Source organism: Hetaerina americana, unplaced genomic scaffold, assembly GCF_022747635.1.
Source record: "Hetaerina americana unplaced genomic scaffold, ioHetAmer1.1.p SCAF_39, whole genome shotgun sequence".
In the NCBI taxonomy this organism is placed as follows: Eukaryota; Metazoa; Arthropoda; class Insecta; order Odonata; family Calopterygidae; genus Hetaerina; species Hetaerina americana.
Window position 1 is genome coordinate 1,830,189 of NW_027286974.1, and position 63,810 is coordinate 1,893,998.

Sequence of the window (63,810 nt, forward strand, 5' to 3'; positions counted from 1 at the left end):
AAGAAGATATCTTGCTTCCATTTGCGTCCCGAGGAAACGGGCCAAATCAATGGCAAGGTAGGACAAACTTGCAAATCTCCACCAAACAGTGCGCGAAAGATCCAACAAGGATATCGGGTATTTAACGTTTAACATATTATTTGCATAAACATTGGTCCACATTGCACCAGTCCCATCACATTCATACGTTCCTCGTTAAGAGTTAAAACAAATAAGGAATCTGTGCTTTTGATATTGTGCTCAATTAATCTCCGAATACAGCCCAAACTAAACAATTAAAACTTAAATTAAACAATTATGGACAGAACTTAACGCTCACACCGGACGTCCGTTTAATTTTAAACACAATTAATTCAACCGTGCATATATCTTTGAAACTCAAATACTTCAGTTCAACAATCCATATAGCTATTCTTAAATATACGAGGTCAGTAATTTAAGTAATGAGACTGGCAACGTAGGGTTCGATCGGGCAACAGTGGAGGCGCTGGGCTTGGATGGGCGGCAGGGGAACATGTGTCTGCTCTCAGTGTGGGTTTCAACTCCCTCGAGTCATTTGGTAGTCCATAGCGATTTTATTTGTAAAACAGTTGTTTCCATTGTGTTCTAAATATGAGTGAAATCAATTTCGAGCAACGGTATCATCAATCAGGTTTTGCTGCTTCAGACTTGGGCGGCATAATGCCACGGAAAACCCTTGTTAAACTTCAGCAGGCCTACGGAGATGGCGTTTTGTCTGAAGAGCCCAGGTTTTGTCAGTGGTTTGAGGCATTTTCAGAAGGAAGAGAGTCGATTGCAGACGAACCACCAAGCGGAAGGCCTTCATCTTCAAGAAACAATGAAAATATTGGTAGTGGTAGTATTTACGGGTTAGGCGGCTGACAGCTGAGGTCATTTGCACCATTAGGGGAGAATTGGGGAGAAACCTGGCGTCGGCATTAGCCTACTCTAATAGCGAAAGACGCCAAGGGGTCAATCAGTTTAACGTCCCATCCGACGGACTGCATACTCACTCAAAGTGCCCTCCACAAAGCATCTCAAGTAGGGATCAGAGATACCCTCACTGAAAAATATTGAACACCGCCGGGATTTGAACCCGGGCTCTCTGGGTGGGAAGACGGATGAAAATGTTGACAGAATCTGGGATCTTGTGCGTTCAGATTGTCCGTTGACAGTCAGAGTGATCGCGGAAGTGTTGTATTAGACTCGCACACCACCGTCCATCAGATTTTGACCAAATGAATTGGGGATGAGATTAAATCTGTGCAGAAATGGTTCCAAAATACCTTTCGCTAAGGACCAAAAGGACCAGTAGTAGTTTGTTTTGGCCAGAATAAAACATTCCATTTGGCTCCTCATACCTCCTTATTTGCCCAACTTGAGTCCTTGTAACTTTTACCTCTTCCCCAAAGTTGATAAATCACCTCAAATGGAACTCATTTTGGTGGTGCATTTGAAAACATTCAAACAGCTGTAAACGACCAGCTGGAGGCTATTCCAGCAGTATTGGAGTTCCAGCACTGCTATGAGGAGTGGAAAAGAACAGTCTCCAGCGATTAGTGGCTTTAGAAAGAAGTTATTTTAAGGGTGACGATATCTAAAATTGTATTTCTATCTGAATGAAAAAAAATCAACCTCATTACTAAATTTACTGACCTCCTAGATTGGATGGGGCTCAAGAGTGCCCAGTGAGGCTTACCGGGGAATTGAACCCGGGCTATCAAATGCACTACTGTGACTCACAGAAGGTATATATATTATATCTCAGTCAAAGTAGTAGGGACGTAAGGAGAAGAATTGCGCTAGGCAAAGAGGCTTTCACAAGGAGGAGGGAGTTGATGACAGGGACTTTGAGTAAGGATGTTAAGAAAAGACTCGTAAAAACTTTGATATGGAGCGTAGCTATGTACGGCACGGAAACGTGGTCATGGAAACAGGAGGATAGACATAGACTGGAGGCTATTGTAGATATGTGTGGGTGGGGAGAAGAATGGAGAAGGTGAAATGGACCGAAAGAAGGAAAACAAATGAGAAAGTGCTTGGTATGGTGGGCGAAGAGAGGGGTTTGTTGGGAGATATTACTTAAGAGACAGGAAAAATAGATGAAGGGGGTATTGATCGGCAATAGTGGGATGTTGAAGACTAATTAAGGGGAGAATATAAGGCAAATGAGGAAAAAGTAGGAACAAGAAATAGGGATGTCTTAGATAGGGGATGAAGGGAGTACTCGGAGATGTAGAGGGACTTGATGTAGAGTAGGATGCTGATATTTTGTGTTTTTTTAGGAATTACAAAATATTTATTTTGTGGTTGTGTCCACCCATAAACCTACCTTGACCGGTAGATTACCTTATAATAATGATATTACATTCATAGAAATGCAGGAAGATGTTAGGGGAGAGGAGAGATATGTATTTGAGAAAGTGTCGCTGCGAAAGGGAGTTTTCTATGAGTATGAGGCAAATGTTTTAGCATCTGGCATGATCATACGGAGTCAGAGGGGTTTATGGAATTGGAATGGATATAGAAAGAGGCCTGTAGGTAGATTTGAGAGAATACTAGAAAGATTTGATGGAAGTTTAAATAATGTTGCTGTCTGGCATTTGGTGAGTAGGTTGGCGGTTGCTTTGTTTGTCTGAGTGGATAGGAAAGAGATCTCTAAAGAATACCTTAAATGAACAGCACACCAGCAAGGTAGCTGTGATGATGAATGCTGTGTCATATTTCTTCCTAAGAGATTATTTACACATATGTGAGTGTTTAAGGATTAGTTTGGCAGAAGATAGTCTTGGATAGCCATGTCAGATTAGAGAGGCATTTGAGTCTTATGATGAATTAATTCAATGTATGAAGATTGTTGGAGATATAGTGCCCTCAGATGGTAATAGGGCATGGGAGTATGTGCTTAATGTGGGATGGATTAAGCCTATTCAGATTAAGATAAAATGTATTGACTATTTTTGTAATTAGAAGAACTCTTTATTCCAAAAAAACCTCCTAAAGAAGAATATACGTGGTTCAGTTGCGACTATATGTTTCCGAATGAAAACAAGACTTAAAACTTCGCAATTGGACATAAAAAAAACACCAAATAAAAGAAAATTAACGACTCTGTATGAGTTATAATTGGTCCTAGGGCTCCTCTGGGGTCACCAAATTGTGTAATTGTCCAAAAAGTTTGGCCAGGTTTAATGGCTAATTAAAAAACTGACGGGATTTTATCTGCCACTAAGATTTGACGTAGGAGTCTGGGTACATCCGCTTTCGTTAGCATTGTGTGAGGGAAGAATAATTACTTGAATTTGTAGCATGTAACAATCGTCTTATGATTTTATTAAGGTGCGAATGTACTTTGGATCATAGCAATTCTCAATATTAACTCAGTGTTCCTGTAATCGCCCTAATTTGTACGTACTGACGTGTGACAATTCTTTACTGCCCTTCAGTCCAACATATATTTTCAGGTTTAAAATTCATCATTGCAGAAAGATGTATCATGAACTGCATGGCTCTCGGTGAAATCAAGGTATGCTTGGGGCTTTTTAACGAAATAAAGCGCTTAACTTGACCCGATATCTTCAGCATTACACTGACAACATGACTTTCCGGATTGCTTAACGCGTTTACTGCGAGATAAGACAGGTAGAGCATGTGACACACGCTGAGGTTCACGTAAATAGTTTTTAAAGTAGATTGAAAAGGTTCACACATTCTTATTCTGAGAATTATCATTTAATAAGTCAAATTGCTACTGGGAAAAGTGTGTTAAAAATGCAACCTTTCGTTTGATTCACCTAATCTTCCATCAGTTTTATTTAGTTTTCACGTAGAGTGGAAACTCCTTATCAATTTGAGTGAGATTTCATCAGTCTTTGTCGACGAACTTGAGTTTTCAGCAGCATTGAAAATGTTTTCCTTACTACTCAAATCGAACGTAGTTCATATGGAGTAAAAACGCCAATGTGAACTCATTTGTTTCAATGTTGCATTATGGGTAGTTAGATTATACAGTAGTCGGTGGTTGTTCTGTGGAGGAGATGTTTCTGTTATCTATTTGTAATACTTTTGTCGTATAAGGGTATAGTTGTTTCAATATTAATATTTTATCGTTAACCGTTGACTTGAACAAACTATTATGAGTATTTGATCGCTGGTATATGCTCCGTTTGATATTTCATTATTGCATTCAATGAAAGCACTTGTTGTGACGGCTGTAATTCTAAATGTGCAATAGATTCCCTTATCGCTGTTAACTTTTAATCAAATTTTAATTTTGTTAAACTTGTGCAATGGATCCCAGTTTCAAGTATACCCTTTGTCGACTTTGTCTATACAAGAGTGAAAGGTTAGTTGACATTTTCGGTATGAATGGTGTACACGGGTATGTGGCTGCGGAAGTTATTGAGGATTTGCTTCAGTATAAGGTGAGTGGAAAGAGTTTAGTTTAGTGCGATTGTGACTTGTGAAACCCATTTATTTTGTGGTATGAGATACTGGTGACTCAGCTGATCACTTGAACGTACGCGCGATGTTATCTTGTTCCCTTGTTTCCGTATGCGTTGCAATAGTTGTCAGTATTAAAACCGTGTGAGGTGATGAAAGGGGTGTTAATGCAACTTCAATAACCGTAGTATTTCCGTTTCTGTCACTGTTACAGCAGCCTGATTGACTGTACTGTGATTGTAGTTCACTCCAATAAAACTATATTTCTAAATGTGTCTCGAGTCTTCTCAATGTTTACTTGTTACATTTATGACATGACAAAGACAAGGAGGAGTGTAATTATTGTGATGTCACGTCAGTTAATGATGTAAATTGCGACATAACGAAATCAGCAATTAACGCCACGTAGCGCCATGGAGAATTGCTCCCGTCTTTTTACAGCCAGTATGAGAAATTTGTGAGCTAACCGACGCATAAGGGCGCATTATTATATTGGTACCTGTATTTTCGGGGAAGACAATCTGCAGGTGATCATTTCCCATTTAGTGGTTGTTTGGTTATCCTGTGACTATATTTTTTTGGAATAAAGGTTAGTTCTTGCGGTGTACTGAAATTATCATTGGTGGCACTTACGCAGTGCGCAATTCAAAAACTTTTGGTGCGAGTGTTCGTGATTTAGTGTTCATCATATTCTATTTATTGCCAGTGGCAAATTTTAGTTTCTATTGAACGGATTCAGTTTCCTTTAATGCATGGCACACGATATCAGATGCTCTGTGAATACATAACTCATGAAGGCACGGTTGTAAAATTATAGTGTCATAAAACGTGAATGTCGTTCGGAGACCTTTTTTGAAATTTAATTTAACCCCCACCAATTTCTGTCAAAGATCTTTTGGCAACATGTAGTCAGTATTGTCTCGTTGTGCGGTAGTAATTTTGTGAAGTTTTTGGTGAAGATACTGCATGTATGTCCCGAGAAAAACAAATCATTCAAGATGATCGTTTAGTTTGATTTACATTTATTTATATGATGATTGTAAGAAAGATTACAAGTATGTATCGGCGGTGTCATTGATCGGAAAAGTTTCGGCTTATATCGCCACGCCTTGTGTTTAAATGAACCCACATTTGTAAATATTCCAAGCCGTAATTTAGAAGACAACGAGCATTTGGAAGCCCACGAACTGTTATCTATACGCTATTTGGTTGAAAAAAACAATTACATCTTATTATGCGAGCAAGAAAATTTCATTTTCGTCCTCTTATGGATGCTAATAACTTACCGTTTTACGAACAAAGGTTATTTTTTGCGTGTAGCTTTTGATTTTCGTCAATTGCGGTGTTAATGCACTGAACAATTCCCTCAACTTGCTGATTGAACCCAGTTTTCTTCGGTGTGTAAAATTCTGATGAATTTTTGGTCAGATCCGTTGTCCATTCAACGTCCAGCAGAATAATCTCTAGCGTACATTGTTTTGGCTGTGTGTTCAAATATTTTATGTACGTATTCATGAGGTTTACGAGCTAACGTTTGCGTGTTTGCCTAAAATTTGATAAACTATGATGTACCGTATTTTCCCATCGATAGCGCGCACCAAGAACTTTATAGTTATCTTGTGACCAGGGCTTCATAGTTATCTTGAACATGTATCGATGCCGAGCATCTCTGTATACACATATTTACGCGCGTAAAATATATGTATAGCGTGTGTAAAAATACGTCTTATGTTTGGATTTTTTCAATTTTCATTACGTCACGCGCATCATCATTTTTCCGATCTTCTGAACATTTTTGTGCAGATAAATTTCGCGTTATGGATGGGAAAATACGTTAATTCCATTTTATATGTACAGTTTCTCTAATAAGCATAAATATGTTGTGTGTTTTTGCAGTATGTCTCAGACTAACACAGTTAACAGTTATTATTACGATATATTTGTACAAAACAGCTAATATACTATTCCGGTTCGTGCATTAATTTCCATCACACTTCTGTTCCCTCTCAAGGACATTAAATGGTTGAAATAATTTACTTTGAGCAAAAATGAATAGCAAGTATAACTCCAGCCATTCAAAGTCAATCCTAATCGGTGTAAATTATAATTACGAACCATAATTTATAAATATTTTTAAAAAATATATGGGAATTGTTCAACTTATAGATCGCTTTAAATTGTTAGTAGCTGTGATGTGAAGCACTACACTTTAATTCTCTGTAAAATTTTATTTCTGGAGTTTGGAAAATGAAATTAAATGGTGGATATGTCATAATGCCTCGATGATAGGTTACGTGGAGTAATTCAATAATGTTGTCCAGTGCTTTTACCATGTCAATTCTGATCACTATTTAGAACTGCCATTAATATAGCTTTCTTTATCCTTAAATGACTTCCACCCATTTTTGATTGCCTGTCGACTTGCGTGTTGATTAAACCACCCTGCAACATTCTTTCTTCATTGTGTTTGTTCAGTCGGGAAACATTTACAATGTCTACACAATATAACTCTATGAGAGCTGCATTACTGCGTTTAGCTGTCTTGTATTTAGCATTTCAATGCAACGATTTCAGAGTGTAAAAATCATTCGCCTTGAACGGGAATCGAACCCAGATGGTGTTAATTAGTTAAACGTTAGTTAATCTAAGCCCTTGTAACATGAACGAGAAGCTTCAAGTCAAAAGATAATGCAAATTCCATCAACTGTGAAACTATAAAAAAATAAATCTGAAAGAAATGAAATTAAAATCCTTCTTCCAGCTGTTGAGGAGTCTAAACAAAGGTTCTTAATGCCTGTCCTGTCACCTACCGCTATTCAATATTATTCAACAATTTCAGAGTGAAAAAATAATTCGCCTTGACTGGGATTCGAACCCAGATCCTTCAATATCCGGTCGGATGCTTTAGCTAGTTAAGCTATCGAGGCATTCTCTTAAACTCTGAAATTTTGGGGCTTTTAAAGGAACAAGATGTTGTGACGAAATACTGTACATGTCACAGGCGTTTCGTAAGTGACTACTAGCCACTGTCCACGAGGTTAAAGCCAACTTTAAACACGTAGGCTGTTTATACCGTTACAAATTTCCAAAGAAACTGCGGGAGATGCCGAAACAGTATTTTTTAAAGGAGTAATCCGCTAATGTGCACATCAACGGAAGAATTTGTTCCTTTCAAAGCCCAAAAATTTAGGAGTTTAAGAGGGGACGCCTCGATAGCTCATCTGGCTAAAGCACTCGACCGGACATTTGAAGGAACTGGGTTCGAATCCCAGCCAAAGCGATTGATTTTTATTCACTCTGAAATTGTTGCATTGAAATGCACATCAATGGATGACTCCGTTAAGAGTTACTGTTGCGGCATATCCCAGTTTCTTTCAAAATTGGTTGATATAATGCTTAGGTAAGCATACCTTAATTATGTAACCTAGCTCAAGTACCAGTACATATTATCCAGGTTTTCCTGTTTTTAATAAAAAAACGACCTTTTCAGAGAATTAAATACTTTGACAGTTGTGGAGTGCCTAGGGCTACAGAATACAGGGTCGCACCCAAAAGTGGTAGGACTGATTTTCTCTGGCGCGAACGGAGCAGTGGAGGGGGGGTCTGCCTGGCAGGGTAAGGTGGAGGGGGCTCTTAGCAACAGACCAACACCTACCTCAGTCACCTGCGGGCTGTCGTTGAGTGAGGACACCGTTTTTAGTGAAGCAAGTTTTTTGTCCGCGTCGAAAAACAAAATGAATCTGAATTTAGAGCAACGTTATTCCGTGTTAAGTTTTGTGCGAAACTCGGGAAGACGGCAACTGAGACCCTCGATATGATCAAGCAGGCTTATGGGGACACTGCCTTAAGCCGTTCCACAGTATTTGAGTGGAACAAGTTGTTTAAAGAGGGTAGGGAGCTCGTTGAAGACGACCATCGCTCCGGATGGCCGTCGACGGCAAGAACCTGCACGAATGTGGACAGAGTGAGGACACTGCTGAACACAGACCGACGCTTAACCAGTGAAGAAATTGCAGACCAGTTGGGTCTGTCTGCATCCAACGTCCAACGCATTATTTCACAGGATTTGGCCATGCGCAAGGTGTGCGCCAAGATGGTGCTGAAAATTCTACCATGGGGCGCTCGTCGTCAGACAGCTCCTGGCCAAATACGGTGTTGCCACGTTGCCAATAAAATTCTTGTAAAAAAATCAGTCCTACCACTTTTGGGTGCAACCCTGTATTTTCAAATTTGGGGTTATTATTCGGAGAAATATGACAGTACATCCTGAGCAACCAATCGCAATCTCCTAATTGGACATATAAGAAATACGACCTGTCTTCTTTGAGAACGGAAGGGTGAGGGTTGACGGAATGGCATACAGACATTGTAGACACCAAAGACAGTGGTGCTAGACCCAGACGGAAACATAGCTAGGCCGTAGCGTAGTTTTTTCGTGGCTCTTTCCTTGTCAATTCTGATAATTGGTTAGAACTGTCATTAATATTGCTTTATCCTATGATGACTTTCAGCCATTTTTGATTGCCTGTTGACTTGCGTGTTGATTAATCCACTCAACAACATTCTTTGTTCTTCGTGTTTGTTGGTCAGGAAACATTTACAATGCCTACATAGTAGAAAACTATCTGTTTGACACAATCCGGAAGAGAATCTTTGCAACCCCACTTAAAGATTTAATGCTTAACACTGGAGTATTGAATCTTTATGTGGAAGGGCAAAGATTGCTTTCCCTCCATCATCATGAAGGAATTCGCACAAAGTTAAACCTGATACTGTTATGTTTATCAACTGGCTTTCTTTGTTAAACAATCTCGTATACATTGTATGCGCCCAATAAAAGAGGAAAGGCAGCTAACATTACCTTTTGCAAAAACAAATTAAATCTAATGATAGCACCTTGCAAGCTGTCTGAAGAGCATCTATTTCTGCAATGATTTTTTCATACCTTCATTCACCGACAGTCAAACAACTTACGTGAAGTTACTTTGGATACAATGAATTTATGGCACTATTGCATGGGAATAGTTTTTTCTGCCCTGCCAATGTTTAAATATAGGAAAATGGTCCATACTTTGCGAATATACTTCTTATTTTTTGCCTAGAAACAATGATATTCTGAACACTTTTCTCTATACTCTCCATCCAGAATTATACCACGTGTAGAAATTTGATAAATGATTTTGGGAATTTAAATACAAATCCAAAACAATTAAGAGGATATGAAGTATTTATTATAAGGTAATATACCGGTTATGGTAGGTTTTTGGATGGACACAACTACCAAATCTGACTCCTAACAAAACACAAAATCCAGCATCCTACTCCACATCAGGTCCCTCTTCATCTCTGAGTACCTTTCTCCTCCTTTCTATTCCCTATCCAAGACATCCCTATCCATCCTATTCCTATCCCTACTTACCCTTTTTTCCCTCCTCCATAGTAGTATCCACTCTCCTCTCACCATACTTAGTACTTCCTCATTTGTTTTCTTCTCTGTCCATTTCACCTTCTCAGACTGCTATTAGGCGGGAGTGGGGAACAAGGAGTCCGGTTGGGCAGTGTTAGGAAGAGGTGTAAGGCAGGGTTGCCCATTATCACCGTTGCTGTTCAACCTGTATGCAGAGGAAATGATTAAAGAGGCATCATGGGAAGAATTGGAGGTAGGAATGGAAGTGGGCGGCGAATTCGTAAAATCAGTTAGGTTTGCTGATGACCAAGCTTTAGTTTGTCAGTCAGCCAAGGGGCTGCAAGCATTGCTTAGTGAATTGGAAATTCAGTGCGACAGGTATGGGATGAGAATCAATATTAATAAAACAAAGGTTATGCGATTTTCTAGAAAGAAAAAGGCCAAGCTTAACATTAAAATAGGATGGCAATAACTAGAGCAGGTAGAACAGTTTACGTATCTCAGTAGTGTTTTGGACCAACACGGTCAAAGTAGTAGGGACGTAAGGAGAAGAATTGCATGATAGGCAAAGAGGCTTTCAGACAAGGAGGAGGGAGTTGATGAGAGGGACATTGAGTAAGGATGTTAAGAAAAGACTCGTAAAAACTTTGATATGGAGTGTAGCTATGTGTGGCTATGGAAACGTGGTCGTTGAAGCAGGAGGATAGACGTAGATTGGAGCATATTGTATATATGTGGGCGTGGAGAAGAATGGAGAAGGGGTGGGGTATTGAGATGGTGCGGGGGCTATTGTAATGGCTTCCCACCCATAGGACCCTGGTTCATATCCCGGTGGTGTTGAATATTTTTCAGCGAGGGTATCTCGATCCCTACTTGAGGTGCTTTGTGGAGGGCACTTTGAGTGAGTATGCCATCCATCCGATGGGATGTTAAGCTGCGAACCCCTTGGCGCCTTTCGTTATTAGAGTAGGCCAATGCCGACGCCGGGTTTCTCTCCCCACCCTTCATCCTTTCCCGTTCATCCCCTAGTGGCGCAAATAACCTTAGCTGTCGGACGCCTCCCATGAAATACTACTACTACTATGGAGAAGGTGAAATAGACCGAAGGAAGGAAAACAAATGAGGAAGTACTTGGTATGGTGGGCGAAGAGAGGGGTTTGTTGGGAGATATCCTATGGAGGCAGGAAAAGTGGATGAAGGGGGTGTTGGCCGGCAATAGTGGGATGTTGAAGACTATAATTTAGGGGAGAATGTTAGGCAAAAAAGGAAAGGAACGGGATTTTGGACGGGAAGAGGGGTGGAGGGAAGTATTGAGGGTTGAAGAGGGACCTGATGTAGAGTAGGATGTTGTGTTCTGCTAGGGGTCACAAATTATTTAATTAGTAATTGTGTCCATCCAAAAACCTACCTTAACCGGGAGATGGCCTATTAATTAATAATATATGTTTGGATATTTATTTGTTAAATATGCATATATATATATATATATATATATATATATATATATATATATATATATATATATATATATGTATAACATATATATATATGTTATATCATATATATATGTATATCATAACATATAACATATATATATGTATATCATATGGCCGGCAATAGTGGGATGTTGAAGACTATAATTTAGGGGAGAATGTTAGGCAAAAAAGGAAAGGAACGGGATTTTGGACGGGATGAGGGGTGGAGGGAAGTATTGAGGGTTGAAGAGGGACCTGATGTAGAGTAGGATGTTGTGTTCTGCTAGGGGTCACAAATTATTTAATTAGTAATTGTGTCCATCCAAAAACCTACCTTAACCGGGAGATGGCCTATTAATAAATAATATATGTTTGGATATTTATTTGTTAAATATGCATATATATATGTTATATATATATATATATATATATATATATATATATATATATATATATATATGTATAACATATATATATGTTATATCATATATATATGTATATCATAACATATAACATATATATATGTATATCATATGGATGTGTGTATATTTTCTATTTATATATATATATATATATATACATATTTATTTATATATACTATATATGCAGCGTGGTTTTGTTTGGCTATGGAAACTAGGTTGCCAACAAAACTAATCAATGTTAATGGCTGTAATTTAGCATATTAAGTACTTAGGGATAAAGTAATAGGCTGTATGAATTTGAACCAAATATTTGGGTTATTTCTTCTTAATAATTACTCAAGAATCACGACGTCACGTACATTTGGTGAGTGTAGTGCCTGCCAGCAGGTCTGTAGCCTTTGTTGTTATAGTGTCCGGAATTCTTTGCAGGTGAGCCGGACGGATGGTTATCCCCAGAGCGTTTGTTCATCGTGCTTGGACAAGCTGACAGAGTTCAAGATCTTCAAGGAGCAGTGTAAGGGGTCGATGGTTGCCTTTGAGAGTGGATTTGACCCAGAGAGGTTTCACTTTGCAGATGGCCTCCATGCTGATTCGGTGAGAACAACCACAGTTAACGTTTAACAGAGGAAGAGTGGTTGGATCTAACATTCTTGGTGGTTAAATGTTATGTTGAAGCAATAGGATCACGACTAGTTCGGTGGAGCTTTTGAAAACTGTTAATATTAATCTGGAAAATTCTGGTTTATATGGTAAAACAGAATTCTGAGTTTCTGGATACCACAGTATTGATGGGGATTTGGGAGATATTGACTGGAAGGTGAATTATACTATAATATAACGTGTAGTAGTGATTTAGTTGTTGGGTGGTTTGTTTGTTGGATGGTAATTTGAAAAGTTCTCGGAATTGAGTAGAAATTAATGACTTACCTCTGTGAAACTATCTATTTTGAATTTAGTCTTGCTATGAAGGATATATATAAGATGTGTGCTAAAAGCAAGGTGACTTTTCAAATGTTGACAGTGGCATTAGGTGAGTCTGCTCTGAGTAAAAAAGGTATTTATAAATCTTACAAGCTCTTCCAAGATGGTGATGGGACGAACCCTCGCTCTGGATGTCCCAGCACATGAAAAATAGATGAAATTGTTGAATCGGTGTAGAAAATTGTATTGAAAAATTGTCAAATCAATACTATAGAAATTGCTGAGGATGTTGGTATATTGGTTGGTTCGTGCCATGTAATTTTATGGGGTATTTTGGGTATGGGACGTGTGTTAGCAAAGCTCAGGAGCTGTTGAATGACGTCGGGGTACATGTTTATGATGTAAAAATCAAAACCCAAACAGCCCAATTGGAATAAAACAGCAGATTCAAGTTCTTTCGGTCAATGAGGAGTATTAGTTTGAAGTTATGCGTCATTTGTCAGAAGCAATAAGAAAGAAATGTTTGGAATTGTAGAAAAACAAATCATGGTTTTTGAATCGCGGTAATGCTACCTCAGCCAACATATACACCCGATTTGGATCCCTTTGATATTTTCCCGGTTCCCAAAATGGGAGAGACCCATGAAAGGAGGGAGATTTACAAGGATTGTGGAGATAAAGGGAAGAGGTCAAGGCTTTACCATAAAGTACTTATCAGAATTGCTTTCAGGATTGGGAAAAGTGTCAGCGCAAGTGTATTATATCTGAGGGGGATTACTTTGAAGGGGACAGCTTGAATAATGAAGAATAAAAAAAAGTTTTTTCATAAAACTATGAAGTTTCCTTACTTTCTGACTATGGCAACGAATTGACATATCAAGTTTTAACTGCAGTTTAAAGTGCAGTGGTAAAGGTTTCCACAAGAAATCACTGATGAAATGTACTGACAGATCAATTTGATCAATCTGATTTTTATGGTGTCAGTTTGCATATTTGTTGGAGAGATGTCCTTTGTGTGACTTACCGCTAGGATATGATGCGTAACTAATACATTGTGTGTTTTAAATAATTAGTAATTGACCAAAAATAGTGTGCATATTCAAGTCATTAACAAAGTGCAGTGTTAATGTTAAAAGAATAAAGATTCCAATGCAACTATTGGACCTTTGTAGTGTTATTTTAGGCATTTAACGGTGTTTTATTAAAAAGTTGCATTGTGCTTTTTTGCAGATAAACTTCAGTCCAGCCAGTTTGGTAAAGGTTGAGATGATTATGCCGGAAGCTGATGACCACGAAGAGGTAAGGTTTTAAAAAACAAATGGCATATATTAATGTTTAAAGTTTAGCCGTTCATATAGTCTTGCCTAATTGCTGTGTTTCCTGCTAAAACTTCGCGGTTATTTCAAAGAGAGGATTGCACATTTGGTGAAAATTGTTTGTGAAAGCTTTATTAATTAAAATAATATTGTGACATTTTTGAAATCCCGGGTAAACATTGTATTCCGAGATGTAGAAGTATGAAATTATATTTTTTTCAATAGTAAAATATCGTAAGATTGATAAAAAGATCTCAGTTCGAAGTATGCTCCATTGTTAATTAGGTATTTTCCCCATCTTTCAAGATACTTTCAAATGCTACGTCAGTTAAAATTGTTCCATTTTTGTCATTCAAACATTCATCGATCCATTTTTCCAACATTTTCGTACAAACCAAAGCACTGTTTGGCAAGTGCATCTCAGAATAATTTCACTTGTCATCCTCAGTAACAATAATATGCATGGGAGGACTTCCTTTAGAATCGTGCGATTAAAATTTCACATGTACCAGGACGGTTCAATAAGTACCCGTGTTTGACGACCAAAGGGCTTTCCTGAGGGAAGTTTATGTTATCATCATGTGCTGCCATCTATCAAACGACGGTGAAACAAATTTCAGACTCATTTAAAGGTTAGTTTGGATTTGGCAACCATTCGAGTGTAAGACGGATTTTTGTGATTTTCGCTTGAAGATGGAAAAAGAGAGCATTATTGTTCGGTAATTTGCTTATTGTTTTGTGTTTTTGGATTTGGAAGAAATGCGAGGAGATGAAAGCAAAGTTGGATGCTGTTTATGGGGACACTTCTACGCCATCTATGACCACAGTTAGATATTGGTTCGACAAATTTAAACGTGGGCGAACGTCTGTTTTTGATGAGGAGCGACCAGGGGACACCAGACGGCAGACGTGGTTATACCGAGGAAATCATTCAAAAAGCATTCCACGCCATGATTCGACGAACGAAAGTGCGCCAAGTAGCAAAGGCCGTGGGGGGTGTGTCGACCGGAACGGCAATTCATATTTTACATGATAAGTTGGCAAAATGGGAAAATTGTCTTGCCCAATAGGTGCCGCGATGGCTCACGGTGGACAACAAGCTGATCCCGGAGTTGTTGCCACCAAACTGCATGAACTACGTTATGAATTGCTGCCGCACCCCCCGTATTCCCCTGATCTGGCTGCCTGCGACTTTCTCTTATTCCCTAACATGAAGAAATGGCTCGCGCGAAAAAAATTTAGCTCAAACGAGGAAGTTATCGCCAAGAGACAGAGTCGTATTTTGGGGAGAGTTCGACAAATCCTATTTTTTGGAGGGGTTATAGAAATGGCCGGAACGTTGGGAGAAGTGTATCTGTCTAAAACGTCCTTGTATTTCTGTGCCGCTCTCCATCCGCCTTTCATTCAACTCCTGTGGTAACCATCTTGCTGGTCTTCTGAATCTTTCCCATCTGTCGTAGGGGACTGGAAACAGCTTGTCGACAATGCTCAATTGCTCTGAGAGTTGTTTTTGTATTTTTGGATCATGTGCGTCAAATAATGCTTGTGATTCCGCATCTTTGTACCTTTTTGGTGGTTTCGGTACATTGGTACATACCGTCTTGTAGTTTTTTCTTAGGAATTTATAATTGCTGAAAAATTGACCCTATACTGAGATTCAATTGTCGTTTTAAAAGCCTGTTTATTCTGTGGTGATGATGCTGTTGATTGGTCTACTGTAAATCTATGGGTAGTAAAATATCGTGGTTGTGAGCCTGGGAAAAGCCATAGTTGTTGATGAAACACAAGTAGCGGACGTCCGAGATCACTGCCACAGAAGATAAACGTATGCAAAGTCGTCTTTGAAGATTTGATACAAAAATGAAAGGTGAATCACTCATGAAAAGCAAGTATCGCAATCATAATGGAGTCGAGTTTCTCGTGTTTTAATGGCATTAGCCCGGCCAGCCAATGATAATCTTGCAAATATGACAATACAACCCATGTCCACACACACAATTGGCGCGCAACTGGAGGGGTGTGGTTGAAATCAATTGAAATTTGAACCGATATTCCAAAACACCTTCCACCCTTATTCTCCCCTTATGCGATCTTGCAATGCCTTTTGTGATTTTAATTATGTTTTCCTCTCAACTCAAGACATAACTCAAAGGGTAATCATTACACCTCAGAAGATTATAGTACAGTTTTACTCGCAATTGTTGACATATATATATATAGCACACAACACTAGAACACGTCTCCATACTTCCTCCGCTTCTCAAAATACTACACTGGATGAATGTAGCGACCTCAAACCTGCAAACATGCATGTTAAGAGGGGAGGGAATGTTACTTCCACATGCCACCAGACCAGGAGTGCTTCTGAAGGTCATTTTGTATGTGGTCTACAAGCATATAAGTGCGTCAGTTTTTAAAATACACTGGATAAATGTAAAGACCTCAAACCTGCAAACATGCGTGTTGAATGGGGGGAATGTTACTTCCACATGCCACCAGACCAGGAGTGCTTGTGGAGGTAATTTTGTTGTTTGTATTACTAGAACATGTCTCATATACTTCCTCCACTTCTCAAAATACTACACTGGATGAATAATGTAACTAACTCAAACCTGTGTATGCGTGTTGAATGGGGGGAATGTTACTTCCACATGCCACCATACCAGGAGTGCTTCTGGAGGCCGTTTTGTATGTGGTCTACAAGAATATGAGTGCGTCAGTTTTTAAAATAGACTGGATAAATGTAAAGACCTCAAACCTGCAAACATGCGGGTTGAATGAGGGGAATGTCACTTCCACATGCCACCAGACCAGGAGTGCTTCTTAAGGTCGTTCTATTTGTGGTCTACAAGCATTAGTTCATTCTGCATATCATCATATATTGGCTCTCTCGCCGCAGTCATTAAGATTACCTCTCAACTCAAGAGGTATCTCAATCATTAAGACGTGGGATAAGTTTGATGTGTGAGGACGGATTTTGAAATTGTATTTGTGACGTTTTAATTCTTTGCAGGAGCACCACATTGGATTCCATTACTTGGACGGAGGTGCTGACGATCATGACTTGATAGGAAAGGTTGATCTTCAAGGTGAGGTTTGACAAGATTCCCCTGATCACTCATAATGTGGTTCTAACTTCAATTTGTGATTGAAGAAAGTTTTTAGTGCAGTGAACCTTTGATTATCCATTTTGTGGAATATAACTGGCCCTCTTCTGTGGTCTTGCTTTTTAAAATTTTAAATATAGGCCCAAGTTCTAAATAACTTGGGTTTTTATTCAGTAGTTTTGATTCTTGATGACCAAACCAACATTTATGTAGTGTTTTTTTAGTGTTTAATGTTTGAATTAAGCATAATTCTTAAACTTCACTCATGAAACAATTTAATTCCAATTAGCTTTTGTTATTGAACCCAGGAATCCAATGATCTCTTCTATAAAAAAATATAGCTTACTTGTGCAATAAATTGCAGTCTTCAACTGCGTACACTCTGCTATATTTTATTTGGTCTAAAGGTTGCATTCCTTAATTAATGCTTTTATATTAAAAAAAATTAATTTATTGGACAGATTTGTGCAAACACTTGAAATTCTTCTAAGTACTGTCCTTGTATCAAATTCTTAAAATTCTTAAAAGTACTGTCCTTGTTACAAATTCTTAAAATTCTTCAAAGTACGATCCTTGTTTCAAAATTCTTACAATTCTTCAAAGTACTGTCCTTGTTTTAAAATTCTTAAAATTCTTCAAAGTAATGTCCTTGTTTCAAAATTCTTAAAATTCTTCAAAGTAATGTCCTTGTTTCAAAATTCTTAAAATTCTTCAAAGTACTGTCCTTGTTTCAAAATTCTTAAAATTCTTCAAAGTACTGTCCTTGTTTCAAAATTCTTAAAATTCTTCAAAGTACTGTCCTTGTTACAAATTCTTAAAATTCTTCAAAGTACTGTCCTTGTTACAAATTCTTAAAATTCTTCAAAGTACTGTCCTTGTTACAAATTCTTAAAATTCTTCAAAGTACTGTCCTTGTTTCAAATTCTTAAAATTCTTCAAAGTACTGTCCCTGTTACAAATTCATAAAATTCTTCTAAAGTACTGTCCTTGTTTCAAAATTCTTAAAATTCTTCAGAGTACTGTCCTTGTTACTAATTCATAAAATTCTTCTAAAGTACTGTCCTTGTTTCAAATTCTTAAAATTCTTCAAAGTACTGTACTGATCTGTTTCCGAGTTCCAAAACCCAGGTTTCATCACCATTGATTAGGTTGTCTTAATAATCAGGTTCATTTTTAAAAAGTTGTAAAAGTTCAATTGAAACTTCTGCTCGGTTGGTCTTTTTTGATGCGGTCAGTGAGCGGAGGTTGACAAAAACTGACGTCCCTCAGCTTCCACAGCTTGGAGAGCACTGAGATCGGTTTTGTGACAAAGCTTAGGGTCCCCCTCCCACCTAATCCAAGTGATTCAATCCAACTTCCACGCACGTTGATGTTATAAAGCCAGCCCACGAGTCTTTTTTGCGGTTTGCAAGTGGGTTTATGTGCCCGTGGATGTGTGAATTGCAGGTGGCTTTATGCACCTAATGTGGATTGACTGTATCTCGTCCAGGCAAGATGGTTGCTGGGAAGGCGAGGCCGCTCTCGTGGGGAGAAGACGTGTCGATCACTGGCCGGGACGGGGTTGTCACCCTTGCTGACATGGTGGACGCCTCGGGTCTGTTGATGACACCCGGTGACGAGGGCAAACCTTTCGGTTGCGGCATTTGCAGCAAGAGGTTTGCGCGTAGCAACAAGCTGGTTCAACACATCCGGACGCATACGGGAGAACGACCTTTTGTTTGTGAGGTTGTATTTTGTTAATGTCTTGCTAATTTAATAATTTTAAATGTTTAATCTTTTTTTTTTTGGAAATCTTCAAATTTGTAGAATTTGATTCCTCGGAAAGTATTAATGTTATAGAGTTCCATCTTTTTGTTGTCTTATAGTCTGTTAAGTTAACTTTCTTTTGAATGCTTTTGTGTCTATATGATATTAGAAAGTCAATTATTAGGATGTAATTTTAAGCAACGTATTTTCCCATCGTTAGTGCGCGTGGGTTTACTGCATAAAAATGTTCAGATGGTTGTTAAAAAACTGATGATTCAAGTTTTGTGAAATGAAAATTGAAAAAAACCTAAGCGTGCGTATTGTGGGGGAACGTTACTTCCACATGCCACCAAACCAGGAGTGCTTCTGAAGGTCATTTTGTTTGTAGTACTAGAACAGGTATCCATACTTCAACTGCTTCTCAAAATACTACTCTGAATGAACAATGTGACGACCTCAAAGCATGTGTGTTGAGAGGGGGAATGTTACTTCCACATACCACCAAACCAGGAGTGCTTCTGAAGGTCATTTTGTGCGTAGTACTAGAACACGTCTCCATACTTCATACGCTTCTCAAAATACTACTCTGAGTGAGCAATGTAACGACCTCAAACCTAAGCATGCGTGTTGCGGGGGGGAATGTTACTTCCACATACCACCAAACCAGGAGTGCTTCTGAAGGTCATTTTGTTTGTAGTACTAGAACAGGTATCCATACTTCATCCACTTCTCAAAATACTACTCTGAATGAGCAATGTAATGACCTCAAACCTAAGTATGCATGTTCCGGGGGGGGGAATGTTACTTCCACATACCACCAAACCAGGAATGCTTCTGGAGGTCATTTTGTTTGTAGTACTAGAACAGGTATCCATACGTCATCCGCTTCTCAAAATACTACTCTGAATGAACAATGTAACGACCTCAAAGCATGTGTGTTGAGAGGGAGAATGTTACTTCCACATACCACCAAACCAGGAATGCTTCTGGAGGTCATTTTGTTTGTAGTACTAGAACAGGTATCCATGCTTCATTGACTTCTCAAAATACTACTCTGAATGAGCAATGTAATGACTTCAAACCTAAGCATGCGTGTTGCGGGGGGTAATGTTACTTCCACATACCACCAAACCAGGAATGCTTCTGAAGGTCATTTTGTTTGTAGTACTAGAACAGGTATCCATACGTCATCCACTTCTCAAAATACTACTCTGAATGAGCAATGTAATGACTTCAAACCTAAGTATGCGTGTTGCGGGGGGGAATGTTACTTCCACATACCACCAAACCAGGAATGCTTCTGGAGGTCATTTTGTTAGTAGTACTAGAACAGGTATCCATACTTCATCCGCTTTTCAAAATACTACTCTGAATGAACAATGTAACGACCTCAAAGCATGTGTGTTGAGAGGGAGAATGTTACTTCCACATACCACCAAACCAGGAGTGCTTCTGAAGGTCATTTTGTTTGTGAGGTCTACAATCGTGATAATTATGATAAAAACTGTAATATAACCCCTGACACATGAATCCCAAAGTTATTGATTGTCAAAAAGTGTTTTTGTTGAATACATTTCCTCGGGAAGTTTAACATTAATACATTAATTTGTATATGTGCGCGTTTTTACTTGTTCTAACACTTTAAACCTTTGTTTCGGCGCAGATCTGCGGCAGGGCTTTCAACCGTAAGGACAAACTCTCCCTCCATCGTAAAACCCACAACACGGACAAACCCTACCAGTGTCCCACTTGCGGGAAGGCCTTCTGCAGAAGCGACTACCTCCTACAACACCGCAAATCAAACCACCCGGACGAAGAGATCCCCCACTTCCCCTGTACCGAATGCGGAGCGGCATTCACCAAGGAGAAAGACCTCACGGCACACGTCCGGACGGTACACTACTCTTGCGCGGACTGCGGACGGATCTTCCCGACAGAGGCGGATCTTCTCACGCATGCCGCATCCGTTGCGCATACTGGAGCGCATCTGGAGTGTGTGGATTGCGGTAAGGTGTTCGAGGACCGGGAAAAACTTCGGAAGCACGGCAAGGTACATCGTCGGGACTCTGCGTATTCTTGCGAATGGTGCGGGAAGGTGTTCTACCGGATGGACAAGATGCTGCAGCACCGCAGGGTCCACACAAAAGAGAGGCCGTACCACTGTGACCTCTGTGGGAAAGGTTTCTCACGCAGTGACAAGATGACCGAGCACCGACGCATACACAACACAAGCGTAAAGCCTTACGAGTGTCCAGAGTGTCATAAAAGGTTCACCAGGAGTGATTACCTCCTCCAACACCGCAAGACCCACGTTGAGGACGCAAGGAAGTTCAAATGCGAGACTTGCAACAAGGGTTTTGTTTCGAACAAGGACTTGGTTGTCCACAGAGGAACGCATTCTCTCGACAGACCTTTCAAGTGCGACGAATGCGGGAAAACATTCAAGCGGAAGGGCGCTTTGAACTCTCACAAGAAAGGTACGCATATGCGGGCCCAAGCGCAACTGTTGGACGGTGTTCCCTGGACGCCATTGAAGGACGAGATGGTTCTCGGTACGTTCTTGCAAGCGCCGTTTGCGTGAGATGGTCGGTATTGGGTGAATGCTGTGTTTTGAAATGTGTCGGGGTAGAAGTTGTGTTGTGTTGTGGAATGTTCCTTGATCCCAGTCTGTCAAGCCTTGCGTTTCGGTTCTCAATGGAAGAAGACGGGTCGTATTTCTAATATGTTCAATCAGGAGACCGCGATTTGTTGCTCAAGACGTACTTTCATATTTCTCCGAATAATAGCCCCTAAATTTGAACTTATTCTGTAGCCCTAGGCACTCCGCAACTGTCGAAGCATTTAATTCTCTGTAAAGGTTGTCGGTTTCATATTAAAAACAGGAAAAACTGGATAATATGGAGTACTGGTACTTGAATTAGGTTATATAATTAAGGTACGCTTACCTAAGCATTATATTGACCAGCGGTGGGTGACAGGACGGGCATTAAATACCTTTGTTTAGACTGTTGAATGGTCGGAAGAAGGATTTTAATTTTTATTATCCCAAATTTATTTATTTATAGTTTCACAGTCGATGGAATTTCTATTATCTTTTGACTTGAAGCTTCTCGTTCATGTTACAAAGGCTGTCATGAGATATACTAACATTTCGGTCTACCTATGTTTCGGTGTGTAGGGCTAAAGCCACCTGTCTTTGGTGTCTACAACGTCCGTATACTCAGTCCACACCCATCCTGCCACGGTATTGTGTGGTTTAGACCGTGGTCCTTTCATATTTGCTCCCCCGGCAAAATGTTATCAAATGGGAATGCGATACAATTTGAGAATCACATAGCAAGATCTTTTGGAAGTGAAGCACAATCTGTGGTTAAAGGGCTTTATTAATATTGGCAATAAACGCAAACCCAAGCCAATTTCAAGAAACCTCATTGGAGATATCTGCAGTAACTTTAAACAGAGTCATCCGCTGATATACATTTCAATGCAACAATATCAGAGTGTAAGAAAATCATTTGCATTGACCGGGATTCAAACCCGGGTCCCACGATTGGACGTCGAGGGATCTGGGTTCGATTCCCATTCAAGGCGAATGATTTTTATGTTCTGATATTGTTGCATTGAAGTACTATGCATGAGATTGTTAAACACAGAAAGGCAGCTCTGATAGAGTTCTATTGTGTAGGCATTGTAAATGTTTCCCAACGGAACAAACACAAAGAGGAAAGAATGTTGCAATGTGGTTTAATCAACACGCAAGTCGACAGGCAATCAAAAATGGGTGGAAGTCATTTAAGGATAAAGAAAGCTATATCAATGACAGTTCTAAGCAATAATCATAATTGACAGGTTAAAAGCACTGGACAACATTATTTAATTACTTCAAGTAACCTAATGTCAAGGCATTAAGATATATCCGTGGATTAATATCCTTTTTTAAACTCCAGAAATGAAATTTCTCGGAGAATTAAAGTGTATAGCTTCAGATCACTGCTTTTGACATTTTAAGATGATCTATAAGTTAATTATTTCCTATATATTCCTAAATAATTATAAATTAAGGCTGTTAATTATAATTTACATTGATTAGGATTGACTTGAGATTGCTTGAGTAATATTTGCTATTCATTTTTGCTCTAAGTAAATTATTTCAACCATTTAATGTCTCCGAGAGTAAACTGGACCGCGACAGAAATTATTGCATTAACCAGGGTAGAATTATTTGCGGTTTTGTAAAAATATGTAGGAGTAATAACAATTGTCTGTGTTAGTTTGAGAAATACTGCGAAAACGCTTTAAATATTTTAACTTACCGGAGAAGATATACACGCTTCAGAGTTTATCAAAAGTTTTGCCCAAATACCCAAGTGTTAGCTTGTTAAATATAGGAATATAATGCTAATTTTTTTTTTAATTGTAATTTTGATGATTTTTTAAATTTGCTGACATTTTTGCATTGACAAACGAATTGATAAATTCATATAAGTGGCAACTTGAAGTGAGAAAGAGGGAATAATATTAATTTATTGAAGAACGGATTGAGGCAGTGGTGAAATCACCCATTCAGTTTATTTAAAGTGCACCAAAGCACCAATATTTGCACCAGAATTGAGGATAGGACACCACTGCACTGGTCTAACCTTAGCCTTGTGGCGACAGATGAACTGTAGGACCCTCAGTTCTTGTATTCATCGTGGACATCAGTTTGTTCATCATTCTTAAACAAACACTGACATCACTGATGCACAACACTGTCAGTCATCAATTATAGTCAGTGCACGGCACAAGTTTCCCAATTGACGAATGTCAGCAGCTCTCAAGTTTATTGCCTTTAAAAAACCTTATCAATTAAACAGATCGGACATTTGGCCTGATTTCTAATTGCGTTGTTGGTTTAACTCGCAGTTATAAATAAACAACGAGCTGTTTGACCTTGCGACCTCGGGGATAAAGGCGTACTGACCTGCTCAATACAGTGACCACACGCTAATGTACAGAAATGGAATGTACTATCATGACAGCCCTCGTTAATGTGGATGTAATTATCATAGAAGCATGATAAACCCTGAAAATTGGTGATTATTTTAAAGTTAAACAACTCACTAGACCGTTTGGATTGGAACGGATAAAAGAATGCTTTCTGATGTACCTAAACACATGTGATGTTAAACTGTTAAATTGATTGTTTTGCGAAATTAAGATTTGCCACTTTTGAAATATCCGCAAATCCATGATAATAAATTTAAATAGTAATAAGGAGAAAGCTATATGGAAGGCGTGATATCAATTAGAAGTTTCCACAAGTATTATAGTTATTTAATTGGTATAAGAAAATGTCTACCGTGTTGAACCAGAGTTAAAATTTTGTTTCACCCTTGTTTCAGTTGGGTATATTTGAATGTACGAGGGGGATCGAGATGGTGCGGGGGCTAACGTACTGGCTTCCCACCCTGAGGGCACGGGTTCAAATCCCGGCGGTGTTGAATATTTTTCAGAGGTATCTCGATCCCTGCTTGAGGTGCTTTGTGGAGGGCACTTTGAGTGAGTACGCCGTCCGTCGGATGGGACGTTAAGCCGCGGACCCCTTGGCGCCTTTCGTAAAGAGTAGGCTAATGCCGACGCCGGGTTTCTCTCCACCCTTCATCCTTTCCTGTCCTTCCCCTATGGCGCAAATGACCTTAGCTGTCGGTCGCCTCCCCTCAAAACTACTACTACTTGAATGTACGAGTTTGGCAAATTAAGGAATGAGACTGATTTTTTTAAAATGTTACTATTCAAGTAGAATTACAATGTTATATATTGTCACTCTCAAAATAATTTCCTTCTGAAGCCACTCACAGCACTGGAGACTGTACTCTTCCACTCTTCATAGCTGTGCTGGAACTCCGATACCGCTGGAATAGACTCCAGCTGATCCGTTATGGGCGTTTCAATGTTTTCTTCGACTGTTCCACCAAAATGAGTTCCCTTGGAGTGATTTATCAACTTTGGGGAAGAGATTAAACTCACAAGGACTCAAGTTGGGCGAATAAGGAGGCATGAGGAGTCACAGGAATGTTTTATTCTGGCCAAAACAAACTACTACTGGTCCTTTTGGCCTTTTGCGAAAGGTTTTCTGGAACAATTTTCGCACAGATTTTATCTTGTCCCCAATTAATTGGTCAAAATCTGATGAACGTTGGTCTGTGAGTCTAATACAACTCTTCCGCGATCACTCTGACTGTCAACGGACAATCTGAATGCATAAGATCCTGGATTCTGTCGACATTTTCATTGTTTCTTGAAGATGAAGGCCTTACGCTTGGTGGTTGATCTTCAATCGACTCTTTTCCTTCTGAAAATGCCTCAAACCACCGACAAAACCTGGGCTCTTCAGACAAAACGCCATCTCCGTAGGCCTGCTGAAGTTTAACAAGAGTTTTCCGTGGCATTGTGCCGCCCTGGTCTGAAGCAGCAAAACCTGATCGATGATACCGTTGCTCGAAATTGATTTCACTCATATTTAGAACACAATGGAAACAACTGTTTTACAAATAAAATCACTATGGACTACCAAATGACTCGAGGGAGTCGAAACCCATACTGCGAGCAGATCACATGTTCCCCTGCCGCCCATCCAAGCCCAGCGCCTCCACTGTTGCCAGATCGAACCCTACGTTGCCAGTCTCATTACTTAAATTACCGACCTTGTATATTTAAGAATAGCTATATGGATTGTTGAACTGAAGTATTTGAGTTTCAAAGATATATGCACGGTTGAATTAATTGTGTTTAAAATTAAACGGACGTCCGGTGTGAGCGTTAAGTTCTGTCTATAATTGTTTAATTTAAGTTTTAATTGTTTATTTTGGGCTGTATTCGGAGATGTACTGAGCACAATATCAATTTTCAAAAGCACAGATTCTTTGTTTGTTTTAACTCTTAACGAGGAACGTATGAATGTGATGGGATTGGTGCAATGTGGACCAATGTTTATGCAAATAATATGTTAAAGGTGAAATACCTGATATCCTTGTTGGATCTTTCGCGCACTCTTTGGTGGAGATTTGCAAGTTTGTCCTACCTTGCCATTGATTTGGCCCTTGTTTCCTCGGGACGCAAAAGGGAGCAAGATATCTTCTTCGAACTCTGACCCTGGACTTTAATTTTGTTGCTTACACGTGGCAAGGTATTGGGTGATTTGAAACTTCAAAGTTTTATCAGGAAAGATGTGATTATAAACTCTTTTGTTTCGATGAGTTTAATCTCAGACTACGAGGCGCGTTTGGATAGTAATGGGAATTTTTAAATTTTGTGGATTTGGAGAGTCCAGTTGTCAGAAAATTTTGTTATATTATGTTGGTATACATGCCCCTAACATATGATAACATTTTCAGCTTTGTTCATTGTTTAAATTGTCTGTGGCAGTCAATAAGGTTAAGGGGTGTTTCTATGAGAGTGTGGTGATTTTCGTTTATTTAAATAAATGGATCAAAGAAATTGTGTTTAGCCTTTAGTTTTGACGTCATATATCCATATGTTTTCATGTTTTGTCACCTGTCATAAGAAGTTTCAGTAATTCTCCATCTTCGTTGACTTCATTAAATAGTGACTAATTCAACAGTTTTGGACGAAATTTTGCTCTGAAATCATTGCATTGAAATACAAATTAACGGATGACTACGTTAAAAGTTACTGTTGCAGCATATCTCCAGTGGAGTTTCTTTGAAATTTTGCTGTTTTGGGCGTGTTTCAAATACACCCATTATGAACATTCGATAGTAAATACATTTCATTTTTGTAAAATAGAAGAAATAAATTCAGAATTCTAAAAGACTACATCAAGTCTTTAGTTTGGACTTCACATCCGTAAAAACCCATGTTATATTGCCTGTTTTAACTCATCTCAGTAATTCTGAATCGTCGTTGGCTTTATTTATTGATTCCTGTTGATCAACTTCAAATTTGCTGTTTTTGTGTCATTCAAAATTCAACGGTTTTGGAACCCAAATTTTGCTCTTTCACAGGTATGTTTCGTACCCAAAACAGTCGAAAATATTTCATGGTATGAGCCAATTCCAAAGTGCCGAGATCATCATCAGTGACCTCTCTCTGATTATGGCGTTCATTGATCCATTTATTTCACTTTTTCCACATTTTTAAGAGGTTGTTGATGTTCTGGGGCATTCCGTCATCTTCGATGTCTTCACGGCTTCTCAGAAATGCTTATAGCACTCTTAAGAAACTCTTCGTTTCACTCATATACCAGAGACTCCCCATTTTGGCATTTTTTATTAACATTTCATACACAGTTTTATACTTTATATCATTTTCTACGAAAAATTTGAATTGCAAATTAATTGAACCATTTTCCTTTCGCAAATGGAAATTGCTGTGCTCATTTAAAAAAAATGTCTTAACCTTATTACCTTATATATGTATGGATATAATTAAAAGATAATTTTGGCAAACCATCTCTTCGAACTTGCGAAATTTGAAAATTCCCATTGTTTTCTGGACAAACCTCGTTTAGTCCAAAGCTTGACATTCTAATAGAAGGAATTGAATGGTACTTTCTGAGGATATGTGAATAAAAATGACGAGATATATATATATATATGTAAAAATAAGATTTACAAGACTGGAGGTAAATGGTTAATGTGCACTTCACTGGTTTTAGGTTGTGTTGAGATAATGTTTCACTCGTGCAATTGGATTTGAGAGCCTCCAGTTCGAATTAATTGTAAATATATGTTTGGTGCAATGACTGTGATTGAAGTTTATAACGAAAAAGATTTACTTTGTTTCTCAAGGTTGTTAAATTCATTGGTTGGGTAACCTGTTCGTGTGGAAGCTTGTTTCAGATTCCAAAGTATATTTAATGAATTGATATGTCGTATTTAAAATTTGGAAATTATTAGTTTCTTTTTAAGAGTTATTGATGTTGAGAAAAGATTATACCTTTAAATATTGTTGATTTGGATATAATTGGCTTGTTTAAATTGTTAATACACTTCAAATGGCACAGGACTTAAAAATATACCGAGGCAATTTATCGTTGAGTGTACGTTTAATTGGTAAACGTGAGTGGATGGTTTTGTTGTAAATTGTTTAATTATGTGCGGTCCTTTGGAATGTGTGTAAAAATTTTTACGAAGACTCTATGGGCGAAAAGAAGATAGATTTAAAAATTTATTAGATTTTGTTGGTAGGATTATTGAAGTACGATGGTAAAATTTGGAGTACGATGTCAATGCATTTATATATCACCACAAATTGCAATAATGTAACCGAAATTTGCAAGCACCTTATAGAAATCCTCTCTTTGCTATGGTAAAATTTATCCTATTCTGAAAATTTGATGATGAAAAAAATTTGTTAACTTTATTGTTTACAAGAAATGGAAATGGGTGAAGTTTTTTTTTTATGATTATGTGAAATGTTAATGTTTTCAAAATTAGCTATTGAAGCAAAGGAAATATATATATATATTAAAATAGATTTATTCTAAAGTTAACTTTAGTGATATTATGGTTGCTGTTTTTTTTGTAAACTATATTTTGTAAATACTGAAGCAACAAAAATTTATTTGAAATGTATTTGAGTGTTCTGATTATTTTCCTTGCAATTAAAGTACAGTTTATGACTTGACTGTCAGTGGTTAAGGTTATTGTCATTGCTTTTTGCCCACTAACAATCTTTAGAGGTAAAACGATGTCTTCAAAAAGTGTGGTGACTTTTGTGTTTTTTCCAAAAGTATTAATTTATTCATGTATATCTATTTTCTCCCCTTCAAATTAATCCCAATTAGTTATAATACACCTGTCCCAACGTTATTTCCAATCCTCTAAACACTTCAAAAAAATCATTTCATTGTGATCTTGTTCAGCTCCTCCTTCGGTGCAGTCTTTATCTCTCGTCAATCGTAGAGCGTAGCATTGTCCTTTCATTGTCCTCTTCAGTTTCGGGAACAAGAAAAAAATCACACGGGGCCAGATCTGGGGAATACGGTGGCTGTGGCATCATTAGTGTGTTGTTTTTGGCCAAAAATTCACATTTGTGGCAGATTGCTTTATGCAAATTGGGCATAACTTGTCGGTAATATTCCTTATTTACCGTTCTACCCTGTGGCAAGAACCCATGACGCACCACGCCCCTTAAAATTGATATGTTTAGGTCCTCGGCAACTTCTCTAACAGTGATTCGACGATTGTCCTTGACTATTTTCTTCACTTCATCAATGTTTCGGCTCGGGCGTCCTGCATGCTCTTAGTCCTTCACATCTTCTCGGCCCTTTGAGAATATTTTGTACCACTAATAAACATCGCTTCGGTCCACGGTAGCTTCTCCATATGCCACAGTCAACATTTAGAATGCATCCAAACACACTTGAATTGGTTTTTCACACAAAATTTGATACAGATTCTTTGATCCATTAAAAGGATGCAAAAATTGATTGATCATCAAGGCGGCTATGTAGAAAAATAGCTAAATGCTCAGCCTTACCTATAATGTACACAAAGTTGAGAGAATAAATTTGATTTTTCATGAAATAAAATGGGAGACCTTACTTTTTGAATCACCCTTTTATTATTCTAGGTGTACAACATCACGGTAATCAAAATGGGGCATGAGATGAGAGAATGCAAAAAGCATCTTCAGGGAGCATTGAGCAAAGTGCGTCAAACTTTTCAGTGAATGCAGGGATGACTTAATTTTTCTGCTGAGAGAGAGAAGAACCTCAAAACTTCCAGTTGTAACAGAATGACATGAAATGCCTCACTGCGAAGATATTTAAATGTGATGACATGTTCCCCTTAACTCATCAACCAAACGAATCTATGAAGATTCACGTTTTAATTAGTTGAGGAAGACATTTGGTGCTACAATATTGTTTTTAACCCAAAAAAGCCAAAGTGCGAGTGTGCGAACCCCGATGGATTTTCATAAAATATACCCATCGGTCACCGTTGGCAATCTGTTTCAATGGATATTAACATTAAAATAATAAACTGGACAATCCCTCATCCAATTCTGTTCTTTTGTGCTGCGTTTTATGAAGTTTTTATTAACTTGCTCTCATTTTGATCTATAAACTACTTGTATATATCATAACTCTTAAAAAAACAGCATCCTTTGTGCATACCATCACACTGATGGGTTATCTCAGCCCCTCTGCCACGCTTCTGGTACACTGTATCATGGCATCGACAGGACCCTCGAATGAATTCAGTCGAGGAAGTGTTGCCCTCATCGTCAAATTTATAGGCTAGGAATTCCACCACTTGAGCTGTAGATTTCACGAGAAAAGTAAGTACAGTAAGAAGCATGAGTTTCATCTTCATCATCGATTGTATTGCACCAAGTGCAAACAAGAATAAATTGCAACTTCCCCCCGAGAATACAAAGTTATCCGAGAAAATATTCTGATGAAATTATGGAGAAAGATTTAATTGCAAAAGCACAGCATAGATATTAATTGATAATAAAAAGGTTTCTGAACTTAACGATATATTGGAGAGAAAGGAGTCTTTAATTACACTTCTAAGTTAGTCGAAGAAGTATTGACTCCCGTTTTGCCTTTCTGCCCAAAGGAAACCGATCTAGTCTCCGGTCCAGTCGTTCTAATACAAACGTGAATCTGTGCTCCTGCCACTCAAGTCTTCCCCCGATATAATTGAGGCACCACGGCCTCTGTCTACGTAATCCAAAATGGTACTCAAACTAAGAGTCGTACTTGGGTCGTACTCAAAGGCCCAATGTCTCGTCACAAGTAGAACAGTTATTCTGAATATAATTCTGGTCACTTTCTAACAGTGGTCAAAGAGGGCAATATTGCAGAAGACACAAGTCTTCCTTCCAACAGAACCTTTGGGGAGACCATCTTATGGCAATACATATATTTATTTATTTATTTTATTTATTTATTCAGTATAAGTCCGAAAACAGCACATTTTGGCCTTTACATCGAACTATTAACAACGATAACAATGATCACATTTACAAACACCCAAGCCCTAGGTGGAGAAAAACTCACCCAGGCGGGAATCGAACCCGCGACCCTTGGAATGGCAGACGAGGATGTTACCCCGCCGCCACCGGGGTCGGCAACATAAACGCACCTTCTCTCGTTGACTTTTTATTTAATCTTCTGTATTTTAGAAGAACGCAATGCACTGTGGTTTTCTGATCAATGCAGCACTCTTCTTCTTCTTCTGCTAATAACATCTGCTGTCACACTGATGTCTGGTGGGGGGTGTCAATCAATGGGAATTGAGTAAGTGTCTGTCTTGTATGTATTGGACGTCTTCATCTCGCTCTGTTGGTTGCATTGTTGTTGTTGGTGGGCATTGTTGTTCCTCCTAATCAAGTCAACCTCCTCCTCTCTACCCCCTCCCACAGAGAGAGAGACATCCATCACACAATGCAGAAGCAGATAATAAAACAACCGTCACTTTTGGACCATTCATCTCCAAACATAATATGGCATCCTTCATATCACGGTCTTGGTCTCCCTAAACACAATTTATTGAAAGATTTAATGGACAATTTACTATCGCATATCATTAATTACTCAATTGGAATTTGGAATCGTAAATATTGTGATGGAACATGGGTCCAGTCTAGCGGCATCCTATTCACGTCGTCACCTTTGTCAAGTAAAATCGTTTTACTTAATTTATGGGACATACCCCGTATATCAACATCATGAGAAGTCATTAATATAAGCTTGAACAAGCTTGGATAATGATCATCATTTCATCATGATATCAAAGTTTACAAGTCCTGAATAATTGCAAACAAATATGGCTGCTTTTTTGTGTCTTAACTCTTTTTAGTATCTGCAAAGTCATGTATCTCTGCCGAACATAATGACAGAGAAAGCCGGATATAACAATTAGCTCATACGTAAGGAGAATATCAAATTGCCCTTTGTTTTTAATGCAAAAGAAATTGTAATCAATAATTTATATTAATAAAATAACATTGTTGGATATTAAAGTAAGGACACATGTCAGCCGATCAACATTTTCTCAGACATTTCCAATAAATACGCAAACTGAGAGCATCAAAACTTTGTTTTGAAAAATTTAGTCTACATTAATAATATTGTCCCCATCAAAGTACTCTCTATTCGGAGTCTATTCCTTTCTAATATTCCATCTTCTTCTCATTCAATACTGTTTAACAAAGCATCCTCATTGGAAGTCCTCCTTTGAGGCAGTTAGGCTTTTTAGTTCTCTACAGTGTCATTTCTTTGCCATATTATCGATTGTGTCTCTTCTCCACACATAATCTTGTGCCCAAGTGATATACACAATGTCCCCAATTATCACATTCTATTGCATTTTATATTGGGAATATAGGAAAAAGTCGCAAAAAGGGGCAAAGATCTCTAAGAATAAGGTCATGAATCAAGGTGATTGAGCTTCTTGACAGAAACAACGACAAACAATGACAATTCTCTGAATAATTTGTTGAATGGTGCATTGATTGTGGTGCGTGGTGTATGCCCAAGGATCCATCCATCCATCCATCGTATCATTCGGTAGTAATATAGTATTAGTGTGTGTGGGAACTGTTGATTTTCCTTTAAATTCATTTCACTATTCAGCTATCATTCGGATAGCAGTTTATGATAACGATAGGTAAGAAGGACAAGGGACCATTGCACACACGATCAATGTTGTATCAATGTCAAACAAAGGAGGTGTTTTGAAGGTCGTTCTTTCCTTGCATCATGTCTTGTCGACCTAATTTAAAACACTTAATCCACTTTGAAAATGGATGTTTTCTTCTCCAGAGCATTATCACTGCATTAAACAGCTGTCAGCATTTCATTTTAATTTCTTCTGATAACTTTTACCTCCACACTTCAACGAATAACTTGATATGTTGACTCGTTGCTCCGTGATTTCGTCAATTTCCATTTTCGATAGCAAACAGTAAAAACAGGGACAGCAGACTAGCTAACATAACTGGCCTAGCATAATGCACAGCTCCACCAATCACAGAAGACGGCTCCTAACTGGGTCGCAGAGGCAATTATTGCCGCTATGGTAGCCATGGGGCTACAGGGTTCGTCCGGAAAATAAGTGTACTGAGCTCAGGAAAAAAAATTTATTACACTTTTACATATCTTAAGCTAATATTCCTCAAAATAGGACCCTTGTGAGTCGATACACTTGTTCCAGCGGCGTTCCCATTCCTGGAACGCTCCCGCGAAGGCATCATCGGGAACCTCTCTAAGACACGTCGTCACGGCCTCTTTGACGGCGTCCAAAGTCCCGTATCGCGTTCCTTTCAAACTCCTCTTTATCTTCGGGAACAGAAAGAAGTCTCTAAAAAATGTGGATCATTTTTGCAGTGATCCGGAAGTTGTGTCGCGATTTCCAAACGATTGAGTCTTTGATCATCACTGAGCACTTTCGGCACCAACTTTGCACAAATTTTTCGCATCTGTAATTGATCCCTGATAATCTCGTGCACTATTGTTTTTGGCACATTACACTGCTCTGCTATCATCCGAACACTAAGACGACGATCAGAGTTCAGTGCATCGCGAACTTTTCGCACATTTTCGTCGGTGAGTGTCGTTGATGGGCGTCCAGGCCGTGGTTCGTCGTCGACCTCTTCTCTGCCCTCCACGAACATCTTGTGCCGCCGAAAGATCATGTTTCTGGACATGGCTGACTCCCCGTAAGCCTGGTTAATCATACCGACAGTTTCGGTAGACGATTTCCCAAGCTTTACCGCAAATTTGATGGAATAACGCTGCTCCAAAAACTTCGGCATCGCGTTCCGTGACGTGGAGGTTCGCGTTAACAGAGCTCCTCACTACACCACAGCTCAGAGCCGACTGCCTTTTTCAGCGTCGCTTGCCAACATACCCCCCTCCAATCGCATCCCGTCAGAGCGGTGCTGGGCGTGCCTGGAGCGGTGGGAAAAAATCAGTACACTTATTTTCCGGACGAACCGTGTATATAGTCAGCATCTTGGTTTCCAGATCTCACCAAAGCACACATATATTTCACGGACAAGATATTACCTTTGGTTAATCCCGGTCACTGGTCACCCATTTTAACTTCTACCAGATACGGGTAATGACGGTATGATTGGGACATAATCCCCAGGATCTGAGTAATTAAAATTATTTAAGCTTCTGGATTTCCTTGTGTGAGCACATTAATTGTGCAGTCTGTTGGAATACCAATAATAAATTTCCATGTCCGCTTCTATTAACGACCATTAGCAATAATAGATTGAAGTTAGATTATATTGTGAGTAAGTACAACATGATATAATGCATAAGAAATTGTTGAATAATGGTGTATAAGTTCTAAGTTAAATGTATATAAAGACAAAAATTGAAGTGTACAAAGTCCCAGAGGTAATGAAATAATATTGTCCACCCTACCTTAGTGGTGATGTCTAACCTCTAAACTTATGTTCTCGGTCCATGATAAGGGAATAGTTTAGTCTCAAAGATTGATCTTTTAACATATTCATATATATATATATATATATATATATATATATATATATATTAAACGTAATCTACTTGTTAAGGTAGGTTTTTGGGTAGACATAATTATTAATTTAATTTTTTTTAACCCCTAGCAAAACACAACATCCTACTCTATATCAGGTCCCTCTTCATCTCTGAGTACTTCCTTCCTCCCTTCATCATGTCAAACATCCCTATCCTGTTCCTTCCCTTTCCTCGTTTGCCATTAACATTCTACCCTCTATCACAGTCTTCTTCAACATTCCACTGCCGGTCAGTATACCCTTCATCCACTTTTCCTGCCTCCATAGGATTGCTCCCAACAAACCCCTCTCTTTGCCTCTCACCATACCAAGTACATCCTCATTTATTTTCTTCTCTGTCCATTTCACCTTCTCCATTATTCTCCACACCCACATTTCAAAAGCCTCCAGTCTACGTCTATCCTCCTGCTTCAATGACCACATTTCCGCTCTGTACATAGCTATGCTCCATATCAAACTATTTACCAGTCTTTTCTTAACATCCTTAGTCAACGTCCCTGTCATCAACTCCCTCCTCCTTGAGAAAGCCTCTTTGCCTAGCGCAATTCTTCTCCTTACGTCCTTATTACTTTGATACCGTATTGGTCCAAAACACTACCGAGATACGTAAACTGTTCTACCTGCTCTAGTTTATACCCTCCTATTCTAATGTTTACCTGAAGCCTTTTTCTTTCTAGAAAATCACATAACCTTTGTTTTATTAATATTGATTCTCATCCCATACCTGACACACTGAAATTTCAATTCACTCAGCAATACTTGAAACCCATTGGCTGACTGACAAACTAAGGCTTGGTCATCAGCATACCTAACTGATTTTACAAAGTCCCCGCCCACTTTCATTCCTACCTCGAGTTCTTCCCATGCCTCTTTAATCATTTCCTCTGCATACAGGTTGAACAGCAACGGTGATAATGGGCAACCCTGCCTTACACCCCTTCCTAAAACTGCCCATCCTGACTCCCCGTTTCCCACCCGCACCTGAGCAGTGTGAGACATGTACAGGTTGCGGATTAGCCTCCTTTCCCTCCAATCTATTCCTATTTTCTGCAATATACTCATTAGTTTTTCCCAAATCACTATATCAAATACTTTTTCGAAATCTACGAAACAGGCAAATACCTCCTGGTTGTGTTCTATATTCCTCTCGATTAATAATCTCATTACTGCAATGGCATCACGCGTACCTCTCCCCTTCCTAAACCCAAACTGATCATCCCCTAAGTAATCATTTGCCCTACTCTCTATTCTTTTGTTTATGATCCTGAGAACAACTTTAGCTGCGTGGGATATCAAACATATTGTCCTATAGTCCTCACATGACGTGGCCTTTACCTTTTTCAGAATAGGAACTAAAACTGATCTCACAAAGTCTTCCGGCCAGATTCCCCCCTCATAAATACTACGGATCAGCCCATATAGCCTCTTCCTCCCACATTTTCCTAAGCATTTCAAAAGTTCCACAGGAATGTTATCCATCCCCACGGCCTTATTTAGTTTCATCTCACTTAATGCCCTTTCTATCTCATTGCCTAGTACGCCTGGACCTAAGCTATCTTCCTCTACGTCATTTTCCTTTTCAATGTCTAACTTTGTTGGTCTAAGCTCTTTACTATACAGTTCTTCTATATATTCCTTCCATCTCTCTTGGACCTTTCCTTCATCAACTATTACCTTACCCGCCTTATCCCTAACTGCTATCGTTTATCTCCCTTTCTAACTTCCCGATAAAGATTTAACTTTGCTGTTCAGCCCACTGATTTCACCCTTCTTCTGCAGACTTTCCACATCCAATAAATATATAAATAAATATGGCTTTTGCCATTGGTGATTGGAGCATTGCAAATGAAGAAATATGACAATGTGTTGCTTCTTTTGGTATTCTGGTCTTTCTTCAAGTAGAGTATGGTTCAAATCACACAATTGCTGCTGTGTTAGCATTCAGTGTTGACCGTTTCTCCAGGTTTTAACAGCTCTTTGTAGACTACACCCAACTGTCCCACCAAACACAGGGAATCATCTTTCCTTCAAAAGCGATTTGGTCATGCGATCGATTTGGATGGTACGCCTGGGTCTACCCATGCAGATTTGCCCTTGGGATTCTTGAAATAAATCCATTTATCATCCCGAGTGACGATACGATGCAAAAACATCTTCTTTTTGTATCGTGAGATCAAAATTTCACAAGTGTTTTTGCACCACTCCACCTGCCTGTTGTTCAACACACGTGGTACCCATCTGCTGGTCTTCCGAATCTTTCCCATCTCTGGTAGGTGTTTGGAAACAGTTTGCCGACTGATGTTCAATTGCCCTCTGAGTCGTTTTTGTTTTTGTGGACCATCTACATCAAATAATGCTTGCAATTCCACATCTTGGTACCTTCTTGGCAGTTTTCCTGTGTTCCTTGTCTGCAAACATTGAAGTCACTACTTTTGAAAGATCCTGAAACTATTGTTAATATGTATCTTACAATGGAACATGTAAAATAGTCGATTATGTATATATACGTGGGCAATGCCTTCTTATTCCATCTTCTTCTTTTGTAATACTGTTTAATGAAACACCCTTTGGAAGTCCTTTGAGGCAGTTTTAATGCTTTTTAATTTTCTCTTGTTGTTTCTTGCTTTATTTACCGTGTCTCTTCTCCACATCTTGTGCCCCAGTGATGCACACAATGTCCCCGATTATCACATTTCATTGCATTTTGGGAAGAGGAAAAAGTCACAAAGGGGGCGATATCTATTATTAATAATAATAAGGTGGATGATGATCAAGGATCAATGGTGATTGAATTGTATTGTTCCAGAAACAACGGTAAACAATCTAAATGCTCTGAATGTGCTGAATGGTGCACTGAATGGTTCATGGGGTGTCCAAGGATACATCCATCATGATCGGTGATGAAATAGTGTGCACAGTTGATTTTCTTAAATTCAGTTCATATCAGCTATCATTCGTACAGTTTATAAAGCACAAGAGTAAAAATATTTCCTAGACCAGGACTCAAACACCGGATCTTTCCACTTGCCGGGCGGATGCTCTTAACCTGATGCGGCTCGGTGGATGCCCTTAATATTAGACCCATGGATCTCAGGGTAAATTACGTTTCCTCGATAGCTCAAGTGGTTAAGAGCATCCCCCCAATGGCAAGTGGAAAGATCCGAGGTTCAAGTCCCGGTCTAGGAAATATTTTTACTCTTGTGATCCGTTCCGATATATATATATATATATATATATATATATATATATATATATATAACTTCTGTGAAAGTCTTATGGATGTGAATGTATATCAAGAATGCACTTTTGAACAAAAATACAGGAACAAACAAAAAGAAGATACACATGATTTAAAAATAATGAGCTGTCCAAGCCACATTTTTATGAGAAGAGAAGGAACCAATCACACAGGGAATGAATAATTATCTCTTTTTGTAAATAAAATTGAAATATAATGATCATCAATTTGTTGATTAGGGTGCTTTTACATTTTAATTCTTACAAATATTTTATACATATATATTGTCTATCATCAGTATGCATATTGGAATGACTTCTGAATGTATTTTTAAGGGTTGAAGATATTGAATACCTGTTACATTTACTTGTTATCATTTTGAAGTGTGTGTCTTCATATGTGACTTTAGATTATTACTCCTAGTACACTCTTTGGAACATATGACACACTTGAATGGCTTTTCTCCTGTGTGTGTCAGCATGTGACTCTTTAGATGACTATTCCAAGCAAATGTTTTAGGGCATATATTACACTGGTGTGGCTTTTCTCCTGTGTGTGTCAGCATGTGCCTCTTTAGATTACTATTCAGAGCAAATGTTTTAGGGCATACATTACACTTGAATGGCTTTTCTCCTGTGTGTGTCAGCATGTGAGTCTTTAGATGACTATTCCAAGCAAATGTTTTAGGGCATATATTACACTTGAATGGCTTTTCTCCTGTGTGTGTCAGCATGTGAGTCTTTAGATGACTATTCTGAGCATATGTTTTAGGGCATATATTACACTTGAATGGCTTTTCTCCTGTGTGTGTCAGCATGTGAGTCTTTAGATGACTATTCTGAGCATATGTTTTAGGGCATATATTACACTTGAATGGCTTTTCTCCTGTGTGTGTCAGCATGTGAGTCTTTAGATTACTATTCAGAGCAAATGTTTTAGGGCATATATTACACTTGTGTGGCTTTTCTCCTGTGTGTGTCAGCATGTGAGTCTTTAGATTACTATTCAGAGCAAATGTTTTAGGGCATATATTACACTTGAATGGCTTTTCTCCTGTGTGTGTCAGCATGTGAGTCTTTAGATGACTATTCCAAGCAAATGTTTTAGGGCATATATTACACTTGAATGGCTTTTCTCCTGTGTGTGTCAGCATGTGAGTCTTTAGATGACTATTCTGAGCATATGTTTTAGGGCATATATTACACTTGAATGGCTTTTCTCCTGTGTGTGTCAGCATGTGAGTCTTTAGATTACTATTCAGAGCAAATGTTTTAGGGCATATATTACACTTGTGTGGCTTTTCTCCTGTGTGTGTCAGCATGTGAGTCTTTAGATTACTATTCAGAGCAAATGTTTTAGGGCATATATTACACTTGTGTGACTTTTCACCAGTATGTGTCATCATGTGTCTCTTTAACTCCATCTTTTGAGCAAAACCTTTTAAACATATTGCACATTTAAAACGCCACAGCCCAGTATGCAATGGCATGTGATTCTCTAGAACATTCTTATGAGCAAAACATTTAGAACATAATGCACATTTAAATGGCCTTTCTCCAGTATGTGTCGACGTGTGGATTCTCAGTTCACTCGGATTTTGAAAGTGTCTGGAGCAGATTTTGCATTGACACTCACTTACCACAGTGTGCACTGATTTCACATGTTCATGGAGATCACTTTTGCACTCAAATGCACGAGAGCAAGCGTCACATCTGAATTGTCTCCCCTTCCCAAGGTGCACACCCATGACGTGAGATCTGAAAAGTTCATACCCTGTGAATAACTTGTTGCAAATCGAACACGTGTGCCTGAGATTCCCTGCACCATCATGTACTTGGCCACCTGCCTTCCCTACACCATCTAGGCCACCATACTTCCCTGTGCCATCTTGGCCACCTGCCTTCCCAGCACCATCTTGTCCTTGGCAATCATCTGAAAGAGTTGAATGAAACAGTGGCTTACCCCTTGGCTTATATATGTGTATATTTTTGTCTATATATATATACATATATATATATACATATGTATATATATACATATATATATATACATATATATATATATACATATATATATATATATATATATATATATATATATATATATATATATATATATATATATATATATATGTGTGTAAATGGGAAACCACCTCAATTATCATTCCCAAGATTAACATGATGGACTATACAGATATTTCGACCCCCGGCAAATACAAGGCTTGGCCCAATTTGCCATGTGTCATGCCCGGCAGCGGAGGAGGCAAGGCTTCCACGGTCATCATCCCGCGAAACCCTTGCAAGGGGGAACCAGCAGCAGCAGGACGGAAGACCCAGTAGATTAAGACCACATTAGTTAGAATAGGAACTTGGAATGTTAGGACAATGATGAGGACAGGGAAATTGGAGAATGTTAAGCGAGAGATGGAAAAGGGAAATATAGATATTTTAGGTCTATGCGAGGTGAGATGGAAGCCTAGCTGGGATTACTGAAGTGATAATTGTAGAATAATATATAGCAGCGGGGACGAGAGTCAACGATGGGTTGCCATTGAATGAAATGAAGAGGTAGGAAGAAGCGTAGTCAATATAGAGCAGGTACCAGATAGAATACTGCTAGTAGAGATAAAAGCAGAACCGACGAACTTGGTTATTATTCAGGTATACATGCCACCGAGCAACCATAAGGAAGAAGAGGTTGATAGGATATACGATCAGTTAGAGGACATAATCGCGTGTGTGTTCCTGCAGGGAAACATTTGATAATGATGGGGGCGGATGATTGCCCAACATTCTACCCTCTATCACAGTCTTCAACATCCCACTGCCGGTCAACACCCCCTTCATCCACTTTTCCTGCCTCCATAGGATTGCTCCCAACAAACCCCTCTCTTTGCCCACCATACCAAGTAGTTCCTCATTTGTTTTCTTCTCTGTCCATTTCACCTTCTCCATTCTTCTCCACACCCACATTTCAAAAGCCTCCAATCTACGTCTATCCTCCTGCTTCAATGACCACGTTCCCATAGCCACACATAGCTACGCCCCATATCAAAGTTTTTACGAGTCTTTTCTTAACATCCTTACTCAACGTCCCTCTCATCAACTCCCTCCTCCTTGTGAAAGCCTCTTTGCCAAGTGCAATTCTTCTCCTTACGTCCCTACTACTTTGACCGTGTTGGTCCAAAACACTACCAAGATACGTAAACTGTTCTACCTGCTCTAGTTTTGGCCCTCCTATTTTAATGTTAAGCTTTGCCTTTTTCTTTCTAGAAAATCGCATAACCTTTGTTTTATTAATTTGATTCTCATCCCATACCTGTCGCACTAAATTTCCAATTCACTCAGCAATGCTTGCAGCCCCTCTATTGGCTGACTGACAAACTAAAGCTTGGTCATCAGCAAACCTAACTGATTTTACGAATTCCCAGCCCACTTTCATTCCTACCTCGAGTTCTTCCCATGCCTCTTTAATCATTTCCTCTGCATACAGGTTGAACAGCAACGGTGATAATGGGCAACCCTGCCTTACACCTCTTCCTAAAACTGCCCAACCGGACTCCCCATTCCCCACCCGCACCTGATAGTAGTCTGAGACATGTACAGGTTGCAGATTAGCCTCCTTTCCCTATTCAAATCTATTCCTATTTTCTGAAATATACTCATAAGTTTTTCCTAGTTCACTCTATCAAAAGCTTTTTCGAAACGTATGAAACAGGCAAATACCTCCTTGTTGTGTTCTATATTCCTCTTGATGAATATATATATATATAATATATATATATATATATATAATATATATATATATATATATATATATATATATATATATATATATATATATATATATATATATATATATATATATATATATATATATATATATATATATATATATATATATATATATATATATATATAATTATTATTATTAGGTATTACCCCTGTTGTAATTCTGCCTCCCTCTCTTCCCTTCCTATCCCTTCACACGCCAATTCCCACAACCTTTCATTCGACCAGTGTTTTGCTCTAAGCATCCTAGAATCCCTACCTGATTCAGCCACCAACATAGAGGTGAGAACTCGTGAATCCGCCTACATACTATCCTTCCGTTCCTTTAAAATTCCCACCCTTAACATCCACATTTAATTTCCCTCCCAGCATTCCCTCCACACCTCCCCTCCCCACCCATAGCTCTTTCCCCTCTCCTCAGCAATAGCATATTTTCAGTCTCTCTTGAAGAAGGCCTCTGAGAGGGCCGAAGAAGGCATGGTAAAGTGTTAAACGATACTCATTTGAAATGATAAAGTTGAGCTTTCTTAACATATAAACAGCTTTACTAAGTTTATTACAGGTCTGACTGATGTGAGTCTCCCAATTAAGTTTTGTATCAATATAAATTCCTGGTATTTTAGCAGTTTCAATATCAGTTATTTTTGATTTTTAGACTGCACACAATATGCTGAGTTTTGTTAGTATTTAATTGTTAATGATTAACATCAAACCATTCCTTAGCCTGTTTTTGGGTAGCGCTAGATCATAACTTTGCATCTGCTAGATGTTGACACTTTTGCACAAAAGTAGTGTCATCAGCATATAAAACAGATCTAGGTTTCATATTACAGGGCAAATCATTAATCATGATAATGAAAAGTATTGGGCGAAGCACAGAGCCCTGTGGTACACCACATTTTACCTTAAGAGCTGCAGACCGACAGCCATCAAGTTCAACCAATTGGTGGCGATCATCCAAATATGACTTCATTAGTTTCAGTGCAACTCCCTTAATACCATAATATTCTAGCTTTGTTAGTAATATTGAATGATTAACACAGTCGAAGGCCTTACTAAGATCACATAGTGTCACTGAGACTGATTCCTTTTCTTCAAATGCATTAATGACATAATTAACTATGGACTCTACTGCCAAAATTGTAGATTTCCCAGATCGAAAGCCGTACTGGGATTTGGAAAAGAGATTATTTAACTCAAAAAAATTACATATTTGATCTTTCATAATGGCTTCAAAAATTTTACCATAAACGGGGACTATGGAAATGGGGCGGTAGTTAGCTAAATCATCTTTATCACCTTTCTTATAGGCAGGTACTGTTTTGGAATATATTAGAGCTGTTGGAAAATCTCCTGTCTCAAAACATAAATTGACTAACATTGCTAATGGTTCCGCAATAAGCACAATAATGTCCTTTATTAGGGAGTTAAAAAGCCCATAAATATCCTTACTGTTGGATTTTTTTAAATTTTTTAACAGTCGATATAATATCAAGTGGAGTAACAAAATTCCATTTAAAATTTAAATTATTCGGTGGAAGATTTTGCAGCATATTACCAAGATTTTCTTTTCCATTACCATGACCAACTTCTTGATTAATTACACTCCATGCTGCCTTTTGTTTATTTTTAGCATTCAATATAAAATCCTTGTAAGCATTATTTTTTGCACACCTAACTAAATTATAATAATCTCTTTCGTATTTCAAGTAAGCCTCTTTGTATATATATATATATATATATATATATATATATATATATATATATATATATATATATATATATATTTATTTATATATACATTCAAACACGAAATCCCGCCAAACGGCAAATAAATACTCATGTATACAGAAACAGATATAAGGAAAAGGGATAGGAACACGTATAAAGGACGAACACAATAGAGGTGGGGAAGGCAGAATCGAATGGATCACAAGAGTAAAAATATTTCCTTGACCGGGACACGAACCTCGGATCTTTCCACTTGCCGGTATATGTATATATATATATATATATATATATATATATATGTCCATACATATACATGTATAGGCATGTATGTATTAATATATATATATATATATACTACCTTGATCAAAAAGTTCCCGGAATAACCACCGTGTGGCGCTCCCATCGTTCCGATTAGAGTTCTGTTTTTTTTGTTAAATTGGTACATCTGTTGTTGATATTCCCTTTAAATCTTAGTGTCATAACTTGACATTTGCAAAAGTTACGTAGCCAAGAGTACATCTATCTCTGTGTGTGTTGGCGATTTTTTACAATTGCAGAAATGGATTTAAATTTGCAACAACGAACTTGTATTAAATTTTGCGTAAAAAACGGATTTAGTGGCGCACGGACGTTGGAAATGTTGGAAAAGTGTTTCGGCAACGATTCTCTAAAAAAAACGGTCGTTTACCAGTGGCACGAGCGGTTCAGAAGTGGTCGTGAGTCAATCGAAGATGATGAACGCAGTGGCAGACCATCGACATCGAAAGTCGGTGAAAAAATTGATAAAGTAAAAGAAATGTTGGTCAATAACCGCAAATTAACCATCAGAGAAATAGCGGAGGACTTGAACATTGCCTATGGATCCGCCCAAGACATTGTGGTTAATGATTTGGGTTTCCGTCGTGTAGCAGCAAAGTTGGTGCCCTCAAAAGACCTCAATTTCATGCAAAAAAGAGACCGTGTTGACGTCGCAAAAGACATGATTTGCGAGGCTGAATCCGATCCCACATTCATCAAAAGGATCATTACTGGAGACGAGACGTGGGTTTATGAGTACGACACGCAATCCAGACATCAGACAAGTGAATGGCGTTCACCAAATGAGCCGAGACCAAAAAAACCACGTCGTTTTCAGTCAAAAAAGAAGGCAATGCTGACGGTTTTCATGGATTACAACGGTGTAGTGCATCATGAATTTTTGCCAGAAGGCCAGACAGTAAACAAAGAGTGTTATTTGGGCGTTATGAGACGTTTGCGTGAAGCAATTCGCCGAAAGAGACCAGAAATGTGGGCAGAAAACTCGTGGATTTTGCACCATGATAACGCACCGTCGCACAGTGCTATCATTATTCGTAATTTTTTGACGAAAAATGCAACAAATACCATCCAACAGCCACCGAATTCACCTGATTTGGCTCCCTGTGACTCCTTTCTGTTCAATCGAGTTAAAAAACCATTACGGGGAACGCGTTTTAGCAGCCGAGAGGAAGTAATGGAAAAATCGCAGGTAGCACTGATGGACATACCGAAAACCGACCGTATCTTTTGCAAATGTCAAGTTATGACACTAAGATTTAAAGGGAATATCAACAACAGATGTACCAATTTAACAAAAAAACAGAACTCAAATCGGAACGATGGGAGCGCCACACGGTGGTTATTCCGGGAACTTTTTGATCAAGATAGTATATATAATTCAACAAATTCAGGCAACATGTAGTAGTGAAAGTTCCCCATTATGTGAAGAACAATATTTGCCATTTCCAACAGATCTATTAGTAACGCACAACGTGTTTCAGTTCATTGAACCATCTTCATGTACAAGACAAGATTGAACAATGATAAATGGTATTTATAACTGTTTGAGGAAGGGGGAATAGGAGAAGAAGGGGGAGGAGTAAGGCAGGTGGTGTCAAAGAGGGGAAATTTAGAAAACCCAAAGAAACAGAGAAATTAAATAAATGGAAATGTAAGAAGAGGGTTTTGGGAAATAAACACTTTTGGTCTCATATTGAGAGGATGAAGGTGGGTCGGTAGGTGGTATCCTGGCAGGAGGAAGGAGGGAAGAACAACAAAGGGTTTAACCAGGAAGAGGACATGGAAGGGATAGTGGGGCGGGTTGAGGTATGAGCTTTTTTCTTTACATGGAAAGGTATTATCTTTGATTAATAATTTTCACCACCAAATCCAGGAAATTCAAAGCACCGTCTGATTCCAACCTGCTTTTGAATTGTATACATTTATCTCAAGGATTGAATGAAGTCAACCAATTGTCTTGTTGAACTAGTCAAAACACAGAAGATGTCATCAACATATTGGAACAAATGGTTGTTTTAAAGCAAAAGTTATAAAATTTTTCATGTATGTCACGTAATGATGGTGTTTAGCATGGAAACCATGGGAATGTGAAGTAATAAATATTTACATGGAAGTGCAAAATTTCTTTCTCTACCCTCATCATGAAGGAATTCCACAAAGTTGGGGCTGAGTGTTATTCACTTTTATCCACATCACTTTTATTCCCACACTGTCCCTCTGTTTCGTTTAAACGCCCGTCAAACTTGCGAGACATTTTCAAGTCAACAAATCCAACTGCGAGCACCCCCGTCCATCCCCCACCCCTATCCACACCATGCAACCGTCCACGCTGCAAATGCTGTCATCTTCTAAGACCCTCCCCCTCACTCAGTACCAACTCCCAACCGCTCGCCACCTGTACCTCAAAAAATATTATATCGCCTCCTCTCCTGTAACTTCTGCCCTGCCTTCTACGTGGGCACGACCGCACTTTCCCTCCGCATGAATAACCACCGATATTCCACTAAATCTCCCACCTTTCTTAATTATCCCATTCCTACTCACACCGCTTCCCACAACCAATCTTTTGAAGACTGCTTCTCTGTTGCGGTGATTGAAATCCTTCCCAAATCTGCGAGTATAACAGAGGTGAGAACCCGCGAGATGGCGCATATCTGGGTGGCCCAATCATTCAAACCGCCCGGGCTGAACCAAGCCCACTGAATGCATCAATTGGCTGCCTACATATCCCCCCCACCCCCTTGTTCATTTCCTATTGGCCCCTTTACCTCTCCTTCCCCCACCTCTCCCCCGCATATCCTCTCCGCTCTTCCCCGAGAACGCCATTCTGAAGACGACAGCCGTGCTGTCGAAACGTCAAATAACAAATTGTGAGTGTCCTTTCCTTGTGTCTCTATATTCTAAAAATCTACATCTGTGTTTTTATATATTTATATATATATATAAATAAATAAATATATATATATATATATATATATATATATATATATATATATATATATATATATATATATATATATATATATTTAAATATATGTATGCATAGCAGGTGTGTGTGGGTGTATGTATGTAGACCCATATTTATGTGTATGGAGATGGCAATACAGGCCTTGATTCTTGTTTAAAGGCTTAGCTCAGAAATGATCATGATACAACATACGCTGTTCCAATTTATGAAAATTAATTTAACCTTACCGATAACATGCAAATCATTGTTGATGGGGTTAACTTTGTCCTTGGGAGGTGCTAAGCATCGAGGATCCTTTCCCGCCCGACTGGATCTTTGCAGGGTTTTGTGATAACCTGGGACATCGATGCCGAGTTCCTTTCCGTAGTCATCTCCGTACCACACAAGTAATTCCACATCTGGCCCAATGGCGTGTGTTGTTCGGTAGTAAATTTCCCCCTTGAATTGAAAAGCAACCAGGTTCTGCTCTTCCTCATTCCTTGCGCAGTTGACATATCTCATCCAGTTCGATTTGGCTGGGTCGTATGCGTCAATATAATGGATGATCTTCTTCTGTCTTTTAATCTGTTGAAAGAAATCACTCTACCTTTGAATATATTTCCTTGGCTTCCTTCATAAAATCAATCGAGTGGGTCCTTCTAAAATTTCCCAAATAAAACTACTGACTAATGGCCTGACATCCAAATGATACCTGCATTTAAGAATATTGTTTAGGGATAAGCATCAGAATTGGCTTTCAGAAAGTTAGAACTCAATAATGATGGGAATTATAATAAAAATACAGCATTGAGTACCTTCGAGGGTGGTTTACGAGGTTGGTCCCAGAAGCACCCGACCCAACAGAGAAAACACAACAATTTTGGAAAAAAATGTATTCATTTTTCAACCTAACCTCCTTTCAGCTCTATACGCACACTTTTCCCAGCGATGTTCAATAAGTTCGATACTCTTGTAATAATAAAAACTGTTTTGCCCCTCAAAATAGCCATTAACTGCCAAGATCATTTAATTCTCTCAAGATGAAGATGCAACTGTGGGTTTCAAAAAGCAATCAGGCTACGAAGAAGGTGAAGACTGTGAAATCCGCCAAATATGTAAAAGTCATGACTCTGTTTCAGATTCATACGGATTGATCTACATTGATTACTCACAATAAACCTTTAATGAAGAGTATCATGCATTGTTATTGCACTGGTTTGAGCCCAGAAATCAAGATGCGTTCCAATAGTAATGCTTTTATATATTTTTTTTAAAGTTTTATTGAACAGATTTGCAGAAACTCTAAAAATTCTTCAAAGTACTCTCTCCTTTGGCCTCTACACACATTTTATCCAGCTACTCTGCCATGCTCCGGTAGGTGCCCTGGAAGGCATCTTCGGGGACCTCTCTTGCAAGGTCTTCCTCACGGCTGATTGGATCTCTTCTATGGTCGAAAAACAGGTCACATTTATGGCTGCCTTAATCCGAGGGAACAAAAAGGAATCTGCTCAGGTGATGTCAGGACTATAGGAGGTTGGGTGGGGCAGCGTTGGCACCTGAAGTTTGGCCAGTAACTTGTAGCACGTTGTGGTAAACACCATGGACACCAGCTTTGCGTGCACTTTCCTCATCGCTTAATATTCAGTAACAATGCAAAGCACAACAGTAGACGACAAGTTCAGGTCATTGGTAACCATCTTGATATTCAATCGACCAAAAGAATCCAACCATTGTCGAGCATGAGCCATATTGTTGTTGGTTTTGCTGGTTGACGGCCGCCCAGAGCATTGTTCATGGTGAACCTCTTCACGGTCCTCCTTTAAAGCCTTTAACCACCTCAAAAATCATGAGTAGGTCAGAGCAGAATCCCTTTAAGCCTCAAAAATCATTTCGTTTGTATCATCACTCCTCTCAAGAGATTTTTTCAGTTTCGCACAAAACTTATTGTAATTGTGTGACATTGCTTGATCGTTGATTCAATTTTCATCGTGACACGGTCAGGGCACAGAGGTTTACAATAACTGACGTCCTCCTGCTACGTCCACAGCTTGGGGAGTACTGAGGCTGGTTTTGCAGCTAAGCTTAGCACCTTCCCCACCTACTTTAAGTATTTAAAACCCACTCCGACCAGTAGGAGCGGCAAAGGATAATTCAATAACATAATATAATTAATGGTTTCTGGCGTAACTTTATGGAACCGATTCATTATAAATAAATGAAAGGACTAACTTTGTAGTTCCACACGAAAACGATTTATTCACACAACCCGGGTTTTGAAGTAAAACTTCATCATCAGGTGAGCTATCTACATTTGCAGCCCTTCTTGTATATACAGCCAGGGCGGGGGTGGGGTGGAGATAATCAGGAAGGTTTGGGAGGGGTAAAGTCAGGATTGGTTTGCGTGCCGGAGGGGAGGGCAGTTTGGCGTCCCCTCCGCGATGTTGGTGGAATGTGGAGCGGGAGGGAGAAGTCTACATTGTAAAGCTCTCGTGAGTCAGCGGATTAGAGAGGGTTAGATGAAGGGGAGGGGGGGTGTGTCATCGGCCACCGTGAGGATTGGGACTTTAAGGAGGGGAGAGTGGGATGCATACAGAAATTTGTTAACAATATTTTCATTTAAACAAACACTATTTAAAATTTCTAAATGTTCTAAGGCGTCTAATCTATAGCCTTTGCTTTCAACATGTAAAATTTCGAAATCAAAATCACTTTTATGGTTATTATCAATCAAATGCTTTGCAAATTGAGAGTTCATCTTTTTATTTCTTGCACATGCTTGATGCTCCTTCACTCATTCTTGGAATTTCCTCCCTGTCTGTCCGATGTATATTGCCCCGCAATCGCACTTTAGCTTATATACTCCACTCTTTCCCTTATATGGGATTCTGTCCTTTGTGTGGGAGAGCAGGCCCCTGAGGCTTGATTTGTTATAATGGGCTATCTTAATTCTACATTTTGGAAGTTTCTGACATACTTTTTGTGAAAAATCGTCTAAATAAAGGATTCTGCGCCACTTGGTCGCGGAGTCCTGTGGCGGTTCAGTACTGTAAATATCTTTCAATGCCATTTTATTAAGTTTTTTGCGGTATAGTTTCTCTACTAGCTCGAAGCTAGAAGTTTTACTTCGAAACCTGGGTCGTGTGAATAAATCGTTTTCGTGTGGAACTACAAAGTTAGTCCTTTCATTTATTTATAATCAATAACATAACTTTATTAACGCATCCCCATTTGGTAGAGAAAATGATTTTCCACCACCAAGACAATGAATTGGAGCACAGCTGTACTGTTTTAATGGAAAAATTTATGGGATTTTAAGTTCGAATCAGGAAGTATGCACCAGATTTGGTCCCGCGGTCACCTATTGCAATTTCCAAACTTGAAAAAAATGGTTTGGTGGGCAAAAGATTCATGTCGAACCAGGACGTGGTGAACTTAACGACACTTGATGCCTATTTTTAAAAGTACCTTTGGAAATCATACATTTTTGACGGCTTAAAAAACTTGGGAGAAACGCTGAGAATTTGTGTCGAGCTAAGGAGAGAATATTGAGACATATAAAAAAAATCCCTACACATTATAATTTTGTTTTTTTATTTTTGCTTAGGAACTTATTAAATGAACCGTGTATGGGGTGCATCCCATAAGTAACGCGATTGAAAAAATTTCTCCTGCCGTTCGTATTGATTGTAGTGAAATGGAAACAGGTGGAGTAGGTGGCAGGTCGTTAAGCTTTGCCACAAAACTGGTTTCAGTGGTAGTTTCAGTGGTTCTCCAGGTGGTAGGAAGAGAATCAACCGTTTCGACCTTGCGAGAGGTCCCTGAAAGATGCCTTCCATGGTGCCTACTGGCCATGGCAGAGTCATCGGAAAATATGTGTAGATGCCCAAGGGTAGAGCACTTTGAAGAACTTTATGTGTTTGTGCAAATCTTTTCCATAAATTACTTTAGTGGATGAAATGAATAGACTGGTAAAAATATCAGAAATATTGATCTCAAACTCAAAGGTGAACCAGGGTTTTTAAGAATTAATATGACTATGAAGTTAGATTACCTCCCAGCAATAGCCTCGTTTGCAAGGCCTGGAAACTTTGACACCTCCATATGGTCCGAAGCGTATGCCTTGCGGAATCATCCCTTTGGTCCACACGCCGTAACCAGCCCCTCGTATCTGTGACGATGCAACCTTTAGGATGTTTGGAATCGTATCCATGGCGTACTTGGAGTGAGATATACCGTTTGAGCTCATGGGAACCTGAAAAACAAAACCAAAAATGATCCAAAACAGACAGAAACAATATGGGATCGTAGATTTTCGTGGCGTTCAGATGAAAGACTCTCCATTCTCGGAATGTCACCGTGTGGGTTGTTTTTCTGACAACAGTTTCACCCATGTTTCAACGAGTGTCTTCAGGTTGAAGTGCCGGGACTTTGTTTTGGCCGCGTTTATATATTTTTTGCCTCTCCCTCCCTGCTCTGTTATTGGTCGGGGGTTTCCCGCCAAATCATCCAGGATCCTGATAGGCGGTAGCTGTCTTATCTGTAGAAAGTTGTCTTTTTCTTTGAGTATCTTGATCTATTCTCTTATAACTGTGGTCAGAAAAACAACCTTCGCGGTGACATCCCAAGAATGGAGAAATAATCTTGAACTTGCCCAAAGACATTCCTTACTGCAGAAATAGATTCGCAATCAAAGTAGATGCCCAAATTTGTGTCAATTACCTTGTTATGCATTTTATACCAACAATATATAGTGCAAATAACACCTATCCTATAAAAAAGAATGCCTGATGATGAAAATTTGAACTTGTTAGAATTACTAAATATTTTGTTGCAGTGCAATGTTTAAATTTTCTTTTGGAATAATTCACATGTGGAACATTGATGAATTTCTTTACCACTCTTTAGCAATGCACAAACTGACATCAGAAGTATGGTAAACCCTTCTTCAATTCTGCACACTACCCTCATTCCATCCAACATCCCTATCCATCCTATTCCTATCCCCTACTTCCTCATTTGCCCAACATCCTCCCCTCTATATGGGAGGTCTGCAGGCAGGCAGTTAGGTTTTTTAGTTTCCTCATGTCATTTCTTTGCTTTATTATATAGTGACTCTTCATCAGCTATCATTTGGACAATTTTTCCACGATCAGTGTTGTCAATCAATGTTGTCAATGTCAACACAGGTGGTTGAAGGTCATCCAAACCTTGCATCATCCGTGGCATGTTATTGACCACCTTTAAAGCACTTAATCCACTTGAAAACGGATGTTTTCCTGAGAGCATTATCACCGTGAACAGCTGGCAACATTGCAGTAATTTCGCAATAACTTTTATACCACACTTCACCGAAAAACCTTGATGTTCATTTCTTGTTGCATGATTTTGTCAATTTCCATTTTCGACAAACAGTAAAAGCAAGGGCAACGGTAACTAGCATAGCTGGCATATCATACACACAGCTCCGCAAACCCCCAAGCACAGACGGCTCATGGGGTCTCAGGCAACTAGAGCTGCCAATTAATGTCCTCTGCAATCATCTCCAAATAATTCCTTCCAACAATCCCATTAGCTAAATTCCAAAGAAACTGCGGGAGATGCCACAACAGTAACTTTTAACGGAGTCATCCGCTAATGTGCATTTCAATGCAACAATTTCAGAGTGTAAAAATCATTCGCCTTGACTGGGATTCGAACCCAGATCCCTCAATATCCGGTCGAGTGCTTTAGCCACTTAAGGTCGGTACCCACTTAAGCCTCGGTAGCTTCAGTGGCTAAAGCACTCGACCGGATATTGAGGGATCTGGGTTCGAATCCCAGTCAAGGCGAATGATTTTTACACTCTGAAATTGTTGCATTGGATCCCATTAGCTCTTCCTCATTTGTTTTCCTTCCTGTCCACTCAACCTTCTCCATTCCTCTTCAAACACGCAAGTTTACACAATAGCCCCCAAACTACACTTCCCACCGTCTTGTCTCATCAGCAAGCCAAGTGTCTGAGGTGTAATAATACCAAGCTCCATACAAAAGTTTTCACGAGCTGTTTCTAAACGTCCTTAATCAATATCACCATCATCAATTCCCTCCTCGAGAAGGTTTCCTTCCCTGATGCAATTCTTCTTCCCAAGCCCCCATAACTTTTTTTCCATTTTGATCAAATCACTTCCGGGATAAACCTATCGAACTGAATTTCCAATCCACTAAGAAATATTTACAAACACTTGGCTGACTGAGTAAAACAATAATTTGGTCATCAGCAAACCTAATAGATATTCAATCAATCCCACACCGACTTTCATTCCTATCTTTCCAATTCTCCATCTCACAAAGCCTCTCTTTAAATCATTCCCTCTACATATATGTTGAACAGCACAGGTGATAAATGCACAACCCATGCCATACTCCTCTTCCAAACACTGCCCATTCAGATGCTGCCTTTCCTATCCGGCTGCCATCGTCTTTCCTTCGCAAGGGTTTCTTGAGATGACAACCGCGGATCCCTTACCTCCCCAGCTCCTGGACACGACACACGGCTGATTGGGCCGAGTCTTGTAGTTGCCAGGACTCATATTCACAACCCTGTACATCATCATATTCTTGGGAATGATAATAGAGGTGGTTTCCCATTGTCTTCCTCAACAGCAATGGTGACAATGGACAACCCATGCCTTTAATCTCTTCCTAACACTGCCCATCCGGACTCTCCATTCCCCAATGGCACCTAAGCCGTCTGAGACATATGCAAGTTGTGGATTAGCCTCATTTTAATCTTGGGAATGATAATAGAGGTGATTTCCCATTGCCTTCCTCAATAGTGTTTTTAACGTGACACCATTACTCAACGGCCGCCCCACTGGGGTCAGACGCCATTGCAGCCGCCTCACTGAGGAACAGACGCTCCGTGGACTACCTTTCGTCTGGCTCCTAAACTTTGACCTATCTGGCATGGGTGACCCTACCAGGAGCAAATTTAAAAGTACTCACCTGAACAGCTTAAGGGGTCATCCCTTCCCATCAATGTTGTAGTCCATGGGTAGGGATTTGCACAAAGAGAACAAAAGCAAATTATGCATTTAACACCCTTGTATGTAAATCCTATATCCACTGAATTATTAGTTCAGTGCCCTGACCATGCATATGATGAAATTCAAATTTGATGACTAGATTCCTTTATTGATGTGTTTTTTTTACTCCCATCAATGCAAACACACTAAATTCAAATGTTCTGCACCTAACCGGTTTGTTAGCGAGCACCATAATATTCCAAGAGAGATATTGGGATTAAATTACATACAGGGTGCATTCCAAAAGTAATACAATTACTTTTTTCTAATGTAATTTATTAAACAGATTTGCAGAAACACTTAAAATTCTTCAAAATACTATCCCTGGGCCTCTACTCATTTTTTCCAGTGACTCTCCCAAGACTGGTATATGCCCTGGATGGCATCTTCAGGGACCTCTCTCAAGGTCTTTAATCACAGCTGATTCTATTGATGAAAAATGGGTTCCTTTCAGGAATGCCTTAATTCGAGGGAACAAAAAGAAGCCTGCTGGGGCAACGTCAGGACTATAGATAGTGGGGGTGGGGCAGCATTGGCCTATCCTGGTGCTTGGCAAGGAACTTGAGGACTTGTAGCGCATTGTGGCAAGGCACGTTGTCGTGATAGAGTTGCAAAGTAGCGGAGATGTAATTTCTCGCCCTGATGACCCTTTTTCGGAGTCTATCCAGCCAATCCACATAGTAGGCAGGGTTAACTATCTGCCCTTGAGGAACAAATTCCTTATGGAGCACTCCTTTACTGTCCGAAAAGACAATGAGCATTAATTTCACTTTTGATTTGCTCATTCTTGCCTTTTTTGGGCTTTGGGGGACTGGTCCGCGTGCCACTCAGAGCTTTGGTGTTTTGTTTCTGGGTCGTATTCATTAAAACCCAGGTTTCATCACCAGTTATGACGCTGTCCAAATAATTAGGTTCATTTTCAATATGTCGCAAAAGTTCACTTGAAATTTCAGCTCGGTTGGTCTTTTGGCCATCTGACAAAAACTTGGGCACAACCTCGGGGACAACTTACTACGTTGCACACTCTCCTCATGGGTTAAATGGAAGAAGGGACCATTTGGTCTCAATTTTGCCCAAATAAAGATCTCTATCTATCTATCTTATGCAAAACACAACATTAGACGACAAGTTCAGATCATTGGCAATCATCTTGATACTCAATCGATGCTCGGAGTCCAACAATAGTCGAACACGAGCTACATTGTTGGCGGTTTTGCTGTTTTTACGGCCACCCAGAGTGTTGTTCATTGTGAACCTCTTCCTGGCCCTCTCTGAAGGCCATTAAATCACCTCAAAACTTGCCAGTAGGACAAAGCAGAATCCCCATAACTCTCACAAATCATTTTGTTGGTCTCCTCTAGAGATCTTTTCAGTTTAGCACAAAACTTAATGGTGTAATGTTCAAGAAGTTCTCTCGGGTTTCCCACCGGGTCAGGTTGCAGTACACCGACGTTTCGAAGGCTGACTCTGCCATCGTCTTCAGGGTGAAGTATTGAGCATGAAAAAGGCCTGGAATTTGGCATTGGGCCTTCACGAATCCTGAAGGTCGGAGAGAAGAGGCAGAAAAACCTGTTGCAAGAGCCCGCATCCCGTTCATCTCTACGATTTCCAATAAAATCTCTAGGATATTAAGGAAATACAAGGTGGAAACTATCCACAAACCGATAAGGAAGCTGCAATCAGTCCTTGACACAGAGAAAGACAAACGGGGATTGAAGACCTCAGGAGTGTACCGGATTCCTTGCGAGTGCGGCCAAGCATACATTGGGGAGACCGGCCGCACCATAGAAACACGCCTCAAGGAACACGAGAGGTGCATCAGATTATTATACCCAGCGAAATCTGCGGTCACCGAACATTGCCTCAATAACGACCACAGAATTAACTTTACTGGCACGAAGAGGCTATGCCACGCCAACGGCTATTGGGATCGCGTGGTGAAAGAAGCCGTTGAAATCAGACTAGACACCAAACTTTTCAACAGAGACAATGGCTTCCAAAACAGTAAAACATGGAAGCCAGTGCTAAAGAAAATTAAGAATGCACGGGAACGCACCCGATTGGCCATAGCGGAGCACACTAACGCTTCCGGCCAATCAGGGCACACCTGAGCCCCGGCGGAGTGTATAAATACCAGGCCTTTTTCATGATCAATACTTTACCCTGAAGACGATGGCAAAGTCAGCTTTCGAAACGTCGGTGTACTGCAACATGACCCGGTGGGAAACCCGAGAGAACTTCTTGAATACCATACGCCGGGAAAACCTGAGATCCTTCATTGGTGTAATGTTGTTCGGTCGTCGATTCCATTTTGTTTGTGACATGCTCAGTGCGCAGAGGTGTACAGTAATTGATGTCATGCTGCTTCCCCAGCTTGGAGAGCACCGAGATTGGTTTTGATGCACAGCTTAGTACCCCTGCCACCTACTCCAAGTGGTTAAATCTAACTCTGATCAATGGGAGTGGCGGTGGATTGCATTACTTATGGAATGCATCCTGTATAATATTCAACCTGTCTTAATCCAATGGTGGAGTCTTCTATGTTCCCTGAGTAAATTTGATCATTGAAACTGCTTAGTCGTTGATTAAACTCTCTTATTTTGCCGCTAACCTCAAATTATCATGAGGTAATTACCATAGGTTGTCATAATCAACATCTAATCCCATGGTTTGAACTCATCCAAGAGTTTATGTACTGATGGGTAAATATATGAATTGCATACCATAGAAAAACATGTAAGATAAAAATTTTCGAGTCTAATTTCAAAGCTTCAAACCTCATATTGATATTTCAATAAGTTTAGGAGCAGGAATTCCGAATTTAATAGTTATTATTCCAATAAATAAAATTATCACAAACGTTTTTGATATACATTCCATAACAAAATTTGCACTTTTCCATAGATTTATACGTATTTGTCTTGTGTACCAAAGCCCATAAAGTGGTGTCGTCTATTGTTTGTTGCTGATCTTTCTAATAAATTTGCCCGAAAATGTAATAAAAGAAAGTTTATTCTATTTTATAATCCGCATACTTGGGAAAAATCCTTTGCCGCGGCAAAGACAAATTAAAACCCTCTTTACAACCTGACATTTACCAGATGAAGTGTTTCAATGCTATAATTTCAGAATGTAAAAATCATTTACTTTGACGACCGGACATTGAGAGGGATCTGGGTTCGAATCCCGGTCAAGGCGAATGATTTTTACACTCTGAAATTATAGCATTGAAATGCATATTAGCGGGATGACTCCGTTAAAAGTTACACTTGTGAGATACTCCCGTAGTTACTTTGGAAGATTAAGTATGATTCCTGTGACATGTGCTACATAGGCCAGACTGGCAGTAGTTTCAAAACCAGAATAAAAGAATACGAAAGAGGCTGGGGGACTTTTTAGTTATCTTATTTTAATTTTTAATAATTTATTTAGCATCAGTCCGGAAACAATACATTTTGGACTTTACATAGGTCTATTAACAATGATAACAATGATCGCATTTAAAAACACCCAAGCTCTAGGTGGAGGAATACCCACCCAGGTGGGAATCGAACCCATGACCCTTTGGAATGACAGACAAGGATGTTACCCCACCGCTATCAGGTTCGGCAGTCGGCAGGGTTTCGATGAAACATCACTCCCAGCTAAGCATTCACTACAATCATCCCACTCATGTAAATTTAATCCTGATATTCTACACCACGAAAACAAGGGCCAAAAACTTGATATTTTAGAGCGATTCGAAATTGTAAAAATCAAATGTGAATCCTATTTTAAATGACACTATTTTTGTAAACAGCTCTCCTCTCCACAGAATCCTGTTTCCACAGCAAAGAGAGAAACTCCCTCTCTCCTATCGACTCCACCCTTTGTGTGTTTTCCCATCCAGCCACCTTGTACTCTCAGTGCGTGTCAGACAACCCTTCCCCATTAATGTCCTTCTTAAAATCACTTATACTTCATCCCTCAAACTGTCCCACTTTCCCTTCCATGTCGGGGAGGGATCGAGATGGTGCGGTGGCTATTGTACTGGCTTCCCACCCAGAGGGCCCTGGTTCTAATCCCGTCAGTGTTGAATATTTTTCAGTGAGGGTATCCCGATCCCTACTTCGGGTGCTTTGTGGAGGGCAATTTGAGTGAGTACGCCGTCCGTCAGATGGGACGTTAAGCTGCGGACCCCTTGGTGCCTTTCGTAAAGGTTATGCTAATGCCAACACCGGGTTTCTCTCCACCCTGCATCCTTTCCCATCCATCCCTAATGGTGCAAATGACCTCAGATGTCGGTCGCCTCCCCTGAAAACTACTACTACTAGACACAGTTTTAGGAATAGTGTGATAAATTTGCACAGCTTCCCAGGAGCAGATGCGGAAGCCGACCACAATTTAGTTGTTATAAAATGTAGCCTCCGTTTCAAAAAGAAAAGGCAGGGCCGTGAGTTAAAAGATGGAATGTAGAAGCATTAAATGGGTTGAAAAGGAAGGATTACCAACAGGCGGTAGAGGAAATCTTGGAGGATGGTAAAGAGCTAAGTACTATCGAAGAAAAATGGGAGAGTATCAAGAAAGGGTTGTCTAAAGCCGCAAAAGACACTATTGGAACCGTTAACGCTAAAAGGACTAGGAAACCATGGATCACGGATGAGATGATTACAAAGATGGATGAGTGGCGAAAATGGAAGAATGGAAACACAGAGTTAGGGAAAATGAAGTACAAAGAGTTAAATAATAAATTGAGGCAGGCAACAAATAAAGCAAAAGAAGCATGGTGGGATACGCAGTGCGAGGATATGGAAAGTCTGCAGAGGAAGGGTGAAATCGGTGCGCTGTACAGCAAGGTTAAATCACTATCGGGAAGTAAGAAGTATTGAGAAGTATCTTCCATCTATGCTAACAGTTAGAGACAAGGCAGATGAGATAATAGTTGAACCAGGAATGATCCAAGAGAGATGGAAGGAATATATAGAAGAGCAGTATAGTAAAGAATATAAACCAACAATGTTAGACATAGAAGAGGAACATGACCTAGAGAAAGATAGCAGAGTTCCCGGCATACCCATCCCTAATGGTGCAAATGACCTCAGCTGTTGGTCACTTGCTCTGAACACTACTACTTCTCCCCTTCCATTTCCCCTTCACGCTTAACCCCTCTTTATTCTTACCTCCTTCCTACCGCTAGGACACAAATTACCTGCCACCATCCTCTCAAATAATGACCACAATTTGAGGCATCACTTTGTGGATGGGATTCATATCGGAAAGGAGGCTGCTTCATTCTTCCACGTGTAATTTGTTACTCCCAACTTAGGTTTTGACTTGCTGAGATGATGACTTTGTGCTTCGAGGCCTGGGTCGTGTGTGTTGAAGAACTAAGTGTTTTCTTCACCGAAATAACCTTCTTTGTCCCCACTTACCTTATTCCTCACTCTTACCTCCCTCCCTCTTCCTCAAACGGGTGTAAATATGATTTACCACATGTAGAATCTTGTCTTGCACCTGAAGGTGGTTTGATGAACTGAAACGTTTTGTATGTTACAAATACATCTGTGGAAAAGTGCAAAATTTGTTTTTCTCATAATGACAAACTTCCACTAAAAATCATCTGAATCTGTTGAATGTATCCTAGGTTATTTGCGAACCTGCTATAGTCAATTGATATATTTTGTTATTACAATCTTCAATGAATTTGAGAATTTATTCATTGAGCGTACATATTGTCCTTTTTATCTTAAAGACATTTAATTTAAACTGTTACGTGTAACCAAAATGAAGACATTATATCATATGGATATAATTTTATCCCATGTTCATGATAAATCTAAAAAAATCTAGAACTATGAGATAAGTACATCTTTGCTCAGCTATTACACTATTATTTTCAGAATATGCTATTTTATAATAATAATAATATATTCAATTGTCCAACAGACAAAGTGAGAACTTGAGAACACATGACAGCTGTAAAGGGCATATCGGTGGGATATGAATAACATTATTCCTAAATATACACACAAAACACAGTTATGACAGGAAACTAATAAATGTACAAATAAGTTTTACATTAATAAATAAGTAAGACTGCCAAGATATTTGAGATTTCAAGGTATTTAACAGTCCAAAGTTTATATATTTTAGTAACAGCATGTTTAGGTCACAAATATTAAAGAATAATCGGGTTATTATTTCGCATAAGGCACTGATATCATTGGAAATAAAATATTGAAACTTAAAATACGAACCTTTGTGTCTTCAACAATGGTCAGTGGTCCGTGATGTGGGCAATCGCCTTCCCATTCCATCAAGCAGTCGTCACAATCTGTCCAATTGGAATAATTAGTATATGACACAGTATTCCAGACCTTGTACATTTTAAATACTCTAGATGCAGTGTTGAAAACAATTTCTCATATGCTTATGCTGTTAATCTAATTGATTCTAAGTCCATGTTCATCAACAATGCCTTAAAATTGCCACAGGATGCTACCTACTGTGAAAAATTGTGGCTATGGCTTATGCTTTCTGGCCATTTCAAATTTATTCAAAGTAGATTGAAATATGGCATTGTACGAGGGTAAGCTGAAAACTTAATGCTTGTAGACCATGAATAAAATGGCCTTCAGAAGCCCTTTTCATGGTATATGGAAGTAGCATTCTACCTCAACAAGCAGGCGTAGGTTTGAGGTCATCACATTCATCCAGTGTACTTTGACAAGCGGAAGTATGGAGACGTGTTCTAGTGTGCTATATGTCAATATGGCCAGTTAGACAGCGTGACTATTAAAAAGTAACTCCTATTAGCAATCATCTTTGTTCAAAGGCTGTTTATGGTAACATTGCTCTTGGTAGGTCAACTGTGAATCGATGGGAAGTCAAATTTCGTGGTTGCAAGCCTGGGAAAAGTCATAATTGTTGATGAAACACGCAGGGGACGTCCGATCACTGACCCACAGACGATAAACATATGCAAACTCGTCGAAGATTTGATTCAAAATGAGTGGGGAATCACCGAAAAGCATATCACAAACCATATTAGAATAATCAACCATCCACGCAGACGAGAAGAAACAAAACCCTCATAAAACCTCATAAATAGTAAGGCTACCATGCAGGTGACCTTGTAAATGATGGTTTCTAACAAACAAAATTTTAAATACAATTGATCAAGTGCTTAAACTAAAGTTTTTATACTCAATAATAACCCAAGGTAGAACATAATGGAATACTTACATATGTAATCATCATCGTCCGGTACTTTGTCTTCCCTGTAATCCACACACCCTCGGTTTCGTTTGGGATAACGCCTTGTTGCGCGTGAGTCAGCCGTGTCTGTGAGGAGAAATGTCTCATCAAAGAATTGGGGAATTGAACTCTGTGCATTCCATTGATGAGGTTATGGCTATAATGCAGGGAATTGTCACTCAACCAGCTTTTAATGTCAAATATCACCCTTTTTGGTTTGAGCAAACAATATTTTTCCATTGAAACTTATCAAAATAGCATTCCAGCGACAAAATAAGGTGGATGCAGAATTTTAGCATCAGAACTGATTAATTGCATGGGAAATATCACTGATTTCCAGAACCTGTGGTACATTGGGGATATTTATTGACAAGAGAAGACCTTTTACAATAAGCAGATAGACGAAAACAAAATAGTTCCGCATTCATAAAAGAAAACATTCACATACAGATATAAAAATTACATAAATATACATATTCATCAATTGAGAATTAAGTTATAATTTAGAATTCAAGAAGAATCTCCATTTGCAATAAATGCAAAACATTTTCAGATGGTATAAAGGTTTCTGGATGCATACCTAGTTAGATTAATTAATGTAGACAAAATATCAATTAATTAAATAATGTACCAAATTTAAAAAATGGAAACAGAACACAAAAAAAATGATAGTAATTGTCACAGGTGTTACAGATGATGGTATAAAATGTTAGCAGTAGCATAGTCGTTAATTAGACCTAGTGGCTAGAATATTAATAAAACGTACCCATTGGAAATTGGGAACAACTTATCGATAAGTGCAGATATTTGCACAAAGCAGTAATTAGCATCATACAATTCTTCATGTTTTTATGACAACATTATTTCAAGGGATCCTTGCGAGATAAGGAAAATAGGTCAATATAAACACAAATTGCAACATCTCTTAATATAGCTTCAAAGCAAGGAGTGAGTGGAATTTTGTGCATTAAATCTAATTTCAAAAGAGTTCTTCTTACCTCGTGTCAGGTGAAGGTAATCTGAAAGATATTGCACCACTTAGAAGTTCTAAGGATTCAATCACTTTATGCGGTACTTTATAAAGAAAAGTTATATCATTAATTTTCCTACATTTATGCAAGGAGAGAAGATTTACTACAGGTAACATTTATTGATAGCTATAATGATCTTTGTTAAATAAATAAGTCAGTATAATCAGACTAAAATAAAATTAGATAAATAAATAATAAATTGAACAAATCAGTTTTAGTGTGAGTGAAAGTAAATTAGGTTGACGAATAATAAAATTTAAATTAATAAATAAAGCAAAATATTTTTTTTCTGACCAATTTCCATGAGCTGACTTGTTTTCAGGTATGAACACAACATGATTTGTCAGTGATGATGATTTTTATGACTGTTAAGACCTAATTGCATTGTTCCAATGAGGATTTTATAAACAATAGATGTATATTTCTTAGTGATAGATTAATGCATTTTTTACTGAATTATAAGTCTCTTTTTAACACATTTACTCACCTATTTTGACTTTTCTTTCATTTTTAAAACTGAAGTCTCCGTTTGGAATTGCAATGGCCTCCTTCTGGTTGCATTCTACTTTATTCTTCCTGTAAATTTACAATATATGTGTGTATATATATATATATATATATATATATATATATATATATATATATATATATATATATATATATATATATATATATATATATATATATATATAATACATTATATATATATATATATATATATATAATACATTATATATATATATATATATATATATAGAACAACATATATGTATATTATTTCTAAATGTATACATATATATTCATAGATGTATAAACACACACTTAAATAGTTACCTTTTAAATTCCTCTGGTGTGAATCCCAAAAACTCAGCATTAGTGGGAATGCGCTGTGGAATTTCATCACTTAATTCCATCTGCCAAGGTTAATTTTAATCAAAATCAGGAATAAATAAAGAAATAATGAATTATATTCGTCAAGGATAAGCAGTTTTTTACAATAACCATATAGGAACATATTTTTTCCCTTTTTTATATAACATATCTTATATTTTACCATTGTAAAATAACGAGAGAACTAATTATAATAAATTAATAATAAGTCGTCACACAAATTTAGGAAGCCTAAATTACTATTTCACCACTTACATTACTTTCAGTAGATTTCCTTAAATTTTTCCTGGTATTCATTTTATCCTATGAAGGGAAGGTTGTTTCAGGAAAAGCTTTCCCTTCATTAAGTTTATTCACAGTATGTTGCACCGATACTATACACGGGTTAATATCCTGTTAAAAGTTGCGAGAACGTCAAAGAATTTGATAAATTTTATAATTACTCAAAGACAAATGGAACGCACACACATCCATATTTGAATTATCCTTTTCCAGGATCGGTGAAACGAAACAATTAGCATAATGCCTAAAATGCCCAGGTTATTTCTTACATATTTGCGAACATTTTAAATGAGTAGTCCTTAAAATGTGATTTGAGAAACGCTTCATTCATTTGATAATACGTTAAGGAATATTTCATATATGTAAACGATTTAGTAATCACTAAAATAATTGAATTGATGATCATCCTTAATTGTTTGTCAGCATTTAGCAGTGCTACAGACATCGAAATGGTGAAATTCAAAGAGTTTCATCTTCGGTATGCACCAAATGCATAAATACTCTCGTTGTATTGGAAAACCTACATGCTGTAAATTGCGGTTTAATGGCCTTTTTAATAAGTACGTAATATATATCGAAAGCCTCAAACTTTCCAAATGAAAGTGATATGGTAAAGGCAAGAGTTCTTCCAATGCATTTATTTGCCAAACATTAATACCCTTATCACTAATGAGAAATACAAGTAAAGAAAATGCCATCTCAATCAACTAACGGTTTAACATTTTTTGATTTGGTACTTACCTTCCTAAAAAAAGAAAATTCTATTTGAGGTGAAATAGCTTATCCCTTATATCATAACACTAGCTTAAACTTTCCCAAATAAATTACACTTGTTATAACTGATTTCTGTTATAGATTGAAGGTTAAATATATTTTCATCATCAGTTACCTTTTTTCCCAGTCAACGAAACTT

At 38.7% G+C, this 63,810-nt stretch overlaps 2 protein-coding genes across 2 annotated transcripts; one reads left to right on the plus strand and one right to left on the minus strand.

Annotated features, from left to right (window-relative positions):
• The first annotated feature begins 4,033 nt into the window (after window positions 1-4,033).
• LOC139691707 (zinc finger protein 883-like) lies at window positions 4,034-27,435 on the plus strand. The gene is made up of 6 exons (XM_071589557.1): window positions 4,034-4,424; window positions 12,177-12,341; window positions 13,899-13,967; window positions 16,998-17,073; window positions 18,581-18,816; window positions 20,501-27,435. The coding sequence occupies exons 1-6, from the start codon at window positions 4,290-4,292 to the stop codon at window positions 21,416-21,418; spliced, it is 1,599 nt and encodes a 532-aa protein (XP_071445658.1). The 5' UTR covers window positions 4,034-4,289; the 3' UTR covers window positions 21,419-27,435.
• Window positions 23,513-51,124, minus strand: LOC139691681 (zinc finger protein 665-like). The gene is made up of 10 exons (XM_071589525.1): window positions 51,113-51,124; window positions 50,445-50,645; window positions 46,642-46,978; window positions 39,246-39,538; window positions 38,033-39,113; window positions 29,963-30,106; window positions 25,137-25,297; window positions 24,676-24,822; window positions 23,801-23,902; window positions 23,513-23,554 (listed from the first exon to the last, which is right to left on the minus strand). The coding sequence occupies exons 1-10, from the start codon at window positions 51,122-51,124 to the stop codon at window positions 23,513-23,515; spliced, it is 2,520 nt and encodes an 839-aa protein (XP_071445626.1).
• Window positions 51,125-63,810: the final 12,686 nt, after the last annotated feature.

Coding starts and splice junctions, on each gene's coding strand:
- LOC139691707 (XM_071589557.1), top strand. CDS start 4,290: ATGGATCCCAGTTTCAAGTATACCCTTTGTCGACTTTGTCTATACAAG. Junction 17,074..18,580: donor AGGAAAGGTTGATCTTCAAG/GTGAGGTTTGAC, acceptor TATCTCGTCCAG/GCAAGATGGTTGCTGGGAAG. Junction 18,817..20,500: donor AACGACCTTTTGTTTGTGAG/GTTGTATTTTGT, acceptor GTTTCGGCGCAG/ATCTGCGGCAGGGCTTTCAA.
- LOC139691681 (XM_071589525.1), bottom strand. Junction 30,107..38,032: donor TGTCATATGTTCCAAAGAGT/GTACTAGGAGTA, acceptor TGAAATCTACAG/CTCAAGTGGTGGAATTCCTA. Junction 25,298..29,962: donor GATAACCCATCAGTGTGATG/GTATGCACAAAG, acceptor ATCATCGATCAG/GTTTTGCTGCTTCAGACCAG.